This window comes from Pleurodeles waltl, chromosome 7 (genome assembly GCF_031143425.1).
Source record: "Pleurodeles waltl isolate 20211129_DDA chromosome 7, aPleWal1.hap1.20221129, whole genome shotgun sequence".
Lineage (NCBI taxonomy): Eukaryota > Metazoa > Chordata > Amphibia > Caudata > Salamandridae > Pleurodeles > Pleurodeles waltl.
The window spans coordinates 178,714,967-178,787,055 of NC_090446.1; the positions used below are offsets into that span (position 1 = coordinate 178,714,967).

Consider the following 72,089-nt stretch of genomic DNA (forward strand, 5'->3'; position numbering starts at 1 on the left):
TCGGGGTCCATGGCGTCCTGTATCCACCGTGTTTTTATCTGCAGTGAATCCGCCCAGGAAAAGGTGGCGGATTGGCCTGTTGTGATACTGTGGGCAGTACATTGTCCTCCGCCTGCCTGTTGGCGGTGACCGCCGCGCTGTTTGTTTGTACCGCCGTGGCGGTCGGAGTGTTAAAGTGGCTGTCTTTGTTGGCGGTTTCCGCCACGGTCGTAATTGCAAACTTTTTACCGCCGGCCTCTTCCACCCAGCGTTCCCCCAAGTCTCCTGATAAAAATGGTACCTCACTTTTGTGGGTAGGCCTAGCGCCCGCGACAGGAAATGCCCCAAAACACAAAGTGGGCATATCACATTCTTACAAAGAAAACAGAGCTGTTTTTTGCAACGTGCCTAGCTGTGGATTTTGGCCTCTAGCTCAGCCGGCACCTAGGGAAACCTAGCAAACCTGCGCATTTTTGAAAACCAGACACCTAGGGGAAACCATCATGGGGTGACTTGTGGGGCTCTGATTAGGTTCTGTTATCCAGAATCCTTTGCGAACCTCAAAATTTGGCAAAAAAAAAAACATTTTTTCCTCTCATTTTGGTGAGAGAAAGTTCTGGAATCTGAGAGAAGCCACAAATTTCCTTCCACCCAGCGTTCCCCCAAGTCTCCTGATCAAAATGGTACTTCACTTGTGTGGTTAGTCCTAGTGCTTGCAAGAGGAAATGCCCCAACACACTATCTGGACACATCAAAATTATCTAATACAAAACTACATGTTTTTTTTGGGGGGGCAACCTGTGTTTTTGGTCCTGGGCTCAGCAGTCTTCTAGGGAAACCTACCGAACCCTGACATTTCGGAAAACTAGACACCCGAAGGAGTCCAGGGAGGTGCGACTTGCATGGATCCCCCAATGTTTTCGTACCCAGAATCCTCAGCAATCCTCAAATTTAGCTAAAACAAATCACTTTTTTCCCACATTGTTGAGTGGGATCACTGCGCCGGGACAAATTTCCTAACACCCAACGTTCCCCTCAGTCTCCTGGTAATAATGATACCTCACTTGTGTAGATTGGCCAAGTGCCTGTGACAGGGAAGTGCCAAAAGCATGTGGAAATTGGGAGGGAACCAAAGCGTGCCCAAAAGGGCAGTTTGATAAAAAAAAACATTTTTAGGCTGACAAGTGCAGCAGAATTTTTATCGGTATAGATGAGACAATGTTGGGTGGTAGGAATTTTGTGGATTGCTGCAGATTCCGGAAGGTTCCATCACAAAAATGTGGGGAAAATGTGTGATTTCCAGCAAAGTTGGAGGTTTTCAGAGCATTGTAGGTAAGAAAATGGTGCGGGATGCATGTGAAGCACACCATCCTGGAATCAACCAGATGTTTAGTTTTCAGATGTGTCTGGGTCTAGTGGATTTTTCAACATGGCAGCGTCACAAAGTCAAAAAAGTGCAGCCCTCACCATTCCAAGTGGGACGATTTTGAGAGTTACCAAGCTCTCATGGCCCAACTGTAAAACCAAAACCCAAAATAATCAAATGTCCTCTTGCTTGACGTGGGATAAGATGTTTTAGTGAGCGGGGGAGAGCTGAAAGACTTTTACCCCATTCAGTTGGGATGGGGGCATAACCAGGCCCATACTGGTTGGTAGCCACCACCCGGGGTGTGGATTGGGGGTAATTGCCCCACATGCACACTGGTGGGAAGAACAACTTTGGCCCCATTTATTTGGGGTGAGGGTATGGCCCCCACCCTCTTATTCTGAAAAACAAATCTTCCCTGGTCTCTGGTGGGCTTTTGGCCCCCCTTGGGGGCAGTTGGGCCTTCCAAAAATAGGCTGATCTTCCCCCAAGTGGGCAGATATGGCCAATAATAATGTGCACCCATGGGGAGTGGCCCTTGCCAAAGGGGCAGCCCTCCCAAACAAAACATACACACACAAACCAATCCCTGGTGTCTAGTGGTTTCTGCCCCCCTTGGGGCAGATTGGCCTAACAAAAATAGGCTGGATCTGCCTCCAAGGGGGGCAGAAATGGCCTAAATACAATTTGCCCCCCAGGGAGCGACCCTTGCCTAAGGGGTCGCTCCCCATACATAAAAACATAAAGTAAATAAATATATATATCCCTGGTGTCTAGAGGTTTCTGCCCCAACCCTGGAGGCAGATCGGCCTAATTATTTTAGGCCTATCTGCCTTTTGGGGGTGGGGGGGGGGGGGGGGGGGGGGGGGAGTAGAAAAGGCCTAAAAATATTTTGCTCCCCTCCCTCCCCCCGGGGAGCCGCCCTTGCCCAAGGGGCACCTCCCCTTTTGCGTTAGTATATAAAAAATAAAAAACTCCCTGGTGCCTAGTGGTTTCTGCCCTCCCAGGGGCAGATCAGCCTAATTTTATTAGGTTGAACTGCCCCGAGGGGGGGGGGGCAGAAATGGCCTAAAAACAATTTGGCCCCCCAGGGACCTCTCCCCACACAAATAAAAAAAAAAAATTCTCCCTAGTGTCTAGGGCAGTGGTTCCCAAACTGTGCGCCGCGTCTCCCTGGTGCGCTGTCAAAACTAGCCAGGGGCACCGTGCACAGTTTGGGAACCATGCTAGGTGTATATGAATTAAGGGAGACGAGCATTGAAAATCCCCAAACCAATGAAAAAAACGGTTAGTCCATTGTGCTGATATATAAAAACATTTTGGCAGAAGACAAGGAGGCGAGCGTTCATTCAACAAATTAACACCCTGCCTAGAGAGTGGAAGCGTACGATTTTCCCCAGTTTACAACAAAGATTTGCTGTCTTGATCGTTTGTTTCTCCTTCCACTTTTTTCGATTAACATGGCAAGCCGCTCTCTGATTCAAGGTGGCTTCGAGCATTAGGACACAATGTCAGCGGTGACAGCGCTGCACTGAAGGTTACTTTGGCAGCCAGTCACCCCCATACAGTTAATATCCCATCTCTCCATGCCGCCTGCTCTCTGCAGCATGTGCTTTTCTTTCTGCACATTTCTTCCAGTTTAAAAAGTAGCCTTTTTTGTGTGGCTGCCAGTATGGAGTAGGCTTGGATGTACAGTAGTCCATCACTTCGCGCAAGGTGCTGACACTGTTTCACAACGTCAGTTTACTTTGTGCCCCTGCCACGTTTGCATAGTTTTAAGATTATGGGCCAGATGTAGCAATATACAAATTTCTGATTCGCAAATTCGTATGCAGAATGGTGTTTCAGACCCCTTCTGCGAATCGCAAGGGGGTCGCAGAGACCCACCTCATTAATATTAATTTGCGACCCCCTTGCGATTCCCTGCACTCACAGGGATGGTGGCCTGCTGGAGAAAGCAGACCTCCATGTCTGTGACTGCTTTTTCAATAAAGCAGTTTTTTTTTTTTGTAATGCATCCAGTTTTCCTTAAAGGAAAACGAGTTGCATTACAAAAGAAAAAATGAAACCATCTGGTTTAATTTTTTCAGAGTAGGAAGTGGTCCATTGGACCACTGCCTGCTCTGAACAAATATTTTGGACGTCATTCACAAAGGGGAAGGGGTCCCATGGGGGGAATGAGTTAGCACCCACTTCAAGTGCGGTCACAAAGCAATTCTGCATCGCGGTGCGAGTCGCAAACAGGAAGGGAACACCCCTTCCTATTTGCGAGTCGCATTCCCATTTTGCAAGTCAGTACTGACTTGCAAAATGGGAATGTGCATTGCGATGGCTGTTTTGCATGGCGCAAACTGCAATTTTCGCAGTTTGCGCCATGCAAAACGGTCCGTACATCTGGCCCTATATGGCAGCATGATTGTTGGGCATTCTGAAGCTACCCCTCCCCTCCATTCTTACTGACCAAGCTACGCCCCTGCTTTTACTGTTACCAGTTTTGCAGGTCTGGAGTATCGCACTGTGGGAAAGCTGCATGTGAGGGCAGAAATTAACATTAATTTGCAGGCAAGCTCCTGGGTTTGGTGTGATCCTGGGTAGATGTGTGAGCAATGACTACGCAAGTTGATGAAAGATCTATGCACCTTTAATTCTTGCCAGAAAAAGCATTTTACACCCACTGTGTCCTGCAGCATGAGCTAAGATTTCATGCAGAGTAACTTTACTCAGCAACATATGCTTTCATTTCCAGTGATGACATAGCAGGGGCACAGGTTGTATGTCATAATTTCTGGTGACATTGTCATTATTCTTGGTGGTAATTTTTTCAGCTAGCAAACCATGCCTCTTTTTGTCACAGAATGCTGACAGTTAGGAAAGAATTACAGTAAAACATCAGCAAGTTAATAACAATACTCATACATAAATACAAATGTGAGTAATTAAATCTTAGTATGTTTGGTTAAAATGTCCTCCACATTATCATATAAAACAGCAAATAAATGCTTATTTGGCACTTAAATATTAAACAATAACATACAAAATCATCAACTCTCTGTAGAGCTGTGGTATCTTTCGTTCACAGCGATATACCTCCCTATTGCGGGCAATTCATGAAAATGAAAACGCAAATGAATATACTGTTGAATCAGTAAATCATAGATAGACGTGGTTTGCCTATCCGTAAGTCCATCCTCCAAAGCTCTCAATGCTTGCTTTCACAAGTAAGGACACCCTACTTTCTGTCTCCCAGAAGAAGTCCACTGTGTCTCCTCCGTCCCCTACGGGTGTAGCAAGGCCTGTTCTGTGAGTGGGAGGAGGGTGGTAATAATATTATTCCTTGTGACCAGGCTTTCAGTGCGTCCACGCTAAGTCTTCGCCTCCTTAGTGCCTCAAATACAGAGCTGCCTATCTCTGGTTACTGTCTGGTGCCCTCGACTGAGCAGGCTTCGAGGCAGGAAGCAGATCTGGCCTCCTCTGGGGCCACAGGGCGACCTGCATAGCATTCCCCAATGCAAAGCCCAGAGGAGCCTGTCCCTCTCCATGTCCACTTACTAAAACCACTCACAAAACACCAGTTTATAGCTTACAGGCAGGCTTGAGCTTGTGGTGGGACGACTGGGCCATTTGATGAATAACAGCAGCCTCTGTTTTTTGCATAGCTTAACTACGATGGCAAAGGTTGTTTAAAATTACCATTTATTATCCCACATCGCATCTGACAACCAAACACCCCAGGATTGTATTCCTTTTGCCTCTGTTGGTGTTTATCTCATACTGCCTTGACTTTTCAAGCCTTCTGCTATCTCCAGTCTCCAGACACCCTTGTTCAATCTGCCTGCCATAGGTACGATTATTTTCAATGGAAAAAATGGAAGTACTCCCTGGGCTCGGCTTACATCCCCCCACCAGCCAAAAAAACCTAACATAATGGGGAGCCGCAGCCAATAGCTCAAGGGAGCCACAGGCTGAAAATGTTTGGGAACCACTGGTCTAGGGGTTTTCTACCCCCTCTGGCATAAAAATTAGTTGCCCCCCTGGGGAGCGGCCCTTACCCAAGGGGACGCTACCCTCATGTCCATTTCCCCCCCAAAAAAAAAATTGCTGGTGTCTAGTGGGAATTTCTTTCCATTCCTTTCCTTTCATGCCTCTGCTGGCCCCCTCCTCCTGAGCGGAAGGGAAATGCTTTTGCATTTCTCTTCCGCATTGCCCTGGATGGGAGGTGACCTCTGCTGAGGTCAATATGCTGTGGGGGTCAGGGTGGAAGGGGAAGCAATTACCCTTCCAGCCCTGACCTGTGGGGGTGTAATGGTTACGTCCATGGTGCCTGAGAGGCACAGCCACAGACGTAACCATTACATCCGTGGCCAGCAAGGGGTTAAGAAAAATGGGTACGGATTAAAAATTGACTTGAAGTTGATGGACGTTTTGCTGGTGGCTGATCAACTGTTTCTGAAAAAGAAGTTTGTCTTTGCCTTTTGGATGCTGTTCATACTGTGGAATGGATGTGTTGATTCCATTACAGTTCGGGTTGGACTCAGGTTTTGGGTTTTGTGTTGTTAGCAAAGAAAAAGAAAGGACTTTGGTCATTTCGACACAAATAGGGAGACATTATCCCCTTGATTGGATGAGACAGACTGCTGTGAGGCTCACTGATACGCAGTTTAAAGTTATTTTGTGTGTTAATTGGCTGCCCTAAAAAGCATCAGTAAAGAAAGAGAAGCATAATCCTTGTCTCTGTGTCCTTAATAGAAAAGAAAAAATTGAACATGTTAACTTGAATTTTTTTTATTCAAATTCAACCTTTCCTACATAGCCAGATTGTTTGACCCTACACAAATTACTTCATTGTTTCACAACTGGGTTGATTGCCAATTCACAGGTCAGTTTGAAAGAATTTAGTTCACATATGTGTAATTTAAAAAACAATGTTTCTCCAGATACCCTAATATATCTTACACTTAGCGCATAGAGCATCAATTGGGTTCATCAGAGCATTGCTGCAAGGGCATCAGCTCCTGTGAAAAGCTCCAGCTTAAAAAATACTTCTTATGGCGGATGTCGATGCAGTAATTTAATATGAAAGAAGCATTGAAAAATTAACTCTAGCTATCGTGTAAGGAATTTTTCAACGGAGGCAAGGATTATGCTTCTCTTTCCATCCTTTTAATTTTCAGCAACCAATAAGAGAACAAAACAAAACGTCATATCCTGTAACACCATATCACATGACAACCATAGAGCCAAGTCCTATAAAAGCCCATAATAAACGGAACCCCCCCCCTTTCTTTGCAAGAGTCCAAAACAGTAAAAGTCTCAATAACAATCCTCAACAGGAGAAGAAAACTGCAAACCACACAGGCTCAATGCTCCATCGAAAGTTCAATTGAAGAAGGGACCATCCAACAGCTCTAAAGCGGAGTACTCCGATGACAAGTAAACACCAACATTCAAGGGATCTGGAAGCACTTGTCTTCATTGCCTAAAAGCAAACAAATAAATCAAGCCATAAACACTGGACTATAGCCAATGATATTACATTTTATTTGAAAGGGATGGGCAAGAAAAAAGGGGAACACAGCATGAAAATAAGACATTTCAATAACATGCTTGATAAAACATAAACCATTTTTCCAAGGGAGGGATAATCCTCGTCTCCTTGTCCTTAATAGAACTGAAAAATTCTTGACGCAATAGCTAGAATTATTTTGTCAGGACCGGAGGCTTCCATTATGCTAATTAACAAAGCTGATCTAGAACAACACTAGCAATATCCAGAATAGGCTTGTGGTAAAAGGCTTTAAAGGTAGATTCAGAAGACCAGTAAGCCGCTCTTAAAATGTCCTCACGGCGAGAGCCCAAAGAGAGAGCCTTAGAGGCCATGGCAACTCTCGCCAAGTAGGCTCCAAACTCACTTCGCCCGCCTCACTCATAAGCCATCGCATCCATCTAGCCAAAGTGGCTGAAGATACTGGACAAAATGGCTTTAGTAAAGAAATGAATAACTGGCCACCCATATTGGAGCGAACCTCAGCAGTACCTACCTCATAAGCCTTCAAACACTGTACGACACACAATTTGGAATTACCAGGAAAACAAGATAAAAAACAGACCTAGTATTACATTTTGTATGACAAGATATATTAAAGGAGACTCCCTCAGGAGAAAAAAACTCTGCCCGACAGGTCCAAAGCCCGAACATCAGAAACATGTTTGCAGGACACCAAACACAACAACATAGTAAGTTTAGCAGACAACTGGTTCCTGGACAGGGACTTGTTGGCAGGCCAAGATTCCATAAAACGTAATACAGTGTTAACATCCCAAAGGGAAGAATAACGTGATTGAGGGGGATTAGAAGAACGAATCCCTCATAGGCTTACACACAATCGTCAGCTCGCCAATAGGCTTCCCCTCTATAGGAAAATGGCCTGCTGAAATGGCTGATGTATAATTGTTAACTGACCTATAAGCCATACCTGAAGCAGCCAACTGAGATAAAAAATTGAATATCAGAGAAGAATCGGCTGAGAATGGATCAAGACTCCATTCACAGCACCAAGAACGCCAGCGTTTCCAAACGGAAGAGTAACGCTTGTGTATGCTAGGAGCCCAGGACTTTGCGATTAAATTTTGAGATTCGCGCGAAAGGCCTGGGAGAGACCAGCGGTTCCTGAAATTGTCCATGCCAACACAGTCAGGGAGCGCATCTGCACCAGAGGAAGGCCCGACGGGTCTAGTAATAGGTTCCAACGATGTGGAAGAATAACTGGAAAGGCACAGGCCATCTCGAGAACCACAGGGAACCAAGCTTGAGCCCTCCAAAGGGGAGTCACAAGCACCAATTCTGCTCTCTGACAACAAACGTTTGTCAGAACTCTGGATATCATCATGAATGAAGGGAACACATATCCCAGAAAAGGGACCAGGTCTGCAGAAATGCATCGGTTGCTAGAGCCTCCAGGATCCAGATGCCAATTGAAAAACCGACCCAATTGTTGGTTGAGGTGAGATGCAAAAAGATCTATCGCAAACGGGCCCCACAGACGTTGGAGAGAATGAAATATTCTCGGGTGAAGTCTCCAATTGCTGAAGTACCGAAGATAGTGAGACTGCCAATTGGTCACAGTATTGCTCTGACCCGGCAGGTACTCCGCAATTACTGAAATCTGATGTAAAAGGCAGAAGTGCCAAAAATCATTCGCGATCTCCACCAGAAGGCAAGACCTGGTCCCCCCGAGCTTGCTGACATATCGGACCGCAGAAATGTTGTCCATCCGGAGAAGAATGCAACAATTTGACGTTTCCGGAGACAGACTGCGAATCGCAAAAGAACCCGTCAAGAGTTCCAAGCAATTGATATGAAGGTCCAACTCCTCCTTTGACCAACGACCCCCGGTGACTACTGAGCTGCAGCGAGCTCCCCAGCCCCAGCGGTTGGCATTGGATTCGATCACGCTCTCCGGAGACAAGCCAAAGAATGCTCTGCCATTCCAGGCCTCCAGATGATTGAGCCACCAACGGATCTTGGTCCTGGCTTCGAGTGAGAGGGGAACTAGAGCCGCATAGCTGAGGCCCTTCTGAAGATGAGATCTTCAGACGCTGGAGGGCCCGATAATGAAGAGGGCCCGGGAAAATAGCTTGGATGGACGAGGAAAGGAGGCCCACCATCCTTGCAAGGCACCTCAAAGATACCTGTTTGGACAATAATTTCCTCAATTCTTTCTTTATGTTCCGGACCTTGGAAGGAGGAAGGATCAACTGAGCTAGAACTGAGTCTACCTGAAAACCTAGAAACTCTATCCTCTGAGAGGGAACCAGGATGGACTTCTGACTGTTGAGGATGAAGCCCAAATCCTTAAGAGAGAGATCGCCCACTCTAAATGGGTCATCAGAAGGAGAGGACACTGAGCCATGAGGATAATGTCGTCAAGATAAATGATCAGACCAACCCCTTTGGCACGAAGAAATTCCGCCCTGGGCACATCACTTTTGTGAAAGCTGACGACAGACCGAAGGGAAGGACCTTGTATTCCTAACAACAGCCTTGCCAAAGGAACTGCAGGAATCTTCGATGGGGGGTAATAGGAATGATCAAATAAGCACCCTTTAAATATACGCGGATCATCCAATATTTCTCCCTTAGGATGTCTCTTAACAAGTTAATGCCCTCCATCTTGAAGTGATGATAAACTATCCAGCTATTGAAGTCTTTTAGATTCAAGACCAGACGGAAACCGCCGCCTTTCTTTTCTACCAGAAAAATTGGACAGAGAAAAACATAAGGATGAGGAGATGAGGCTACTATGGCCGCCTTGGACAGAGGCGTTGAGACTTCCAGAGAGATAAAGCCCGATCTTGTAGGGAAAAAGACATTTTGGAGAAGGATCCCCTGGAACAGGCGAGCTGTAAAATTCCAGCTTGAAACTCTGAACTGTTTCCAGAACCCAGGGGTCCTGCGTGATCTTGTGCCAATTGTGAATAAACAAAGTTGTCCTGCCTCCCAGAATTACCTCTGAACATGAAATTATTCTCAACTGTAGTACTGGGCTCCTGATAGGTGGAGTAGGATCCTTTAGATCTTCCATTTCAGAATCGATTACGACCCCCACGTGACCTGGTGTGGTAGAAGGTGGAGCCAGAATCATGATAACCTCCCCTGGGCTGTTGGTATGAACCTCATTGGGGGGCCTTGATAATATTTACGCCCAAAGGCTCCCCTTCTGTAGCGTCCGGCGATGGAAAAAACGTGGCCGCAGAACCTTCTTTATAGATCCTTGGGCCTTGTCAAGATTAGCAAAAGGGGACGCAAACTTTGAAGGTTCCTTGAGGAAGGGAGATCCAGAAAGCAGACCCTGCGCCAGAGGTCCTGATTCATACGAGGCCAGATCAGTCAGTTTGGGATCCAGCTTGAGTAAAATGGAGTGACGCCGCTCACTGGATATGGCGCTTTTAGTGTTTCCTAAAAAACATAAGGCCCTCTGAGCCCAACCAACCAGTACTTCGGAATTAACTGGAGTACCCAATGCCTTAGCCTGGAAACCTAACTCCAAGATCTTGGTGAGGGAACCTGAAACGTTCAGGAGTTTGTCCTGACAACCTCACCAGGCACAATCAATGCCCTTCTTTGGGTCTTTGGAGAATTTTTTAAGTTAAGTTACCAGGGTGGGATCTATCTCAGGAGTCTCCATAACCTTCGAAGGAAAATCCGGCCTAGGACATTCCAATCTCAACCAGGAATGGACATCTTTATCAAAGCAATGGCGACTATACGCCTGAACATACTTCGTAAGGTGGCATCCAGAAGGAGAACCTAGGATGAATGATGTCCTACCATTCAAAAGTGAGCACATTCAAAGACTGTGCGCAGACGCTGTAGAATGACGGTATTTCGACTTGCGCTTCCGAGGAGGAGAATCAGAGTCTCTATCTGAGCTGTTAGAGGAAGTAGAGTCCGAATCACCTTTACTCTCATCTCCAGGGTGGAGCAACTGCAAGGATGAGTAACCATGCTTTTTATTCAAGGCTTGAACAAGTTGTTCAAAATCAGCCTGGTGAGGGTTCGCTCCTAAGCCTGAAACCTGCGAAAAAGGCAGCTCCTCTTGGCTGCTAGTCTGGGGGACCCAGCCATGCTGCTCAGCAAATCCCGATAAATGATGCTTAATGGGTTGAATAGCCTGGGCCAAGGCCACGTTGACAGCGTGCCGCACACCAGCATCAAAGGCGTAGACCAAGTCATGCTCAAACGACCCCAAAGAGTCATCATAAAAGGTACCTTCCCCCAAATCACCTTCAGAGCCATCAATGGCTCACAAAAACAGGTCTCCAACAGAGAAAAATACCTTAAATGGGCAGGAACCTGCCAAGAGGAACTTCAAATGAAGTGGTGAGGCAAGTTGCAGTGGTTCTTTATAAGCAGGCAAAATATGCCTGGGCACAGCCCAAAGCAAACAATTAGAACGTGTAGGGAGGCCTGCTTTTACCAGAAAAAGCTTTTCCACTAAAGTGGTAAACACAAGGCAAAGCCTATAATCAATAATTATAACAGTCCCAAAGCTAAAAGCAATCGGGTGTATTGCGGAGAGCAGGGGATTAGCCTGAAAGAGACGAAAACATGCGTCTATCACGTGTTCCAGATGCCCCAGGGGAGAATTAGCCGATAGAAAGGCTCACAAGCGCATGCGTGCGATGCAGGCACCTCTTGAACTAGAAAGAGGACAGCGCGTCATGCAAGACGCACAGCCCTCGCTCTCCTCCTCCCGCTCCACACACAAAAGGCAAGGGGTTAACAACAAAAAAAAGCCTTGCAGGGAGAAAAAGACCCTCCCCAGACCACATGCGACACACTAAGGCAAGAAAATAAAGTTGGCTGAAAGGAGCGCATTGCAAGCGAGCAGATACAATTGAAGTGAAATACACAAAATCGGCTCAACGTGACATGCTCCTCAAACACACGTTAAGTAGCAATTTAAATGTAGACACTTAACTGGCTGCAAAGCAGCAAAGAAAGAGGAGGAGTTCTGTTTAGTATGGGCTTTTGTAGGTCTTGGCTCTATGGTTGTCATGTGATATGGTGTCACAGGATGTGACGTTTTGTTTTGTTCTCTTATTGGCTGCTGAAAATTAAAAGCATGGGAAGAGAAGCATAATCGGAGCCTCCGGTCCTGACACAGAATTAGAATATGGGGTGGTTAGAATCAAGGGTGTAGTGTACGAGAGAATCAAAAATTTTGTAGCTTACGCAACAAGAATTTTCAATTCTATTAAGGACACGGAGGCGAGGATTATGCTAATCTCTTATCTTTACTGCAACACACAGCAGCCAATAACAACAGTAAAACATCAAAAACTACATTTCCCATAAACATAAGCCTAGTAATGGCCCTCCAATCAGGCTGCACTATCTCCTATGTAGTACAAAGGAAGCAAAGTCCGTCCTCTTTCTTTGCACATCCATGGCAAGAGAACCTGAACCAACTTATCCTCGAGAACTGAGTCCAACAACAACATATTTCCAAAACAGGAACCAAGAAGGACTTGCACAACGGTGAAGGAATACACAAACACTTCCAATTCTTAGCAGAGTGTTCCAACATATGTCTGGTCGGCTTCTCATCTATAAAGAAGAAAGGAGAACGGTAACATCCTTATATTGTATAACATTGTATTTACTTGAATACATATTATAATCCATACAGGGTGGGACAAATACTTTGAATTTATATACGATAATAATCAAATGTTCCCGGGTGGGATAATCCTCTCCTCCGTGTCCTTGATAGAATTGAAAATTCTTGTTGCGTAAGCTAGAAAGTTTTTGATTCTATGTTATGACCTGAGGCTTTGGATTATGCTAGTTTAAAGCTGAGCGATCACATTAGAAAGAACATCAACAATTGGCTTATGATAGAACAATTTAAACGTGGAATCTGATGACCAATCAGCTGCTGTCATTTTATCTTCCAATCTGGAACCTGAATTGAAAGCCTTAGAAGCCATAGCTCCCCGAACAGAATGAGTTCTAAAAATGGAAGCATCTATTCCTGCTTCTTGCAACAACCATCTAACCCACCTCGCGAGTGTCACAGAGGAAACTGGGCCAAAAGGCTTCTGCAAGGAAATTAACAATTTCCCATTTACTTCTCTCCTCAACTCTCTAGTAACATCTTCATACCTTTTTAAACAATTTACTACACAAAGTTTGGAGTTATCTCCAAAAGCTGGACAGCTAATACATCTAGAATTTGATTTCGTACGTTTAGAGATGCGAAAAGATACCCCCGTAGGAATAAAAACTCTACCTGCAATGTCCAAGGCTTTGACATCCGAAACTCTTCTGCATGAAATTAAACAAAGCAGCATAGTCAATTTTGCCGATAATTGTTTTCTTGAAAGACCTTCATTTGCCTGCCAACAACCAAGAATCTTAAAATGACATTAACATCCCAAAGGGCTGAATATTTTGGAAGAGGAGGGCAAAGCATATGAACACCGCGCAATAGCTTACAAATTAGTGGATGGTCCCCTACCGGTCTACCCTCAACACGAGGATGCTTAGCTGAAATGGCAGGCCTAAAATTATTCACTGTCCTGTATGCAAACCCCTGAGCCGCAGCGTGAGACGAAAAGTTTGCTATCATTTCCACTGAGGCCCCCACGGGATCCACATTCACTTGACCGTACCAATCCAACCATCTCCTCCAGGCGGGGGCATATCTTTTATGCATACTAGGTGCCAAGGATTGGGAAAGGAAGAATCTAGTGTCTTCCAGTTTGTTGATATATCGAACTGCCGAAATATTGTCCATTTTCAGGAGAATACATTTCGATTTGGAAGGGGACAAAGTCTTCACTGCAAAAGATCACACCAGGAGTTCTAGCCAATTGATTATGCAGTTGAAGCTCCTCCAGAGACCAACGACCCCCGTCTCTATCTGGCCACACCTGGCACCTCAGCCCCATCTGCTGGCATCTGACTCTATGACCACTTCTGGAATCAAGGTGAAAATCGCTGTGCCATTCCAAGTGTCCATGTGATTCAGCCACCATTGAAGCTCTGTGAGACAGAACAATCGACTCGGAGTATGTCAGGGACTTCCAAGGATGAAGAATCTTTAGCCTTTGTAGGGCACGATAGTGATGGGGTCCTGGAAAAATGGCCTGAATAGATGATGCTAGGAGGCCCACTAGACGGGCAAGTACCCTCAAGGAAATCGAATGAACCAACAAAGCTTTCTTCAACTCTTTCTTTATAGCAAGTCTTTTGGTCAATGGTAATTTCAACAGAGCTGCAATGGAATCTATCCTGAACCCTAAGAATTCTATGTTCTGAACTGGTTGAAGTTGAGACTTCTCCACATTTATAATGAAGCTGAGATCTTGAAGGAACTGCATCGTTCATGAGATATGGAGATGAGCAAGACGTTCTTCTTGAGCCATAATGAGAATGTTGTCTAGATAAATTATCAGACAAACCCCTTTTTCCCGTAACCACTGCATTACTGGTCGCGTTACTTCTGTGAAGCGCCAAGGAGCCGAAGAAAGACCGAAAGGGAGGACTGAAAATTTATAACATCGGTTTCTCCAAAGGAATTGAAGAAATCTGCGATGTGAAGCAAATATCAGGATGGTCAAATACGCGTCTTTGAGATCCATACGGACCATCCAATCTCCTTCCTGTAAAAGATCTCTGATAAGATGGATACCTTCCATCTTGAAATGTCGAAACACTATCCAGGTGTATTGCTACATGCACTACGTGCAAGGTGAACAGTGGTGCAGAGTAAGGGCAATGAAATATACTATGGACCGTTGGCCTCTGCTTACATTGGTTCACAACTCCATTTTGTCGAGTCTGGTTCTGTGCGTAAAGCATTGTTGTGTGTTTTTCCACAAGCTTCTGCAAGCTGAAGGGTGGGGTGTTTTTATGCTCAACTTCGCTCCATCTGCCTGGTACGAGGGGCGCTATTTAAATTCCACGAGCTATCAGTTAGGACAACAGGGGGATGCGCCTGTACTCGAGGAGGAATGCAAGCTTCACCTTAGAGCCCTCTTCTGGGAACCTGGCCCGTTCCGAGGAGACGTCTCGAAGGGTGAACAAGGTACTGCAGATTGCACAATTTGTAAAGGAGGGGGTCTTTTTCTAGAAAAGACTCCTGGGTGTTAGTAAATACTATAAAGGTCAGGAGCCCTGATGGACTGGTTTAGGAACTCTCTTCTGGGTTGGACGCAACGACAGGAGGACTGATTGTCCCCTGCGCCAGTCGATTTGGGTTCCCCGGCTTTGTGTGTGGTGGAGTGAAGCCTTTTCGGTGAAGCCTTTCAATTTATAAGCATTTAAGCATATTGTGTGTGTAATATGCACTTATTCTTGCAGTTATTTTCATGTTATTTTTCATGATATCACCGAGTGTTTATATTCTCACAGTTATTCTCATGTTATTTTTCATGATATGTTAGTGTGGTCAGTTTTGCTATATGAGAACTTGCCCCATAAATAAACTTGATTATTCTACTTACTAAGGTGCGTTAGAGTGATTGTTTCACATTGTGCCCTAAACTATCCCGAAGTGCATAGTTCTGTTATTCTGAGGAGTGAAGCAACACAATTTGGCATAGTCGTTTGCAGGATTCGAAAAAAAGAAAATGTTTAACAAGATCAAAGCGAGCTCAAAAGCAAGTTCTCATGTATCAAATCCAGACACAGAAATACCGGGGTGGGAAACTGCCCAGTATAAACTTTTAGCTCAGGAATGGTCACGTTGTACTGGTTTGTGTGAAAATTGGAATGCGTGTATGTTAAATGCAGAACCTGAAAATGTTTTAACATGTTTACAAAAAGTGTCAATGGACAAGGGAAAAGAGATTTGTATGTTAGGGAGGTGAGGCTGGATTTTGCTCTCTGCGTACAGAAAGTTGCATGAAAAATGTTTACAGTTACAGAAAGACCACGAGCAGCTGGAGGAGTTAGTAGAAGCCCGGAATTCCTCTACCATGTTAGCTTGTCAAAATAAATTGTTAAGTGATAAGCTTGAACTGTACTAGCTGGTTGCAGAGAGGACGGCAGTTAGCGTCGCTCAATATAAACACAAAAAACGAAGAGGGAAAGTTAATATAAAGAAGGTACATTTAGCTATCTCTCCGGCAGGGTTAGCCTTTGACCCTGAATTTTGGGATGGAAACATCTGGGACACGTCTGATTTTTCGGATGAGTCCAGAGGTGATAATTGTCAAGATGTTAGTCAGGAAAGGACAGAGTGCAGGAATGTTGTCCGTGCGCAGCCAATATATCGGCGAAAGTTACAGCATAGCCCAACTAACCCTGGAGGGGTGATGCTGGATGCTCTGGAGGACTACACACAGCAAGAACTAAGTGATGTGATAGACAGATTTCGACAGAGGTCAGGGGAAACATTACTTACGTGGATGGTGCGAGTGCATGATATGGGGGGTAAGAGGGTCCAATTAGATCACGGCGACGCCCCGAGGCTTTGTATCTTAGTACTGACCATGTTATCCAAAATGAGTTTAGAACTTATCCAGGAAATAGTCCCATGACCAATCTGTTGGAATTAGCGGGACAAGGGTGTGCTCAGAAGTATCCGACAGAGTCAGACTTGTCGCCTAATGATAAACCTTGGTATACTTTGAGAGATGGAGTACAGAGATTGAAGGAGGAAGGGATGAAAACAGCTATCTTTCTGGGTAATGCTCATATTTTGATGAACGGGATTTTAAATGTGTCTGTGCGAAACCGGTTGATTAGGTCCGCTCCTCCTGCCTACAAGCATGTCATTATGACTCTGTTGATTAATCAGACTGGTAACCCACTGTCTCAGGTGGTAGAAGCCGTGCGTGAGTTAAGTGATTTAGGAGAGTGGACTAAGCCAGAGAGGAATTCACGGTCTGAGAATCGTACTGAGAATAACATGGTGTTAAGGCGGGACATGTTTCTGGCCTTGCTGAAAGATGGGGGTAGCCAGGGATGACATTGATGGGATAACCACCAAGGACATGTGGGAGATGCACCACAAACGCGGTTTGGATAAGAAGGAGGGAAGCAGGAAAGGGAACAAGAAAGACAACAAACTGGTGAACCAGAGAAAGGCAGGATGGGAGGAGCGCGAGGATGAAGATGGAGAGAGAGGGAGAGAGCCCCGCAGCAGAGAGAGATCCCTAGATGATGGAGAGTGGGAGCCAGAGTACTGAGGGTCAGAGGGGACCCGGAGCAGAGAAAGAGAATGGGAATTGACAGGTCCCAAGAGAATTCGAGGCAGAGAGTGGGAGAGGGAGCTAGTAAGCTCAGAGAGATTGCGAGGCAGAGACAGGGAGGAGGAGCTCCCTGAGAATTACCGCAGACTGTATCCAGATCTGACTTGGGCAGACTTGGATGTGCGCAGAGTGAAAATAGACTAGGAAATAGGTCAAACTCCGGTGCAAGGATGGGCTCGCAAAGATAACAGACCACATGTTAAAGTAGAAATTTTGGGGAAACATGGAAATGTTCAGAAAGTTCGAGCCCTTGTTGACACCGGAGCGGAGGCCTCTTTAATTCATGGAAACCCAAGAAAATTCAAGGGACAGTACTTCACCATTACGGGATTGGGCGGAAAAGAAACCCCAGCAGTGCAGGTCGTGGTTCCCATGAAAATAGGGGCACTCCCAAAGAGAAAATACACGGTCTTGATTGTGCCCATTCCCGAGTACATTATTGGGATTGACATTTTGAAAGGGATGACCCTACATTTGGAAGATGGATGTTATCAATTTGGTTCCAAGAGATTTATATCAATAGCCGCTGCAAGGGTGGGGATGTTGAAGATTCCTCCGGTAACACTTCCCGAGACCACTAAGGTGATTCAAATGAAACCGTACAGAATACCGGGATGACATGAAGAGATCAGCCAAACTATACATGAATTACTGGAGGCCGGGGTGGTAATTCCCATCACCACTGTGTGGAATAATACCCTCTGGCCTGTTCGTAAGAGTGATAACAGTTGGAGGATTTGCATTGATTATCGCCAGTTGAATAAATATACCCCTCCTCTGACTGCGGCAGTCCCAGACACCATTACCTTGATTGAAAACACACAGAAACACAGTGGGACCTGGTATGCCACAGTTGCCAATGCTTTCTTCACTATACCAATAGCCACTGAGAGCCATCCCCAGCTGGCATTCCAGTGGGAGGGGCGCCAGTACACCTTCTGTAGATTGCCCATGGGGTATTTACATAGCCCCACTATCTGTCACCGGCTGGTGGCAGAGCATTTGGATGAAGTACCAGTGGTTCCCGAAGTGCAAATTTCCCACTACATAGATGACGTGATGATGCAGGGAGAGACACAAGAACAGGTGCAGATTCAGCTAGACAGGGTGGTGGAACATTTGCAGAATAAAGGGTAGGAGATTAACCCCGAGAAAGTGCAGGGACCGTCTCAGAGCGTGACATTTTTGGACATTCAGTGGAATCAGGGACACAGAGAAGTGTTGCCAAAAGTGAAACAAAAGATTAAAGAATTTGCAGTGCCGCGAAATCGGAAGGAAGCCCAGTGTTTTATTGGACTATTCGGGTATTGGAGACAGCACATGCCCCATTTGTCTCCGATTTTGGCCCCATTGTACAAAGTTATACGAAAGAAGAATGCATTTGAATGGGGAGAGCAGGACCAGCGCGCGTCTGATTTGGCGAAAGACGCCATTCAGCGTGCTTTGGATTTTTGGCCGATTCGGGAGGGAGACATCGAGCTGAATGTGACAGTCCAGGGGCAGCATGCTAATTGGAGTTTATGGCAAAAACAAGGAAGAAAGAGAGTGCCCCAGGGATTTTGGACAAAGAAGTTACCCGAGGCAGGAGAGCGGTACACTCCCTTTGAGAAGCAGTTGCTGGCTTGCTATTGGGCTCTGGTTGATACTGAGCAAATGACATTGGGACATAATGTGATTTTAAGACCTGAAATCCCCATCATGCAGTGGGTGATGAGTTCTCCTAAGACTCACAGAATTGGGCATACGCAGGAAGCCAGCATTATAAAATGGAAATGGTATGTCCAGGACAGGGCACGAGTGGGTCCAAAAGGGACCGCCGTTTTGCATGAGCAGGTAGCGCAGGCTTCCGTGGAGAATTCAGAAATGCTGCACGATGTACCTCCAGTGTGTAAATCTCCTGTAGGATGGGGCCAGCCGTTCGCAGACTTATCTGCAGATGATAAAAACATGTGTGGTTCACAGATGGCTCAGCAAAATATGTAGGAGCGAAAAGGCACTGGAAAGCAGTATCCTATAATCCTGTTACAAAGAAGCTTTTAACAACTACAGGACAGGGAAAAAGTAGCCAGTTTGCAGAGCTTTACGCTGTGTATCAAGCTTTGAAACAAGAGCTACCCCGAAAATGTCACATTTATACAGATTCCTGGTCTACCGCCAATGGGTTAGCTACTTGGCTTCCCACGTGGCATGCACATCAGTACAAAATCCATAACAAGGAGGTATGGGGGAAGGAGTCATGACAGGAGATCTGGGAAATGTTACCTCAGAGCACCGTGACTGTCTATCACGTGGACGCTCACTGTCCGACTGATTCATTAGACCGATGGTTCAATTGTCTTGCAGACGATCGAGACAATATTCAAGAGGCTGAAGTGGAGGCGCAGAATTCCGATTTGGTGGGAATGGCTAAATGGGCACACCAGAAATGCAGACATCTTGGAGAAAAAGCTACTCACAGGTGGGCAGAAATTAGAGGGATGCATCTTCCCCTAGATTTAATTAAAACAGCAATCATTGAATGTCCCATTTGTCAGCATACACAGCACAGACCGGTTCCACAGGTGGTGAGAGGCCAGCTAGGCAGAGGTAAATTGCCAGGACAGATATGGCAGATTGATTACATTGGACCGATGTCAGTGAGCTGAGGGTGTCGGTATGCCTGCACAGTGGTGGATACTTACTCTGGTTATCTCATAGCCTTTCCCTGCAAGCGCGCAACTCAGAAGAGCAACCTGAAAACATCAGATCTGTTGATTCTGTACTATGGAGTGCCACTCCAAATTCAGAGTGATAACGCCAGCCACTTCAAGAGCAGACTAGTGCAGGACTATTGTGCACAACACAACATTGAGTGGATTTTTCACATACCTTACTACCCACAAGCAGCTGGACTGATTGAGAGAATGAATGGGTAGTTGAAAGAACAATTGCGCAAACTGTCTGATGGGACACTGAAGGGGTGGCAGGATAATTTGTACGATGCTTTGCAAATTTTGAACAACAGACCCCTTACAAATGCCGAGACACCTCTCATGAGAATGCTCACGCCTGCTTTAGAATCAATCCATTTACAGCAAGCAATATCATTGTGTATTGGGAAACAGCTCCAGAAGCTTTGGCCCCAAATCGGGCTACATCAAAATCTGCAGGACTTGACCTGCATGCTTTACAAATGCATTGATTGAAGCCTAGAGACATCACTCTGATTGAAACAGGGGTTGGAATTCAGATTCCCCCTGAGCATTATGGTCTAATCGCCCCTTGATCTGGGCTTGCCCTGAGAGGCATCCAAATTTTAGGAGGTGTGATAGATGCAGACTACCAGGGCGAGTTGAAAGTCATTCTCTTGAACAGTGGTGACACAGACCTAGTGGTGCAACCCGGTGATCGCGTTGCCCAGATTGTCATCATGACGGTTTATGGAGGTGTTGTCAAGAAGGGGAGTGCCCCAGCCCTTCTCACTGTGAGAGGCAAAGGAGGGTTTGGATCTACTGACAAGAACCCAGGGGCCAAAGTATGGATTGAATCCCCAAATAACCCTCCTCAATCCTTAATTCAGGAGTCTCGGCTACCTTTCTCTCGAGAGCCGGTCGAGGGCAACCCGAACGTAGAGTACTACAAATGTCTTTTTCGAAACTCTTCTTGAGTCTGGACTGAACATAAGCAGCCACTTCCAGACACGGAGTCCATTCAGGTGATTTGGGGTGAATGATATTGTCAGGATCGAAGAGCAAGCTCTTTGCCGGATGGGGAGAAAGACCAGAGTTGTCGTAGTGGCGTTTATTTGCGTTTGCCTTTGCGCTTATCTGAGGAGGACTTATCTTCAGAATCGGATGTGGAAGAGGTGTCTGAGGAGTTGCATCCTGACTGTGTCATTGGATCAGTTCCCTGATCGAAAAAGGCGCTGTATTCGTGATCATTTAATACCGAGGTAATGGTATGATCATAGGGGTCCAAATCAGACCGGCCAGGCTCATTTATTTTGACCTCATTTGGGGTGGGGTTCCCAGAGCCTGCGCCAAATCGCCTGCGGCCAAAATAAATATAGGCTGAGCAAAAGGGCGTAAAGCCTTCACCAAAGTCTTATTTACAGAGTCTTGCACATGGGAGTCAAAAGCCTCAAGCAGGCGTTCCTCCATGCGATGTACTTCTGTATACTCCCCACAATAATCATCTTGTTGAGCCATGCTGGCAGTCTGGATGAATAACAATTAGAGGTCCCAAATGTAATGCTGTAAAAATCAGCAGGGGGGGTGGGGGGGAGCCCTGGCGCCAAGAAGGTCAAACAGACCTTTGCTGGTGAAAGAAAGTAATACTAACAAAAATAGTCAAAGGAAAATGAGGGGGCCTGGCACCTAATCCTCTCGAGCAAGGCTCTGGCAGTATTATTACAGCCCCAACGGGCGTATGAGGGGAGCGTGGAGTCAGTAGATTTCCAGTTCCTATGACTACTGATCGCGTGCTTGCAAACCCGAAGGATTCGAGGTTTGCGAAGCAGAGTAATCTGCAGAGGCCACGTTTCACCTGAGGCCCCCCACCAGCTGTTTGGAAGGGAAACAATCCAAAAGCTTGTTTCCTAGCAACGCGGCAAAACCGCTAAACGGAACATTAAACAGCACTTGAAAGCAATTGCCCCGCTCGATGATGGATATAATTAAACATTTGGGAAATATCACCGTTTAAACGTATAAATACACAGCAAGAAAAATGAGGCACTTATCTCTTGGGCGAAGCAGCAAAGAAAGAGGACAGACTTTGCTTGCTTTGTACTATATAGGAGATGGTGCAGCCTGATTGGAGGGTCATTACAAGGCTTATGTTTATGGGAAATGTAGTTTTTCATGTTTTACTGTTGTTATTGGCTTCTGTGCGTTGCAGTAAAGATTAGAGATTAGCATAATCCGAAGCCTCCAATCCTGACATCGAATTCCCTGCAGCTGGTTGTACTTTTACAGGCTGGTGTTCCAGGCTTGAAACAAAGCTCTTATTTCCATTAATCGACTAGGATTTTAGTTTATAATGGATCGTGTACATGACAAGTTCTTTGATGGTTAGTCTCGTATTTTGTCTCTTAAAGCCAGGCACGGCCCCAGGCTCAGCTCACATATATTAAAGAAGCATTTGCAATGCAACGGGATCTTGCATTTGCTCAAGTTAGTGCTAATAGCGTTGCAAACTCCTAACAGGACTTTTCTTGCCACATAAATTGAACATTAAAAGCAAAGCAGTTTCACATAAACAAGCCTATTCACAGCGACATGGCGTCCTGGGCATCAAGCCTTGAGACACACAAAAGGAAAAATAATTTCGCTCGCATTTAAATTTAGGGGCAAAAAAGCATTTAGCCGCGTGACAAGGGCGATGGCCAAGGCGGTAACAAACCTCCCCAAGCAGGGACAAAGGTAAGCCATCTACCAATGTCATCAAAGGATTTTTAAGGGCAAGCCCACGAACGAGTGGTAGCGGTGGGCGTTGCTAAAAGCCCTGATACATACCAAAACGTCGGGAAAGCAACGCTTGCTCGCTGCTCGATCTAAAAATGCGTAAGCGTCCTCACCTCCACTAGTGTCGTATACTCAAAACGCCACATATAAGCCTTTGCCAAACATCCTGCCTGAGTCCTTAATAACTGAGCAGCACTGCTGGGTTCGAGAAGCAGCCTCGGGAACACCGTACAAACACCACCAAATGCCCACCGAGAGGCAGTCTTTCTCCCGGCTCCTACGGTAATGAGCGCGCCCCGTCTCCCGTCATTAGAATTTTGAGCAGAAAAGTCTTCCTGAGTTCCAAACGGATATTATTACCCCTCTCAAGTTTAAATCTGACTATATCCGTTACTCAATCTTCTAGACCGAGTGGACTCCAAACAAAACAACAAAACACCAGCTACATGGCTGAAGATGGCGCGGCCGGGATGTGTATTTAGAACTCAACGACACGTGCAGACTTCAATAGCCAATGAGTACTTTGGAATTCAATAGCGCGCACTTCGATTGGTTTGAGGCGCCAGCACTGGACCAATGTGCTAATCCTAGATATTTTTACATATTCCAAGTCCTCGGAAGTCCCCAGGGTGCCAGAATAATAGTAGAACACTGTGATTGGATTGGCTGTTATGCGACCCGGAAGTATTGAAAGTAATGACCAATGCTGTGCATGAGAGATTACTGGCGCTGGACTGGTTTGGGTTTTGCGGATGTCCGAAACTAGCGGGTTGATAGATGCGCCTGGCTGTTGCTATGCTAGCTCACACTGAGCTCTCTGCGCCCTGGCCCCCGTGAGGAGGTGGTGCATGGAACGCTGAATTCTGTTATGGAAGTTGGTAGCTGTTTCCGTGACTACGATGACTTTAAAGAAAGCTTTGTATCTTTCAAGAAGGAATCAAAATGCCAGTACGGTTTACGAAACTGTGTTACAGTGAGATACTACAACCGAAAAAATGGAACTTCCATCAGGGACGAAATCACGTAAGTACTGTTTTATATGTTTGATATAAGTTTAAAAGCAACACCTCTTTGTTCACAACCCGGTCGGGCGTATTTAGCTAGGCTGGTGCAACATCCACGACACTCAGTTTTTTTTTAGCTGATGTGTTTTCGGCTCAGCTGGAGATGGTGCCTCGATGACCGCCTCTAGCATTTTGCAGTTCACCAAAAATATGGGACTGCCGGTCCTTGGTGACGGGTCGGAGGTTCCATAATTAAATCCAAGCACTAAAGACAAAAAACAAGCTTTGGCAAAGCCAGTAGGTCTTCGCTACACAATAGTTATTGGCTTTTGCAATGTGCCTTGCCATGTTGTACACTTGTGTTGCAGCTCTTCAGAATGGCTAAAAGCTAGTGGGGGAGTAGGGTGTTGAGTGGATTTGTTGGAATGTCAAGTGGAGTAGGAGAAGTAGATTGTCGTAGAGGGGAGTATATTAAGTGGAAGATAGTGTTGTGGAGTAGACTGAGGTATTGGAGTAGATGGGGTGGATTGTGTGAGGAGGATTGAAGTGGGGTGGAATGAAAAGTTGGTGATATGAATGTCATTGGGGTGGATTAAATTGGAAGGTTTGGAGTGATGGGGTTGATTAGATTGTAGTGGTGTGGATTGAAGTGGGATGGATTGAAGTAGGGTGGTCTGGAATCACTGGATAGGGTAGGGTGAATGGGGTTGGATTGGAGTGGGAGGGATAGGTTTAGATTGGTTTGTGGTGGGATGGATTGGGGTGGGCTTGATGGATTGGAGTAGAGAGTAGTGGATTGGAGTGATGGTGGATTGGATTGGTGTGGGATGGATTGGATGGTGGTGGATTTGGATTGGGGTTTAAGTGGACTGGATTGAAGAGGGGGTAGATTAAGGTAGTTTGAAGTAGGGTAGATTGGATTGGAGTAGGATGGAGTAACTTGGACTGGGGTGGATTATATTAGTGGGGTGGGCTGAGGTGGTGTGGGTGGATTGGATAGCGGTGGGGAGGATTGGTGTGGATCTGACTACAGTACATTGGGGTGGATTGGATCGGGGCAGATTTTTTGGACCTTAGTGAGTTGTTCAGGATTGGAGTGGGGCAAGGTGGAGTTAGGAAGGGTGTTTTGGATTAAAGTGGGGCAGATTGTTTTGGACAAGAGTGGGTTGTTTGGGTTTGGAGTGGGGCAGCGTGTTTTGGATTGGAGGGGAGTGGGGCTGGTTGAATTGGAGGTGAGTTGGGTGGATTGCAGTGATGCAGATTGGTGTGGATTAAATTGGAGCAGATTGTTTTAGATTGGTGTGGGGTGGATTTGAGTGGGACAGATTGTTTTGTATTAAAGTAGAGCAGATGCAAGTGGGGCAGATTGTTTTTGATTAAAGTGAGGCAGATGCGAGTGGGGAGGATTGCGTTGGATTAAAGAGGGGCAGTTGGGAGTGAGGCAAATTGTTTTGGATTGCATTGGGGCAGATTAGATTGGGGTGAGTGTTTGGATTGGAGTGAGGTGTGTTGGGGTGTACTGCACAATTAAGAGTTAAAGAATTGTGGAAGCTTTATTCAGCTCTGGAACAAACCAGAGACCAGCCAGCCTTAAGATACAAAGCAGAATGATTGGTTTGTTACGTGCACAGAGACTATGGCTTGAGAGGCAGGAAGTAATACATGATCTTTTATTCCTGCAAACCACAAGGCGTGTTCATACAATACATCAATTATTGATGTTAATATATGGTCTTTTATGGAATATTGAAGAAAGTATTACCGTTAATGCTTTACATCACACCAAATAAGGTAGGGTAAAATACAGAAAGAAAGTTACAGAACATTGCCTATGTATCTAACATTGTAAGGTGGAACTTTCCATCTGCGCCACATACACAGGAAAGTACATTTCTTCATGCATATTGCTCCAGCCTGCGTGCAATAATATTTCATTTGAGCAGTCTTGACAACGAGCCTTGCATCATATTGCATTCCGAGCAAAGAGACAAAAGAACAGTAAACAAGGTTCATCCAGGTCATGAGTTGTTCAACAAACAGGCCTTTTTATTATTGAGTAGCCCTGGGCCTAGTAGACCCAAAATGAAAGACAAGGTAGAATGCAATCCCACATTCTGCTCTCTGACACTCAATGACAACCTACACTTTGCTCTGTAGCGGACTTGTCTCAAGAGTGACTTTCTCCTCTTGGGCACCTCCTTCATGATGCTGTTGGTGATATGTAGCAGGCTTGCTATGGCCTTTGGCCAGCACTACTCTTGTGCAGGTGGGACATACCCGTATCATATCATATCACACACACACACACACACCGTTATCAGCACCCCTGTTCCTATTATTAGTACCTCTATGAACCATGACCCACAGTTGCTGAACCATGCTCCTGATTTTTCCCAAATTCAACCTGGGTCTGTTAAAACAAACACTTCCTTTGCCTCCTTTTCTACTTTCCTTATATTCCCTGTTGCCTTATTGATGTTCCCACAATTATCCAGTATGTACATGCAGCAATCCTAATGGATCACGTTAAATACACCACCATCCTTTGCAAGAATGATGTCTAATGCCATTCTGTTCTAAATTACCGCAGCTCTTAGGTCAGTAAGCTCCTCTTATATTTCCCAGAGCTGCTGCTGTGGAGTCTGCCAATGTCTCTCCCAGCCAATTTGTGTATCTTATATTCAGAGTGCATAACTCCAAGTGGTGGCACTAACACTCCCAATACTGCTAAGGCCTTATCTGTCCAAAAAGGGCGTCCTCTTATTGAGTTTCTTCCAGTGTGTTAGATTTGTTATCCGAGACAAACTAGTCACATGTGTTATTCGTGGCAGCACTAATGCTGGGTAGTAGGTACCTCGCCGTCCAGCAGGTAATCTGAAGTAGGCATAATTACCACATACAAAAAAGGATCCTCTGGGCTCTGACAGACCCACGGACAACATTTTGGGGCCTTCCCAATGATTACGTCCAGAGAATTTCATGATGGAGCACTGGTACTTTCTATCATTTTCAGCTATTGTCTTTTTAACTGGTGCGGAGTCCATTGTGGACTTTAGGCACCATGGGACTTTCTTATGTCCGTCAATTCTAAGGAATGTGATGCCCATACCTGAATCTGCAGTCCTGTCACCAGGTGCCTGCTCCTCCTCTTGTATCATTTTTGTATCCTTGCCCAATTTTCTAGACCCCTGAAGTTGGGCGAGAATCAGCCAATCCTCTGTCTAGGGTGTTAGCCCTCTACATGCTGGAGCATTTCTCTTGCTGCTCCTGTCAGGTGACTTGAGCTGGCGCTCTGTAGCATTGTTCACCAGGTTGCATCTCACATACTTGCTAAGTGCAATAGCTGTGTAATTCATGGTGCTTTGGAAGTGTGTGGGCAAATGTATACACACATAACAGTCTGATACATTTGCTTCCTCTACATACAGCTTGACCGTTTGCACAAATGTGTTGTCTGCTTGTATCTCCTTATTCTCGCTCCATGTTAACTGTCCCCTATTTCCCTCACCTCCTAATATCCCGTCTCCCTTTTCTCTGATGCATCGACATACTGTTCTCCACTCTCACGAACATAATTATGAACATCTAGAAATGTATGTATATTTTATCTGCAAACAAAATTAATATAGTTGTCAATATTATTCCTGGAACAGGGGTACAGATGGCAGTCAGCACTGTAGGCCATATCCTTTCATTATTGTTTTCTGTAGGCATTGTCCTTGCCGCTGGTAGGACGATGTTAGAAGCCGGAAGATGTTCCCTTGTCAGTGCTACAGTTACTTATTCCCAGTGTCCTTGAATAGTTAGGAGGGCGTCTAAAATGTTTCCATCGGTGGTACTCTCGAATGTGGCACCAGAGGTTATATAGCACATAATGCCCATCTGGGTACATTTATAGACGAATCCAGACAGGACATATTTGCACCCTTGTTTTTCCAAAGGTGTGTAGCACGAGCAGTCCTATGAAAAGTCACTGCAAGACCCACTTGCACCCTAAAGCTCCTGCTGAGGTGCAGCAGGAGCAGTCCTGTCAGTGTTCACTTGATTTGTTTTTGGAGCGGAGGTTGTATCTTGGCAGAGGTGCCGGGCTGTTGTTGGCACCACAGATGGCTGTTGCAGATCTGTTGGTCCCACCGCCTTTTTGGTGTGAAGGCTGTGGGTCCAGTATGTTAGCCCCTCCCACTTGGCCGCTGTTGTCAGAAGGACCTGGCATGGTGCCTTCCACCGGGACTGTAGACAATGTTGTCTGGTGTGGGCTTTTACCCACACCCAGTCACTGGGCTGCAGTCAGTGCTCTGGTGGTGTTTCTTTTTCTGGTAAGGCCTGCAGCACCTGGCAGTGGAGATAAGGCAGGGTCTCTGTTATTTTCTTGTAGTAACAATAGATCTGTTAACGCTAATTGTGCCACAGACCGGTATCCAGAAATGTGCATGGGGCGACCAAACAGCATCTCATGGGGACTCAACTTTGTCACTCTGTCTGGGGTGCTTCTCATGGCAAGCAATGCCAATGGCAGCGCATCAATTCAGGAGATTTCAGTGGCTGCACAGATCTTTCCTATCTTGTTCTTAAGTACCCCATTATTTCTTTCAACATCTCGTGCTGCGGGTGGATGATATGCACAACGTAATTTCTGGGTGATCTCTAGCCATTTGCAGACCTGTATCACCTGAGAAATTAACCTAGTCCATTGTCAGAACTCATGAGTGCTGGGACCCCAAACTGTGGGATAAGTTCTTTCAAGAGGCACTTAGCTACTGTCTGTGCATCACAACTTTTGTTGGTCTAAGCTTTTGCCCATTTGCTGAACATGCACACAATGACCAAAACGTATCTAAATTTGAGCGGGGGGGCATTTCAGTGAAGTCCATTTGTAAGTTCTCAAAGGGTCTGTGCGGCGGTGGGAAATGGCCTGATGCAGTGGGTGGACCTTTGCCTGTGTTGTATTGAGCACTGATTTGAGTGTTGCTTACATAAATGTTCTGCATACTGACGAAATTCCGAACTGAACCAACATTGAGAAAATAAACGGATCATTCTATCTCGTCCCACATGCAAGGGGCCGTGGAAGATGCGGGCCCTGGAGGGGAGTAACATTGATGGCAGGCATATTTTACCATTTGGAGCTACCCAAACCCCATCTCTGTTTTGTATACACCCTTCCCAGTTCCATTCCTCCAACTCCTGTTCCCCGACGTGTTGTTGAACACTTCCAGCATCAAAATATGTTAATTCTTCATTAACGAGTGGGGCTGATGTCACCTGCACCATTTCATAGTCGCACCCACTTAGGGCTATTCTTATGGTTTCCTTATCAATGAACGCATTGCCTATGGAAGCATAGTCTTTGGCAGAGGTGTAAGCTGCACACTTTGCAATGGCAATGCCTGCAACAGTTCTGCAATCAATAATGGGTGTTAAGTGTGTTGCCCAGCTGAAGTGAGGACTCCCCTCATTGCCCACAGCTGGCCAGAGTCATGTGTTACTCCAAAAGCATATTGACTGTCTGTGTAGATATTTGCTAACCTTCCTTCCGCCAGCTTGCAAGCCCTCGTTAGTGCCACTAGTTGAGCTGCCTGGACACGTCTGACTGTCGGCAGCCTTCCCCCTTCGAGGAGTCTTTTTGCTGTGCTGACCGCACAAGCAACCTGCAATGTCCTATTTTGTCCCTGATGCATCACCCATCAACCAACTAGTCCCCTTTTGATTCTGGGAGTGGGGTATCTCTGATATCTGGTCTCGCTTTTTTGTGTCTATCAACTGCCAAGGTGCAGTTGTGGAAGGGGTTGTCTATGGAGGGGTCATCATGATCACGTTCTGTTGGGAGGAGATAGGAGGATCCAGTGTGGTGCATCTCTTAATAATGTTATGTGATGCCAGCAATGTCGGCTTACATCGGGAGAGGCGGGCATTTGTGAGGTGTAGTGTTTTTGTCGTAGTCAGTAATGTGTCCACTGTGAATGTGCAAAATCAGTGTGTGTGCCAGCACTACATTTTCTGAATGCTCTACCGCCAGGGCAGCGGAGGCCACTGCCCTCAGACACGGTGGAAGTGCTGCCATATCGGGGTCTAGGGTGGCGGAGTAGTAGGCCACTGGGTGGTAGAAGGAGCCGTATTTTTTTGGCGAGGACTCCCAAGGAGCAGCCCCCTTTCTCGTGGCAGAATAGGTGGAAGTCTTTAGTATAATCTGGGAGTCCTAATGTTGGTGCTGCGCACAGTTCCCTTTTCAACTTTTGGAAAGCTTCCTCACTTTCTGGGGTCCAGGGGACTTCATCTGGCACTTCTTTGTGTGTGAGGTTCTGTAGAGGGCGTGCTATTAGGGATCCAATATCTGCAATAGCCTGCAACTCCCAGAAAGGCCCTCACTTCCCTCTGTGTATGTGGTTTGGGATATTATGACTGCTATTGTGTCTGGAAGTATCTTCTGTGTCCCCTGGGAAAGTTCATGGCCTAATTACTGTACATTTTTCCTGGCAGAACTGCTATTTCTAGGAGGACTCTTTGGCCTTTCCTCGCTCGGTGACAGACGAGTGCTATGGTGTCTTCAATGCATGAAGGGTTGAGAGGATGCCCTCTCATTTTGTTACCTTCCCCATCTCTACCCCTACCTGTGCCTTGTCCACCACTGTAAAACTTCTCCTGCGCCATCATCATCTTAACTTTCTCTTTTTTGTCTTTTCTTCATCATCAGCTATGTTTGGTAGTCTGCGCTGTATCTGGCTGCGGCCAGTATCTTGTCTATGAGTTCCTGCTGCCAACACACAATAGATGTTTGTTGATGGGTCTGGATGGGCTGCTGTAACCCATATGCAAATGTGGTAACAAACGCTGGCATTGCCTCACCTAGAGGGTTTTTAATCCCACTGCTCTGCTGGTACACTTGCAAAATACGGTCATAATAACTATTCACACTTTAATTTTTCTCCTACTTTGTACGTATTATTTTTGACCAGTCTACCTTGTCTTCCAGTACCTTTCCCCTTCTGTAGTCTATAAAGGAGAGATGACAGAAAAGCAGGGAGGGAAGGTAAGAATTCCACAGCCTTGCTTTCCCAACCGAAGACCAGGGTGCGGCTGTATGGGATTTAAGCCTACCTAATCCAAGGCTGGAAGCACACAGGTGAGGCGACAGGTGGTGAACCCTTCATACACGTGAATTCATACAGGTGCAATGCAAAAAGCGTGGAACTGTCCCGGAAATCTGACATCTGCAAGTGCTCACTACCCTTTGTACTGGGGGTTCCTTGCATCCCTGTGCGCTAAATAGTAGCCATTATATAAGCAAAGTGATAAAACAGTTCATGCATATGATGGGAATATGGAAAAATTTATCAATTGCTGATAGATTGTTGTCGTGCGGCCCTGCAGTATAAGTGGGTCAGAGGAACAAAACAATAAAGGAAAACACTGTCCTGGTAATGATAGCAGCCTGAAACAGTCAGTGTCCTTATAATGCAACATACCCTGAAAATTAACAGTAGGGTCTTAACCAGGAATATACAAACATCCAATCTGCAGGCATGCAGTCACTCATGTACATAATATATCCAGTTTCTCATACATTCTATCCTTATGCAGAAAGAATCATATGTCTTCTCTGGAAGACAGGGGCAAAAACAACCCAGTCTGAGATGGTGGCAGACAAATCAGCAGAGCACCACCTGCCTGCTGAACTGGGGCAAACTCTTTACCACCCCACCAGGCCAGATCTTCCTCTGACCCCCATCCCCCCTTCAAAGCCCGGGGGGGGGGGGGGCAGACACCCATCACAGTTCCTCCGGCTGTGACCATGGACAACCCCTCCGTGTTTTGCCACAAAAAAACAGAAGCCCCGGCCCATCCAGCCGGGGACAATATTGGCATAGCCTTTTCAGCTGCCATCTGGGGGGGCGACTCCTCTGGTCATCCACTAGACTGTTGTCCCAGCCCTACTGGCTGAGAACAATACCAGCACATCCCCCCCCGGCTGCGTCCTGGAGCAGTCCTCTCAAAACGGAGCCCTACCGCCGGAAAATATCACTGAGAGCTTTTGAAGAAACAACCACAAAGAAACAGCACTGTTAACCCATAAAGAAAGGCAATAGTAAATGATAGGGGAGAATGGAGAGCAGCAAATTAACACAGAATCCGACGAGTGGTGGACGGCCACCAATGCAAATTCCGGAGCCGCTACTGCAGCGAGGGTGGTGTGACAGACTTGCCACCAAAGACAGAGGAGAAAAGTAGCCAGAAAGAATACACCCCTCAGGGGAAGGGACATGGTGAATATAAGGACAAAAACAGAATCCATGTAACCAATTTCACTTCTGACCACTCCACTCCACTCTCTTTTGAGCTATACATAACCAAAGCATATACGCAAAGGAGAGGTGATCAGGAGTTGACAGATACTCTCCACAGCAATTGGCTCCTCTTCCAGGGAGGGCCACTTCGAGCACAGCGAGGAAAGCCAAAGAAGCTGGGCACCCCCCCCCCCCCCCCCCCCCCCCCAAATAGCTGGGAGCCAGGCAGGGGAGCCTGCCAATCCAGGCAGCACTGCATTCTTCACCAAGATGTTGAAGCTTTCTTTAGTTTCTGGAACAAACCAAAGACCAGCCACCCTTAAGCTACAAAGCAGATCGATTTATTATGTGCATGGAGACTGCGGCTTGAGAGGCCAAATCCAAACAGTCCAAATAGAGGAAGCAATACATTATCTTTTATTCCTGCAAACCACAAGGCCCGTTCATACATTACATCAATTCTTGACGTTAATATATGGTCATTTATGGAAAATTGAAGAAGGTATTACCATTAATGCTTTACATCACAACAAATAAGGTAAGGTAAAATACAGAAAAGAAGTTAGAGAACATTGCCTACATGTCTCACATTGTAAGGCAGAACTTTCCATCTAACAGAGGTGGCACGTACACAGGTTAGTACTACCCCAGCTAGCGTGCAGTGATATTTCATGAGAACTGTCTTGATAACAAGCCTTGCATCATATTGCGTTCCAAGCAAAGGAACAAAAGAACAGTAAACAAAGGTTCATCTAGGTCATGAGTTGTTTAACAAACAGGCCTTGTTATTATAGAGTATCACCGTGCCTAGTAGGGCCAAAATGAAAGAGGAGGGAAAATGCAATTCCACAGAATAATTTCACTAACTACACATAATAAAGAAACAGTGTTGCGTTGTAATACTTAGAACAAGGTAATCGTCATCTTTTGAGAAGAGTGCCCACGAGCAAAAAGAAAACATGAGAGGAAAGTGAGAAAAGACGACATGGCACAATAAAAGAAAATAATAAAAAAATAAAACTGTGCCACTTTGTTTGTTCTGCTGGGCATGTTTTTACTAGTCACAAGCCTTCTGTTTCCAGGGAACTAGAAGTTAAAAAGAACAAAATAGTATTCCAACCACGTTGGGAGCTACAGTTGGGCACTGATTAAGTTGAATTAAGCGGTGCTTGGTCCCTGTGCGACAGAGCGGTGCGGAAATGATACTTAGCCTGCAGTGACGAATCAAGAGACTGTAAAAAAGAGTGCCACGCAAGCCAAAAAATAGTAAGCGACAGGCGAGCTCCATGCTCCTTACTGTACACAACTGAGTTTCATTAGTGAGACGCATGTGCTAGCGCATGCTCTTGCAGGCTCGACCCTAAACGTAGGTGGCACAACCTTCTCCATCCAAGCAGCCAAACTATGAAACTCCTTACCCCAAAATATAAGATCCATGGATAGCTATCTTATCTTCGGAAGACTACTCAAGACTTGGCTCTTTCCTACATAGCCACCATACTCAAACACTAATGTACAGTATATCCCTATGTATATAAACATTTGTAATTTGATTATCTATGTATCTAGATGTGTATTTCTTTGTACAAATATGTATAATTATAGATTTTATAATATATAGATATTCCTGCTTAACACGTATAAATTAATTATGGTGTGTGTGTATATGTATGTGTATGTATATGTATATATATATATATATATATATATATATATATACCGGTATGTATGTGTATGTATATATATATATATATATATATATATATATATATATATATATATACATATACATACACACACACCATAATTAATGATATATACGCAAAAGAGAAGAGAGAACTCTGGGTAGTTCCCAAGTTTAGGTGTTGAGCAGCTTCAGTATGGAGCACCCTACAACACCAACGGCACTCTAGATTTGCTTACCTCAAATGTGTGTTATTTCTAGCACAGTTTTCAAGAATACAATTAGCACAGTGCCATCCTTGCTGAGCTGTAAATGGCAAAAGCCTTTCCCCACTCCAGGCACAGCATTACAGCTTTGACCTGTTAAAATACAATCCCAGCCAACCTTGATTAAGCAAAAGCAACACATGACATTATCATTGTAGCTCTTCAGAGAGCTTTAGCTTTGCCCAGACACAAAGGAGCACCCAGTAAGTGTCAAAACCAAACCCTTTCAGGGTTAGACTAACTCATAAATTATTCAAAAGAGAAGAGAGAACTCTGGGTAGCTCCCACGTTTAGGTGGAGAGCAGCTCCAGTATAGCACACCCTACAACACTGACACTCTAGATTTGCTCACCTCAAATGTCTGTTTGTTTTTCTAGCATAGGATTAGCACAGTGCCATATAGATAGATGGATATAAATTCCAATGTGGTCGCTGTGGTACGCTCTCTCTGCTGGTTCATGCGTCACAGGTCGACTAATATCTGCTACTAAAGAGGGAAAAACACTGAACTCCGGGGGGTCTTGAGTTTACTTAAATTTATTTCTCCAACTGCTGTGTTTCGCCACACACCAATGTATTTTGACAAACAATGTCTTGTTCGTGGGAAGTGAGTCAAGGTTTGACAAGTTAAAATCTCCTCCAATTTCCCGAATGTGCTGTAATACTAATAAGGATATTATCATCTCAAAAACCCTGGGGTAATTTTCGAGAGGGATTGAGAGAGAGTGAGAGAATATTTTTAATTGAAAAAAACAAATGTTACAGGGGCACGTTATAGTTAGGTTCTGATTTTACTCGTACACAACCATAGAAATTCAGCAGTTATAGGTGCTTGAAATAACTCCAACTATAACTCATGCCCTAAGGTAACTATAACTCACTTCCCCGCCTTGCACAGTTTTTTTTTTTATCCATTAATTTGACTGCTATTGCTTCATTTATATTATTAACGTTATTGAAGTTGTCTTGAGTGCTGTAATATAGCGGGTAATTAGCAGTGCATGGCAAGTGTGAGAGTTATAGTTACCTTAGGGCTTGAGTTATAGTTACTTGAAATACCTTTAAGTCTAACTCCTGAATTTCTATGGTTTTGTACAAGTAAATTCAGAACATAACTATAACTGCCCTTCAACTTTCTTTTTCCGGTGAATTTGTAAGTTTTTATTTTTTAACATTAAGTAATTTTAATTACTATACACTAATCCAACCACCGCTGAGCAGAACCTTCACCCGTGCACAGCAGGTTTTGGCCATAGGGCCTGGCTTATGGCCAGGCCCTGCAGTCACCCCTATAACCAGCCAACCTGCTGTAAACACCCAGGCCTGACTGTGCACTGCCAAAGGAAGTTAGTGGCAGGGTCTGTCTCTCTGGGTGTGAGAGGACGTCTCTGGGCGTGAGTGCCTGTCTGGGTGTGAGAGTGGGAGCCTGAAGGTCTGAGTGGGTCTATGAGTGTGTGTGTGTCTGACCTGGGTCTGTGAATTGGTGCGTGAGGGTCTGAGCGGGTCCCTGAGTGAGTGCATCAGTATCCGAGTGGGTGTGTCATGGTCTGAGTGGGTCTGTGTGTGGATGCGTGAGTGTCTCAGTGGGACTGAAAGTGGGTGTACGGTTCTCTGGGTGCATGAGTGTTGGAGTGCTTCAAAAAGTGAATGATTAAGTGTAGGAATGAGTCTGTGAATGTTGTTGTTTTTTTTCTCATTTTTATTTTCTGCCAATATATGCGAATTTGTCACACTGTTACACAGAGGGAGCGCGCTGAGCGTTGCCACGTATCCGCAAATATCACGCGGTGTGAGAAATATTTTGAATGTCAAAATTTGACCCTCAAAGACCCCTATATCACAGGCCTGAGATCAGGGTACCTCCACCCAGACTCCTAATTCCACTTCATTTTATTTTTCAGCCTCGGGGAATGTGTTCCGTTACCTAAAATGGCAGCTGCAACTTTCTGGTCAGGTTGCTGCCACCCAGTCGCAGCATTTTGCCCAACTAGGTGCGAAAACTTCATGATGGGTCCACAGCCATACATATTCAAATGTATTTCCCCTTTAATTTCTCAAACTACTGAACCGATTTGCACCAAGTGTGCAAAAGCGTAATATGTGTAGTGAAACCTACCTTTCTGCGAAATTTGGTGTAATTCTTTTCAGTAGTTCGGACTGTAGTCGTGTTCAAAGCTTCTAGCATGGGAAATGCAAATTGTTTCAGGCCTGCCAGTGCAGTTTTTAACTAATATTTCAACCTGCAAAGAAGAAAGCTTTTACAATACCCAATCCTTCCTTTTTAATACATATACCACCCCTAGAGTAGGCCCTGGCAGCTCACAGGGTAGGGTGCAGTGTATTAAAAAAGTATGATTTGTATTTTCAACTATTACATTTGCTGGTAGTGTAAAACTCTTACATTTGTTTTTCACTACTGCAAGACCTGCCTCTTCCATAGCATAGCATTTGGGTTACCTTATTACATTCAGCAAGTGAGTCTTTTAATTAGGGAGCGGGTAGGGATGTTTTGGTTGGTGTATGAAGAATTGTAATCGCAAACCCTCCTTAATGGTAAAGCTGATTTTAAGTCAATTCTGAAAATGCCACTTTTGTAAAGTTGGCATTTTCCTTACCCACCCATTTGGTGCCTGTATCTTTGGTCACGTGACTATGTGTAGCTGGCAGTTGATCTTCATGTATTACACTCAGACAGTGAGATAAAAGAAAATAGGTGCTGGCAAGATGGGCCATCTCTGACTTGATAGGGGGAGGAGTGGCACCTGCCACACTTGCACATCAGAAAAACTCTGCCTCAGCACACTCACAAAAGGTTTGACAGTAATCTTTTTGTGCCCCCCAGACAAGCTGGGGCCAGGGCAGGGAGGAAGCAAACGTCAAGTATAAATATTGGACCCTCAGACCCAATACCTCTGGACGTGTGGAAAGACAAAGAAGGGCTGCTCTGCAGCAAGGACTGCCACTGTGCTGCCTGAATGAAAAGGACTGGACCTGCATCTTGAACCTAATGCCACCAACATGACTCCACCAGGTAGTTGGTTGGTGTCCTGATCAGAGTCTCTGGGATAGAAAAGGCTTTAACCCAGCACCTGAACTTTGGCTGCTGTGAGTTTTGCCCCCTAAGTGGTGCCTCCCCAGGTCCTTGGTCCTTGGAAGTGGGTCTGAATGTGCTCTGCCAGCAAAGATGTAGTCTCTGTGGCAGAACCCACACAGATCTTCTCCTCACAGCTCTGTGTCGGAACTGTTTCTGCGCGTCACATCCCTGATACAGTACTTAACATCAAAGTACACAGCTCATTTTAACAACCACTGCACGATGTTCAAAAACAACTTTTACAGGTTGTTGGACAAGGTGAGTGTTAGCATCAAGGAGGAGGACTCCAAAATGTGTGCAGTGGGGTGATTGAACCCGCCATTCGTCCTTGGTCCAGCCCTCTGGTGTCAGTACCCAAGGCTGCCCCACAGGGCACCACTCCAGAGCATACGTTCTGTGTGGACTACAGGGCACTTGGCTCAGTCACTAAGGCTGATGGTCACCCCATTCCCCAGGCTGATGAACTCCTAGACAGGCTGGGAGCTGCCAAATTTCTCAGTAATATTTGTCTCACATCAGGGTACTGTCCGATTGCTCTGACTGAGAAAGCCAATGAGGGGTCAGCATTCTCAACCCCAGAAGGCCTTCCCGTTGACATTTAAACTCTCATTTAAAGAAGGCCCATGCCTCCTACCAGAGGTTGGTGAACAGAGTCCTAACTGGGAAGAAGGCATTCTGTGCCACCAACTTAGATGACCAACTTAGATGACCTACTGCCTTCAGTTCAAGCCGGGAGGAATACCTGTCCCACCTCCTGGAGGTGCTTCGGACCCTGCATCGGGTGGGCTGGGCTATCAAAGCCAGTAAGTGCCAGACAGGGCAGGGGACTGTGGTATATCTGGGCCACATGGTAGGTGGGGGCAAGGTGCAGCCTCTCAGGCCAAGTTTGAGACTATCCTGGCCTGCAGCCCCCCAAAACAGACCGAGGCGAGGGCCTTCCTGTGTCTCAACAGATTTTACATGAGATTTAAGGGTTATGGCTCCATTGTTGTCACTATCTTAACTGAACTGACTTCCAAGAAGGAGCCCAAAAACGTGATCTGGACAGAGGCCTGTCAGATAGCCTTTGACACCCTCAAGGGTGTACAACACCAGTACTTTGGGCTCCTGAGTTCTCAAAGGAATTTATTGTGCAGTAGGACACTTCAGAGCATAGCATAAGGGCACAGTTAAATGATGAGGCCCCAGACCAAACAGTAGCCTTCATTAGGAGGAGGCTACCTCCCCAGGAACAGAGGTGGAGTGTTATTGAGGGGAAGGCATTTGCTGTTGTCTGGGCACTGAAGAAGCTAAGACCATACATGTTTTGGGGACTCACTTCCAGGTTCAGACAGACCACAGGCCCCTCGGATGGCTTGTACCAATGAGGGGTGAGAATAATGAGCTATTAAGTTGGTCCATCTTTGTACAGGGAAATAGGTTTACAGTAGAACACCGCTCCTGGGTTATACTGCACTAATGATAACAGTCTCTCCAGGTTCTTCCTCCATTAGTGATAAACTCGTAGTGTGGGCTCTTGGGCAGAACTACGGATGGTTGATGCATTCCCGTTGCAGGACTTAACATCCCAAGTATTTATTGACCCCATCCTCGACAATGATGCAGGATCTTGCTTCGCACGTCCAGTCGACAGCTACATCGGAACCGCTGCTGCATGACTCTTCTTAATTCTGGATCTCTCATTGCTTTACAACCAGTATTTAAGGTACTTTGTTCAGCAAGCCTAACCTGATCCCTGTAGCCAGCCCACGCGCCGTTGCGTCCTGCTAAACTTTGTCCTGGTCCAGAGCAACCAGATAGCCACAGTTGGCTTTCTGTGCTTCTAGGCACTATTTTTACCTAAATCTTTAAAATTGCATATATCTTGTTCTATTGATTGCATTTGTTTTTTTGGTCTCAAATAATTTGTTACATTTTACTCATTTTCTAAATTGTTGTAGGATTTGTATTCTATAATGTTTTCACTGTATTACTGTGATAAATGCAGCATATATTTTATACTTTACACATTGCCTCTTTGTTAAGCCTGACAGTTTTGTGCAAAGCTTGCAGTGAGTTAAGCAAAGGTTAGTTTGGGGTTTGCTTGAGACTTCACCCTGACAGGAATTGAGTTTGCTGTTCAAGTAGGGTTTAACCCCCCCGTCAGTATTTCAATTTCTCACAGCTGCTGGATCTTTCTGAATTTGTAGCAGAGTTTTATTATAGGTCACTTGCACATCTTCTGATGCTGATACTTGCAATTCTAGTTCCTTATGTCCATCTCTGAGCTGTTGTGTTTCATTTTTATCCATTTTACCTCTGTTTTTCTCACAAGTCTGTTTCTGTTCAGACTGAGCTTTCTTAACATCTTTAATATCTTTTGCAACAAGCTCTAGTAGACTGATTGAATAATGGGAATTAAGTCCTCATGCAGTAGTTCTTTCTCTTGCCCCCTATTAGGAACAAGTTATGCCGAATCATGTTCCATAGATTCTCTATGGAACGATTCCCTGATTGCTATTCGGGTCTGCCAAGACCTCATCTAGAACCTCTACATCTGCCTGTACTTCATAGATTTGCCGTCTCTACCAAAATATGAGGTATAGGTTCTCCTTTACCATGGTGAGGTTACATCCCCTAGCATTGTTCTGGAGGATATTATTAAAGTTTACTGGTCCGTGCTGCTGTTCAAGGGTTCAGATAAGAGGCTCACTGGAGTTATTTGAATGTCTTTAAGAAATCCTGTGCTATTCTCCATTATAATGCTACTGCTGTCATCTAGCTAAGAGCTTAGTTGTTGCATAGCCATAAACTCTATAGAATTGTGACTTGTACTTCAAAAGTCTGTTGGTCTCTTTTTTAACATGGATTTTACACGGGACGTTTTTCTCCTTGCAGTCTTTAAGACACCTGTGGTATTCTATTTTTTCACATTCTGGTAAATAAGCTTTAAATCCAATGTATTGTTAGGGTCCTCATAAGTTCTTCACTGGTTTAACATATCCTCAGGTGATAATGCGAGTTATGACAATTTTCTGGTCTTTTAGCCATTATACCACTTTTTTGTTATGCTTCAAAAGTCAACAGTTACTAGATGGTAATGATAAATGTTTGCTGCCCTTCCCAGAGAAACACTGCTGCTTTTTAAAAACATTATCCACCCTCCTTGCTGTTTACTTTCTTCTTTTCCTTTTTTTCTTCCCTTCCCCCTCTCCCCTCGGACAAGGGTCAGACACCCAGCCTTTCCAGGAACTTTCCCCCAAGTTCAGTTATATCTATTAGGAACCAATGTGGCTGTATTGCAGAAAGGAGTGGTGGTGCTTTCCATATAGTTATTCATTTTAACACCACAGATTATGTACCGTGCTTAGACCTATGATCATGCTATATAAACACCATTACACATATTGATTTGGCCAGGCCATTTTCCTGAATTTTTGTTTTTTATTTAATATATATATATATATATATATATATCTTCAAACAAAAATGGTCTAAAGGTTGCTGGAGGACAGAGTTAACATAAATCCAAAACAAGGGTCGATAGCAACCACTGTGGCAGAATTTACTCCCCCATTCTACCCCCCACATGAGGATCCACATTAAACCAGCCTTTACACATATTGTGAAGAACAGAGACATAACCTCACCATAGTTGGTCGTCACCTATCAAATTGATTCAAGGTGTACCCCTACATCCCCCATTATCCGTGCTTCTTGCAGGACTTAAATCCTCCACTCCTGTGAACGTTCCAATAGCGCACCCCAAGCAACCACGTCTGTCATGGCCCCCTCCTCCCTGCGTGTCAGCCGCATATATTGTTCCTCAGCTGCACCCCATTCCATTAAATCTCGAATCCAGCAGGGGATTGACGGATTCCGACCACTCATCCAGCCAGTGGCCACCCTGTGCTTTGCCAGCACCAGAGCCAGCTGTGTGAGTTTATATGGGATATTCCTTCCCCACGGTCTCCGCACTACACCTAAAAGACATGTCAGTGGCGTGGCTTCATGCCCCAATCCCGTAACCTCCTCAACCCTCTCACAATCACTTCCCGCCAAAAGTTGTGCACCGTCCTGCAAGACCAACCTAAGTGCAGGAAGGAAGGAAGCACCAAAAGCGCCACACCTGGGACACCAAGCCCCTCGTCCTGGATCAGTCTTATTGAGTCTGCTAGGTGTGAGGTATGTTCTATGCACAAAATTGAAGTGTAACAGTTTAAACCTATTGTTGCATGACACCGTGTGCACCAACGACCACGCCATTTCCCAGTCAGCTTCCTCTGTGTGGTCCCCCAGTTCATGCTCCCACGCCCTATGCGCCACACTTATCGCGCCCGAATGATCATCCCGAAGGGCTTTGTAGAACTGAGTGATCAAGTGAGTCCCTTTTCCCCAATTAATTTGTCCATCCAACACCGCCGAAGCCTGCGGGCCACCGGAAAACACCACCAGATCTCACAAGCCACACTCTCCATTTTTGTATAGTGCAAGAACTGCCCGGGGCCCAGACTGAACGAATCCTGAGCATCAGTGAAATAAACTCAACATTGGGGTATAAGTCTCCTACCAATTCACATCCTCCCAGCCTCGAACCCTCCATGGACATCAAACTGTCCATGTCCCTGAAAGGTGCTAAGTCCCATATCCTCAATGCTCTGTCAAACGGAGCCCGTCGTAACACATTCTTAATGGCCTGTTCCCGAATCCAGGCAGTGGTTTTGACCAAATAGGGTACAGCAGATTCAGACCGACCACCCAACATCAATAAATGCGGCAATATCCATCTGCCCAGCATTCCTGCAAACAATCTCTTCTTCCAATTGTCTGACTCTGTCATCCACTTTGCAGCGTGTTGTGGATGCGCCGCATAATAATGTCTAATATTGGGACTTGGGTATCTTTACATCACTGTTCAGCATAGTAAGCGGGCAATAGGAAGAAGGATCACCAGGATCCCCTCCAGGGTTAAGCATCAAGCACACAATGCCTTTGCACATGGTTTCTGCAATATACCTCACATTCGGGCCTCCTCAAACACCGCCAACAATTTCTTCCACAGGAGGAGGGAGAATGTTTGGTACATTTCGACCGGAAAGCAGTCACTGCCCGGAGACCTAGATTTCGTCTATGCACCCACTGCCTCCCTCACATCCTCCAGTTATCGCAGCCTCCAGAGCATCCCTACTCTCCGGTTCCAACCTTAGAAGCCCCATCCGCCACAGGAACTTCCCCAAATCATCCTCTGTGATTGGCGCACCAGCCCTTAATACTCTCTGCAGATGTTCCACCAACACTTGACGGATATACTTACGATTAGTAATCATCTCACCTCTAGCATTCCTTATGTGCGCAATGGGGGGGGCGCCTGCACCTCCAGTTTTAGGATCCACACCAATACTTTCACAGATTTATCCCCCTCCCTGTGCAGGTGTTGCCTGCATGCTCTAAGTGTTACCCCGCTCATCGTATCCCAGCAATTGTTAACCGCCTTGTACAACCTGAGTTCCTCCCTTTTAGCCTCGCTTCTGGTCGGTATCCAATGCTGCAGGACCGCCAACTTGTCCTCTGAGCTCGTGAGTTCTTCCTCCATTTGTCTGCGTACCCCACAAGCGGTGCCTATGCAAACCCCCCCCCCCCCTCCGCACTACAGCCTTTAGAGCTTCCCATTCCGTGCCCCTAGACGTCGTCGTGTTCCAATACAAGTCCATATAACCTTTAATCGCCTCCTCGACCTTGTCCCGACACCCGCCATCTGTCAAAGTCCACAGGCATACACCAACTACGTACTGACCCAGTATTGTCGGCTCCCCACTGTAGCTGCATCAACACCTGTGGATGATCAGATTAAAAACCTACCCAGGTGCGTGACATCCAGGACCTGTGAGCAGTTCAGTCCACCCAGGAGAAACCGATCTAGCCGACTATACGTGTTGTGTGTCTTTGAATGACAGGTGTACTCCCTGCCCTCTGGGTGCAGTTCCCTCCATCCATCCCACAGCCCTAAGTTACTCCTAGCTTCCGTGACAGATCTCACCATTAACGGTTTAGTCCCCAACTTGGGCGGGAGATGCTCCTTTGCCCCATCCAATATACAGTTGTAATCACCGGCCCACACAATAGGCACATCCACCCCATTCTCCAAGATCTCTGGTATTCTGGCATAGGAGTGATTATCTGTATTGGGTGTATAAGTGTTAAGAATAGTAATGGGCGACCCATCCAAGGTGCACTCTACAAGTACATATCTACCCTTGACATCCACTTCACTGTACACGTGGGTAAATGGGACCCCAGGGGCCACCCATATGGTCACTCCCCTTGCACAAGAGGAGAAGGAAGAGAACATATGACCCTGCCATTTCCTGGATAGTTTTTGTGTTACCTCCTCGGTCATGTGTGTTTCCTGAAGACCGGATATATGAACCTTATATCTCCTCAGAAAGGATTGTACCCTGTAACGCGTGGTGTACCTCTTCAACCCCCTGACATTCCATGTCAACACATTAATCTGTCGACCCATGCCAAGACCTACCCTCCATCCCTCCCTCTGTACCTCCTCCCCGAGAAAACAGAAGGCGAATACCCATTTCCCCTCTCACATACATGCATGCACTACTGTTATGAACTTCAAACATTGATAAACCGTATAAGCTTTGTGTAACCACCTTTCCATGATTAACACCTCAGTAATAGCACCAGAGGGAATCAGTCTGGTTAATGACAAACATCACCTAAAGTGAATCTCCAACGAGGAAATAAGCTTAACTCACAGCTCATGCTTCAAGGGTATTGCGGCCCACTTCTCAGTAGAAATAGCTCCTGATAGCAAGAGGCTTAAGGGTAGGCATCGCTGGTTTAACAAAGAGTGCCGGTCCTCAAACTAGAATCTAATCCAAGCTATTAGATAGATCTAAGGATGTAAACGTCATTCGCTCAGCCAGAAAGTCTTACAAATCCGCTATCTGCAAAGCCAAGCGTGAACAAGATGACAAGTGGTGGGCAGCACTTAGTGAAGCTGTACAAGAGAGGAACTGTAGTGCATTTTGGTCCCTGGAAGTGCGCGGCCCAGGAGACGGCGAATTGAACATTACAACTGATATTGCTGGGTAGACCATTTTAGTGGGTTGTAATCTTAAGACCATGATAGAGTAATATTTGAGCAAGGGTCCTTATATTCAGAAGTTGTACTAACATCCACCCCTCCAGTGCTGCAACTGTTCTCCCAAGCAGACCTAGCATATTTCTTAGGTACTCAAGCGTGGTAGGACACCTGGTTTGGATGGTGTTCCAGCAGACCTATTCTTAACCGATATTGCAATCTGGTCAAGATATATCACCATCATAGCGAATGCAATAGCATCTGGGGTGCCAGTCCCTTAGTCCTGGAAGGGGCCCATTGTTGTCCCGATTTTTAAAAAGGGTGACAGAGCCCTACCCTGTAATTATAGGCCGAATAGCTTAATAGATTGCATGCAGAAAGGGTTTTGTCACTGCCTTTTGGGCAAGATTTAAGACTGGATGACGTACCACGACATCCGTAGTCCCCTCCAGGCAGGTTTCCGTAAAAAAAAAATATCTACCATTGAGCAAGCCCTTAGGTTTCTACTTTTATATTGGAAACCCGTTTTTATTGGCAAATGAAATCTGTATGTTGCTTTTGTGGATTTGAAATCCGCATTCAACCTAGTACCAAGTAACCAGCTGTGGGAAGTCCTTTCTCTAATGGGAATCCCGGAGCACATTCTTGTACTACTAACTCTGCTCTATGAGGATAATTATGCACATGTCATGTGGGATGACAAGGGGCAGCTAACTGACAGAATCCAGAGGTGTGCGGCAAGGGTGTGTCCTTGCCCCCACCCTGTTCTCCTTGTACATTAATGATATTGTCCACTCTCCACTCAGAGTGGAGGCTGACGCACCAACGTTAGGCACACAGAAAATTCCAGACTTGCTCTTTGCAGACGATACACTCCGGATATCCAAGACCCCAAGTAGATTACGGAAACTCCTCACGTGCTTTGAGGAATTTTGTTCCATGCGGGGATTTGAAATCAATGCTTCTAAAACGGAACTGATGACGCTCAATTCCCACAGGATCCTTCAGAGGGATGTTTATTCCCAAGGGTACCCCACTTGAAAAGGTGGGCACATTTAGTTACCTTGGCATAATGTTAACTAAAAAAAATGGCTTGGAAATCACATATAGCAAAACTGAAGCAAACAGGGGTTTTAATTAAGAATTTTAACCTCTCTCATACCAAACCAATATGCCCTGCAATCCAGATATATGAAGCCAAGGCTGTGAGCTCAGCCCTTTACGGTGCTGAACTGTGGGGTAATGCCAAAGTAGGAAATGGATGGTAGAATGCTGGGAGTTCGCAGGTCCGACACAGCCCTCTGAATTCTCAGATCAGACACTTGCCTGATGTTAGTGATTGCTGTTGCCAAGTTCCTTGTCGCATGTTGGATTGTCAGAGGAAAACTTTTATGTGTATAATGGGTTAGTAAGAATGTATTAATTCAAACTGTGAGTGCATTTAATTTTATTATTTTTATCTAATCACATGTACTGTACATATTTTTATTTAACCATGTGTATTTATTTATTGCTGTTATGTGCTTTTGTGGCTCTTGTAGCCAAAATAAAGTTCTCTTGACTGACTGATCAACTTTACCAAAAAGATGACCCAACCCCTCAACACTCACCCCTGGATGAACAGTAGAACAAAGACAACAAACCATACTGTAGATGCTGCCAGGACAACCGCCTAATCCCCAACTACCCAGTTATGAAGTCCTACCACAACCGTGGAGTAACCACCCTGCACACGGGCTTTAACATACTAATGCCTGAATACCAACCCAACATGACTCAATGTTATAGTTGACCCCCACCTCCCCCGATGTCCAATACATTCCTGAATTCAAATAGAGCCCCTTCGGGACCTTGGTCGTTGTCCAGAGGCACCCCTCCACACAGTCTAAGTGCTCTCACTGAGATACAGACACCCCTCCCTCCCCCCCAAACAGCAATCTCCAGATACATAGTCAGACGTGTAGGGACCCTTTTTGCACCCTGTTCCAGCTCCCTATTCAATCCATCCACTGATCCAGAGGTCACCACTGCCATTGTCTCATCCTATTGTATCTCAGTTCTATGATCAGAATCAGTAGCTACCACCTGAGCCGCAGTACCCTCCAATTGGCTGACCCCCGGGTCCTCCAGTCCGGGCCGTCCGTTCCAGAAGCCCGATGAGCCACCCCACCTGTCCTCTCCGATCTGCCGGGAGTGGCTTTATCCCACATCTCAAGCCAACTCCAAGCCTCCTCCGGACGCTCAAAGAAGTGGTACCTGCCACTAGAGAGCACCTTTAGGTGTGCTGGATACAGCAGCATATCTGATGCTCATGGCACAGAGCTTTGCTTTCACCTCCAGGAACCCCTTTCTGGAGCTCTGAACCTTGTTTGTGTAATCAGAATAAATGGAAATTTTGCAGGTCTCGAAGACCGCCCTGCCCGCAGAACACAGTCTCTCTTTATAATTCAAGAGACGGGCAATCATAGCTGTCGGTAGCGTACCGGGCAGAGGAGCCGCGACCAGGGCCCTATGAGCACGCTCCACCACGAACACCCTGGACAGCCCGACGGGCTACAGAACGTCCTTGATCCAACTCTCCATGAAGGTTTCCACCGCGGACCCGACTGCACGCTCCAGGAATCACAGAATTTGGATGTTATTCCACCGGGACCTGCCCTCTTCATCCTCCAGCCGTGCCTGCAGTCTTCCAACTGTTGAATTGATCTGCACCATCTGTTCATGCATGGCCCCCACCTCTGTCTGCAGCTCCAAAATGGAACCTTCCGATACCTTGACCAGATCAGAAACCTTCCTGAGGTCTGCCCGAAGGAGGTTGACCTCAACTGCCACCGTTTCTATCTTCCCTTCGAGGGCCACCCTAGAACCTGTAAAGCTGCAGGAATCTCAGCTCACGATGCCTCCTCTGTAGTCTCCGGCGTGCTCAGGCTATCTCCAGTCTCCTCCCCTCCTCCCAATCGAGTCTGTCACTGCGGCAGGGTCAAAGGCGTGGTGTATTGTTCCATGGTGTTCCTCTGCGATGCTACCCCCTGCTGGTGTCTCCTAATTCTGCTGCGTGCTACGAGCAAAAAGATATCTCCGTCTGAATTGGTCTGGTGAGGTGGTAAAAGTGCCTGGAGATTACAGCACCACACCTCCCTCAGCCACGGGACACTGCCGTGCGCTGACTCCCAGCAGGTAGCCTCAGACTCTGGGGATCTGAGCACCCCCAGAAGCTTCTCTCAGCGAGCCCAGGGCCCTGGTCCCTAAAGGCCCACTACCAGGCCCTGGGCAGGTCACCAGGACACCAATTCTTCCACTCATTGATCCGTGGCTGCCCCTCAGTCCGTTTGGCCGCTCCTCCCAACACTCTTTCGGCCAGTCCACCGCCTGTCTCCCGGGATCCCTCGATCCTCTGTCTTCCTTTGCCGACCATCAGCCTGACCGGATCTGCCCGACAGCGCAGGTCCACTCTGCTCAGTACTTCGCTCGGGCACCCAGCGGGACACCCCAAACCTAATGCCGGTCCAGGCTAGGCAGCAAGGCCACACACCTCCGGGGGCTGGCTGACATGTGACTCTACTGGGGGACATCACAGCCCCCAGCAGAAAAGTCCCAGAAGTGCAAAGGAGGCAGCAGGCCGCCGCCTCCCTGTGCCGGTCAGCCGTGGCCCAGGGGAGGCCCACTGACGCAGCCCGACCACCGGGAATCTGAGCTTCAAAAACTGGGCTATCTTACCGCTATTCGGGGTGCCGTCCCATGATGCAGCTGAACGATTTAGCCGGGATGGTGGGAGCTCACTAGGAGCGCGTCCCGCTGTCCATCTTGCTTGGCCATGCCACCCTCAGTTAAATCTACTTACTGAATTATTATCACTCATGCTCACTTATTCATTTTCACTAACTTGCACTCATTCCTTGTCCTCCTCAATGTCCTTTATTTGATTAATTGAATCATAAAAGGTAAAAAACAAAAAACAGAAATGAAACCATTTAAAGTTAAAATAAAATATATTAACATACATTCTCCCAATCCCATGTGGGGGTTAAAATTAAAATGTACACAAAATGTTTAAAATATACACAACATGAATATGCTAAAATTATTTTTAAGCCCTCTGGTTTAAAAGGTATTACTTGATACTGTAGGATTTTGCCCTAATAGGCCATATTGATTCTAAAAACTTTGCTACAGCGCACACGACAGTGCCATAAGTACTAGTTCTACAGATCCTAAGGGCTGAATGACGATCCCTGAGCCCCAGACAATTGCAGAGGGGTCTAATCCAACAAACCCTATGCTTTTTATATGCAGGACAATGAAGTAGGACGTGGGTGATTGTTTTTTTTTTTTTTTTTTTTTTTTGTCGAACATCCATAGGGCAAGAGTCTGTAAGACTATCATTCAGCTGCCATCTGAAGAAAAAATCTTGCAGGCTTAAGGATCCAATTCTGAGATAATGATCAAAGTGCACATGCTGTGGGCTGTGAAATAGTGTCAAGATAATGATCAAATGCATAATAACACTTGACTGATAAAAAAACTACCAGATGGAGCAGATGATAGTGCCATTTGCACATTAGCCCAATATGCGTCTTTCAGCGTTTGTCAAGCATTTTTAGGGAAGGGGCAAAGGGTCCAACCAATAGGAGCCCAGCTCTGGTTTTGAAAAGCAGTTTTTTTACATAACGGCACCACGCGATTTTCTCAGCTTGCGAGGCCCAGAGGAGCTCCCTTAGCCATAACCTATATGGTTCTAACACGTCTGTAGACCAAACCGTATCCAATACTGTAGTGGCCACAGAGCAGCAATATCTGCAATTGATTGCAGACTAAGATCCAAGCGGATTGGGAGTCTAGGTGTGCTTGATGGAATCTTTAACAAAGCCTTTATGAAATGGTTCTCTGCTCTTACTAAGTCATGCAATTTACCATGGCCCCACAGCTCCGCCCCATACAGATCTCCCCCTCTGGCTTGGTTTTTATTTATTTCTATAGCTGGTGTGGTGGAAAAGTTGGGGATCTTCCAGTGAATCTTAATATACTACCTACATTTTGTCTTGGGGACATGGGGCACCTTAACAGTTGGCCTGCCCATTTGTGAAAATTCTCTAATCTGACTCCCAGGTAGTTGAATTCTGATACTCGTTCAAGAATCTCACCATCTAGCGATCTGGTTTTCTTCACTCTCTGCTTGCTATCGGCAAAAAACATATATTTGTTTTAGTACAATTTATTTGCAAGCCATGGTCTTTACAAAACCCCAAACATTTCACCAGGAGCTTAGACAGTCTGGACGCTGCTTGCGATAATGTGTCATCAGCAAACAGGGTGTCTTTGTCCCACCACTTTTTTTGGGCATCATTTTCACAATTGTATAAGTAAAGGATTCAGGTGTTTATGTATAGGAGGAAAAGTGTGGGGGCAAACACACAGCCCTGTCTAACACCTTTCTGAATGGATTACTTTTAGCAAAGGCCCAGAGACCCCGATTCTGCCTAAGATCTCCCATAGTTTGTATCTGGGAACTAAGTCAAAGGTGGACTTAAGATCTACAAAGGCAACAAACAGTCTCCCAAAGTCCACATCGACCGATTTCCACTTCATTGTGAGAAACCGGAAGATCTGATCCAGGGTGCTTGTCGTCCGCCTAAAGCCTGCCTGTAGGTGGCTTAGGACGTCATTCTCCTCTATCTAAGCCCTGAGTCTCCCCAATACATGATGAAAGAACAGTTTCCGTAAGTTATCCAGCAGACTGATCGGTCTGTAGTTGCCCGGACCGACTTATCTCCCTTTTTGCAAATGGGTACGGCAACTGCACCTTTGCAGGAACGTGGGAAATAGCTACCTGCCGAAGCAGCGTTTGACCCACAGCTTATGTAGGGGCCCCAAAGCTCTAAATCAGATTTAAACAGGCCAGCCGTATCCCATATAACCCTGGCACCTTCCCAGATTTTTGTGCCATAATGGGAGCCTCTGTTTCCCTCCTGGTAAATGGAGTAATCTAGCCTGTCTCTGCGTTGCTCCACTCATTTGGACTAGCTGGGCCTATTGAGGTAGCGGGCTCCTGTCTATAAGGTTTGGTGAAGTGATGATTCCAGTTTTAAGCGGGGATCTGGCAATCCGGTCTGGAGCTTTCATTTCGCCCATTGTGGGAGACCAAGCACCAGAATCGTTTCACATTGTTTTCCTTAGCTGCTGTTTGTAGTTCCTGTGAAGTGCCCTCCTCCCTCTGTGCCAATCATTCATTGTCCCTCACTATCGTGCACTCACTTTTACTCACTCCCTAACTCTCTTACTTTCATTTGTCACTCACTCTGACTCTCACGTTCTCACTTATTCAGTCAGATTCACTTTCTCTGACTTAGTCATACTTAAACTTGTGCATTCTAAATTGCTTTTTCTCACTCACTCATTGTCACACACTCTCGTTCTCGCACTGATTCTGGCACTCTCTAGCACTCCCTCCCTCATTTTCAGTCATCCTTACTTAGTCAGTCAATCTAACTCACTGACAGCCAAATTCACATATTGTTACACGCTACCAGACTCTCACTCTCACATATATACTTACACACACCCTCACTCAGAACTACTCATGCACCATATATTTAAAAACATTTTTACTTACCCAAGCTCCCGGGGAAGTTTTCATTCCAGCTAATTGTACTCCATTGTTTGTTTATTACACTAATAACGAATAATATAATGCTTTTCAATATTACTGTAACAAAAAACCTGGTAGCTAACCAGAAGAGTTAAGCCGCATGCCATGTGGCTAATCAGCCCCTGTGTTGCTGGCACTGATTTTGACATCTCGGAGGCCATGGGTATCACAAAGAATGAGCCAGGGACTCGCAGCTACATCCCCCGGGGACCCCACAGATAGATGGTAGATAGACCAACACGCTGCTGCCTATCTTTAGATATCAATGTGACTTATGGAATCGAGGCATTCTTTCAGAATTTTGGCTAGCTTTCGGAAAGCCAGTGCTACAGATACCTGACTGCTGACTCTATTGGCTTTCATGATTTGCTACGTTTGGAAGATGAAGCCCATTATCAACTTTGGGGAAAATATTTGTGGTGAAGCCAAGTTGACCCTCTTTTTCCGATTTTGACATCAGTGAGCACTGTTATACACATTGTTTCAATTTTCATCAACTCTGAAATTAATGTGTAGTCCATCATTTAAGATCTGTTTTGAAGACCTTAAAACCCTTTATGGAGAAGATGACCTGTGTTTGGAAACCTAAGTAGCACTGTTCTAACATTCCTTGTATCGAAAATGTAATGGGGTCCATAAAACTTGATCTTGTGAAATTAACAAAGGAAAATATTGATAGAGCTGGTCTGAAAGGTAGACCAGGCAGAAGCAGACCAGAATGGCTCCATAGATTAAAGAGACCTTGATCAAACAAAAGTAACCAGCACACCTTGTGAGTATTGTTGTACTTATATGAATAGAGTCGGGATATTCCTGCCTAACCTCCCACAATTATTATGCAACTCCATAAGTGGTGAAAAAAGTAGGCATCTTCAAGAAGTACTTCAGTAATCCTGTGAAATATTCCTATTACTTAACCAAACATTTCGGCAAGAATTTAAAAGAAAAAAGAATAGTAAATATACCATGAAAGTTTACACCTACTGGTAGGCAACCGTTTATAGACTCAAAGTTCAATGCAAAATCAAAAATATACTTTTGGATTTTAGACTCATTGCTTCCCCCTAAACCTTCAGTTCAAAAGTATATGACGCCACACGTCCAGTGTGGCATAGTTGTACATGCTCTGTGGCAAGTTTAGGAAGACCGTTGAATGCAAGTTATATGTTGCTGAACTGTTTGAACACAACAGTCTTGCTCTGTGTACAATGTTCAACGGGGCTGGCATAAAGATTACACCTGCTGATGTTGAAATGTTATGAAAGGTTGCATGGTCACGGTCGGTTGGCCTTGCAGCCTACAAAACCTAAAAACTTGAAAACAGTATGATAAGCTATTCCTCTATGGGGACAGCTAGAAGTTGGTTTTGATTATTATTTTTTATTTTCACTTAATGTGCTGCTTTTAAATGCCTGTGAATCACAGCTAGTTGAATCATGCGGTCCTCTGAGGTATCTAAAGACTAAGAATAAACATAAAGCTTCAAATCTCAGTCATACATGGGTCTAACTGTATAAATGAGGGAAATACCTAGCCCAGACTCGCACAGGCAGGCTTTCTATTGGCCCCCTGGTGGTATGCCTTGTTGGTGAGGGGTTGCTGTGGTGCATGATCATACAGTTATCAAATCCGTTAGTCCTTACTCCTCCGCCCCTTACACAGCAACGAGAGAAGTATTGATGGAAGCCAACAGCAGCCAGGACAAAACATTAAAAAAAGAGCAGGTGGGAATCAAGCACACTAAGTGTTACTAGGTTTACAACCATAGCTCAAACGTTTCGTAGTGGATTGCACATGTGGGTTGCCACTTTTCCACAAACTGAAAAGTATCTTTCCTGGTAGCAGGAGGTGGGCCTAATCACACTTTCCAGCACAGAATGACATAACATAAATACTAGGTAATTCCCCTCCCCGCCCACAGTAGAACTTCTGTCCATACCAGAATTCCTGGTAACAATGTTACATTATTGGTTTAATAAAAAAATTAAAACAAGTTCCACTTGTCAACCCTCTACTTATGCCTTTTTGTCTCTCAAACATTTGAAATACAAGAAAAATGGCAATTGCTTTCTAAGGTATGTCATGGTGTCAAAGGTGTAGTCTTGCTTCATGTATTGGGAAGTGATAGGTGGGCTGTACAAAGCATCATTTTACCAAGTTGTAGGTTTAAATGCTACTATTCAACATTTTTAATCTCTTTTGTGGTTTGTCCAACAGATTTACTCATGTGAAATTCATATGTGTTGAACCACAGAGCAACAATAAGAAGAAAAGGCAGCTCTCTAATGGTTGTCCAGCTTATCTTGTTCTGGAGTACAGTGAGGAATTGGACCGTCTGGTGATCAAAGAACAAAACAGCAGCCACGTCCACAATGGCCTGAGGGATTCACTTAAAGGAAAACAAAATTCTTCAATAGTACATAAAATTTCACACCAGTGCCGCAGTAGTCCAACACTGAAATTACCCATTTGGAAACTGCGACAAAGGCCATCCGTAAACTATAGTCTCGTCAAAAAACGTAATTGCACTGGTATTCATGCAGGCTTAGGAGATTTACAGATCAGAAAAAGAGCTACTTCTACAACTGAAGAGAGTACAGCAAGCCACAGCTCTAAAGTTTCTCAAAAATCAACAAAAAGGAGACTTCTCTCAAAGCCGCCTGCGGACCCTCCAGCGTTCAAAGAATGTAAGTACAACAGCACCATAGCTGTAGGTGATACCAAGATTGATACCCACATTTTTTCTTCAATACATGAAAAGTCATCTGAGCCTGTGGACAACCAGGTAAACAAAGAGCACAACAGCAATCACACTCCTATTGATCAAAAGGAGTCACTAAGTGGAAACGTATCATCTTCTTCATCGGAGTGTGCACCAGGGCCAGACAAAAGCCAACCTCAAAGAATACTGAGGAAGAGGCAGGAGCAAAACCTATGTTTGGAAGCCACTTGTAATGAGGAAACAGAAAAGCTTCTTCCATCTGGTAACTGTCCACCTTCTGTTGAAGCGAATACAGTCTCTTTGCCTTCAAAAAAAAAAGTCTCTGTCTTCTCGCTTGAACGGGTAACAAATGGCATTAAAGAATTATTGCGCATTGACAGAGGTTCCCTGGCTTCGTTTAATGTGGATACCATGGAAAACCTTGACAGGCTTAGCTTCCAGACCAGCAAAATGTGTGTCCTTTTCACAAAATTCCCAGAGAGCCTACTGCTGCACCGTGTTCAAAGTAAGTCTAACCACATACTTTATGCATTCTTAGTGGAGAGTAAGGAGAGAATCGGCAAGGTAGTGCATTTTGCTGTGCTCAAGGAGGAGAATGCAGAAAGTATGTCCAAAATGCTAAATGTCTTTGCTCAATTCAACCCAGAGTATTGGAAAATAAAGGTTATTTTTACAGATGCAACCTTTGCTCACAAATCTACTCTAAAAGAAATATTTCCAGCAGCACAAGTCCTGCTTTCAGTTTATCACATAGTGCAGCTTATTGAGAAGAAGGTCAAGGCAGCACCAGGTATCCAGGAATATCTAGAGATGACTCTGAGAGATGCAGTCTTCTCTCCCTCAACTGAGAACCGGAAGAAGCTGTCTAGGATGCTAAAACACGTGTTAGATCCCCAGTTTCACCAGTTCATAGAAACTCATTGGATCTCCTGTGAAATGCTCTGGTACATGCATGTTAAGAAGGGACTCCATTCTTGCAGCATCTACATGGACAGTCTGCAGCTAATTACTCACAAAATCACCAGTATCTTCAGCAAACAACCATCCCTGGAAAACAGCATCTTGTACCTTGTGGAATATGCAGATTGCTTCAACTCCAGAGGTTTAGACAATCTTAACCAGGGTTCTTTATACAGTACAAAATTAATTCCTAAAAATGTAGTTCCAAAGAAAGTAGGTAGAAAACCCAAGGACAGTAGTAGAGCCACCTCTTCACCTTCCCCTGATGTCCTACCACCCAAGTCTAGCACGAGAATTTCATCTTTGCCTTCCTCTTCTGTGCTGCTGTCTAAACTGGCACAGCTGTTGCCCAAATCTTCACCATCGCTGCCCAGACCCGAACAGCCGCTGCAGCCTAAATCGCAAAGCGAGGTGCAGCCTGAACCAGAATCCCATTTGCAGTCCAAACAAGATTACCCCATGCTTGCAGAACCAGAAGCCACCAATCTAGTGAAACAGAAGCCCCTTCTACCTGAGACAGATCCAGTTATGCCTGAAACCAAATCTTTGCAGCCCAAACGAGAACCATTGCTGCTGGAAACTTTGCTGCCCAAAACAAAACCGTTACTATCTGAATCAAAATATGTGCTCCCCAAACTCGAACCCTTCAAATGGGACCCCTTTTTGCCCAAATCAAGCACACAGCTGCCCAAATTGGAGCCTCCGCCACCCGAGCCAGAACATGTGTTACCCAACCTGGAGCCATCACTGAACAAATGGGACCCCCTACTGGAAAAATTCCTGTCTAACACTGAACCTCTGCTGCTCCAACAAGAGTTTATGCCACCTGAATGGGAACCTCTTCATCCTAAACATGAACCCTTGCTACCAGAATCAGTTCAGCTGAAACTGGATACCCTATTGCCCAAACCAGAATGCCATCAGCCAAAACTGCTGCACAGCCCGGTACACGCTCTCCTTCCTCATCTGCAATTGCTCACAGATGATGATTCTGTGCTTACCGCCCTAAAGGAAACCTGCACAGAGGTGGCGTACCAGCTATGTCTAAGTGAGTGGGAGGTGGTGAAGAAGTCCAGTCGGGTCATTAAAATGTGCGATGCGTCCACTTCTGTAAAGCTCATTGAGGACATAGAAGAGGTTAGCCGTGACTGTCAAACATGCAGCTGCTACTTTAACAAGCGTTATCAGCTTCCCTGCCGCCATATTCTGACTGTCCTGCACATTCATAACAGGCCATTGGAAGATAATATGGTATGCCCACGATGGCAGAGGAGGTATCAGCATCCCCCTTTGGCAGAAGAGGGTATTCTAGGCCACATTAATTGTTCTGCCATCAGTCAAAAGGCAGGCGAGGAGCGTTTTACCAAGATTAAGAGCTTGACAAAAGAGTTAGCAAACCTGCTGATGCAATGTGAGGGGCCTGAGCTGAAGGAAAGATGCTCCACCATTCATTCAATTGTGGCCATGTGGAAAAAACATCAGAAACCAAAAGAAAATGTTGAGGAGTATAAGGTGAACTATCTTGGAGAGCTGCCTCAGCTCTGGAGGACACAGGATTATGGAAAGTTTGGGTAATGACCATCAGATCAGATCAGATCTGACTAGAAACAAATCTCACTGCAGTGGGGAGCCCGTGGGTTTAAACATTTTTTGTATTTTATTATTATTGTAGAAACTGGTGGAGAAAGTTAAACATGCCATCTGATGATGTATAATATGTGTTCCATAAACGCCATGGAGCAGACATGACATTCACTTCTTTAATTGTAAAGACTCAACTGGAATGGCTCTGTGAGGTTATTTGTTATACAAGCAATAATGTGAGGACCATGGCCCCCCCCAAGGGGAGGCAAGGCGTATCTCTTTTTTACTCTTACTGCTCCCTGCCTATTGGAGGGACCATATTTTATTTCCAATTCCGAATTCCCTAAAGTGTGCTCTCTCTTACTTTTTTCCCCTAGCCCCTTTCACATCTCATTCGCATTGTTTATATATAGACACACTTTTAAAAACTTAACCTGTTTCTGACTTCAAACTAGGGGCACATAACCACATTGTTTCGTAGAATATAGTGGTGACCTCTCTGCTCTATACATTGAAAATTAAACACCAAGACTGCGCTTATTGTTCCCAGGTTATTAACATGCAGCTCTGCTTTCCTGCCACGCCGTTTTGCATCACCATACAGATGTGTATCTCCTTATTTTGCAATGTAGTACTTTGACTTTGCATATGACCTTGAAATCCTAATATACCGCTCTAGAAATGGATTCCCGTATGGTGCCAGATGTGCACCTCAGACTTGACTTGCACTCGGGGAGGGCTCTCTACACAAGTCTCCAGTTATGTTCCCAGTAAGAGTGTTCCAGATGAAATGAGTGCCGTTGAGCTTCTGCCAGACACATGGATACATTTTTTATTCTGTATCTGATAGTGAAGGATATAGAAAAGCCATATCCTTTGTCTAGGAGACTGCCATGGCAACACTTCCATTCTGGTATAGGCTCACAAAACCATGTATTTTTTAAACTGTTGGTAAGCAACGTTTTAAATATTGCAAAGTGAATTAAAAGAAATGTACTTTTATTGACTGTTGGCTGACAACTGTGCATTAATTTCAGGGAAGTGGGCTACTTGAGGTGCAGGCATGACACCCAGCCTAAAGGTGTCAGGATGACCAACTTCAGAAACAATAGGTGGAGTAACAGTAGAATCTTAGTCCTCCCTAGGACTGGGCTATGAGGTGGTAACTCATCAGCACTGTTCACTCACTTGATCTTTCTGATTTATCTTACATTCATTCGCTTTGTGACATTTTTAAGTGTGATGTGGCAGCAGGTGATTTGGAATCAAGTACATAAATTATTGCTTGCTGATATTTCTTCTTCTGTTGCAGATTAGAATTTGCAAGCCTTCCGTATGATTTGTTTCTAATGGGTACCCTTTTGTTAGATTAATATTATCCCAGACTGGGTCTGGAATTTTTTCATCCATACTTTGTCACCAGCTCTAGTGGGCGCTACACAAACTGCACAGAAAAGCCACACAATACCTAAGAAACATTTTATTTAAAATTGGAGAACGTCTCTTGAAGTTGTGGACGTAAAGCCATGTATAATGTCTCAATTTTAGGTATCTGTTATGAATTTCAACTGTTACGAATTTCCACAAGTAATGTTTGTGGGGTTTAATATACTCATCGGAGCTGGAAATGTGTGACACGGTCTGCTGTAATGAATTCTAAGGCGATTAAAGAAAGGGAAGCCAAACTTGTGACTGCTTCCGTGAAAAGTGTGTCTTGCTTTGCCTTCCAGAAAGAGGACGTGCTCCCCTTCACACACTCACTCAAAGCCGTTGCACTTCTGTGTCACAAAAAATAAAATAAAAACGAAGCTACCCCACCATGGCAAAAAGAGACCGGTGTAAAGAGAGATCAACATCTTCCTCTCAACCTAATCCTGTGCTGGAGCCTATACAGACCATGGCATTTCACCACAGTAGGTTAATCCATGAGATGCCTCTTAATTTCAAGAAAGTTCTGTTTTAAGAGAAGGGAGGACTATTTTGCTTCAGAATCAGATCCAGTCCAAATGGCCCAAAAGGTGAGGCACAATGAGGGCAGAGAGGTCGAGATTTGTCTCTTTGTTACCAGTTCATAGTTGGTGGTTCAGGTATCGTTCCAGAAATGTAATTTTGTATGCTGGATATGTTTACTTCAGCATGACTGACACTAGCCAACCGTAATCAAGAAACTCCTCCCTCAAGTAAGCACGATGGGCCAGGTTTTAGTACACTTTTACCATGGGAGAAAACCTATAGCTCTTGCAGCTGAAAGAATGTATAACTTTAGGTTTATTTACAAACCGCCAAAAACACTTGTTAGGTGACTGCCTAGTGTCTAGCAGTTGGTGCAACACATACTGGAGATGATTCGAAAAGAGAATATGCATATAATTTACACATGACTGTACAGCTAGCTTCTCTTTGTGCATAAATGCATATGAGGAGGGAAGAGGGGGGTTGAGGGAGAGGGGGGGGGTCGAGAGAGAGGCGGGAGAGAGAACTGTTTCAGTTCTTGACTGTGATAATAAAAGTGACTGAAACCCCTTCTATCCCTAATCACTCAAAAGAGTCATAAGCTTCATTTTCCACAGAATTTTGTAGAATTTTAGTTGCCATGCACCAAGGCCCTAGTGGACCAAGTGGGTCAGTCTACTTCAACAGTATTCAGCACACACTGATCCACCTTGCCTTTCCTCTCATATGTCTCAAGGGCATTTGGAGGTTTGCCTTTGTGGCTTCAGTAGTATGTGGTGCCATTAAATCTGTAATTCCACCCCACACCTCTTTTCCTGCTGACAGGGAGTGGTAGAACAGCTCTCAAGGCTGCAGATAGTCTCTTTTTGCATCTCCTGATAAGCTTTATTTGTTTTTATTCTTCCTTGCTTGCCGGAGGACATACACAAATCTTTTGAAAATGTTCGCAGTAATGATATGGATACTGAAAAGCAAGCAATGCAAGTAGCTTTGAATGCAGTGGAGTCTGGTGGTTCTCAGAAGACAGTCATGGATGAGATCTTGGGGTTCTTTGTGGATATGCAAGCACAACTATTAGTTATGCCATCAACTGTAATTGTCTCTTTAGAAGCAAAGCTGCTGCTTTTAATGAGTGTGACTAAAATGTACAGCTATGGGTTAGGGACAGTCATATCCCCAGAAAAGCATTTGCTCAGAGATTTCAACCATCAATTTAAGTTTCAACAGATTCAGACCATCATTCAACAGCAACAGGTCAGTCACTTCTACAAGGACAGAAGTGCATGTAGGAACATGTAGCCATCTTTGGACGGATACTTCTCCCTGTAAATTCCTCACCTGTAGGATAATCCTAGGCATTTGACTTGATCCGGAAATGTCAAAGTTCTCAAACTTAATCTTGACACCTCACCAGAAATGGACATGAAACCCAACCACAGTAGTTATGTCATTCCACTTGGTGGTCAGGAAGACAGCAGAAAAGCTGGATGTACTAACGGTGGATGTCCAGACTAATGACTTTTCTTTCATCCACACCAACCTCTGACCCTGCTTCCCTTTAATGAAGACTACGAGAAGCTCACGACAGCACGGGTGGTGAACAGATCGGTGACAAGATGTTACTGCCTGCTGTCATGGGAATCCTCTTTTTTTCTGAGTGCACCCATCACAGAATAGTTTCATTATCCAAGCTTAGTGTTTCTCCAGACATGTAATAGGCATCTACGCTTCGGTCTCCTTGGAAAGGGAGTCTAAGTGGGGAGAAACAATGTTCTCAGCAGGTAGTATGGATCTGAAACCCTTACATGATAACTTCTTTTTGGCACAGTAAGTACACGTTTTATTGAAGTGGGCCAGTCTGTCACCACGTGTTCTGAAGGGCATAAGAGCACATTTTCAACCAGGTTGTCTAAGATGGGCAGAATGCTTCACATATATTATCAAGTTAGGCCTGGCCACTGTAGATTCTGTTGTACATGCCATGGGAGTCTTTCCTCTCTCTTTTCAAAGCCATGCTTTAGACCTTCAGACTTTCAGCTTCACAGTCAATTTACAGGACAAACCTAATGGACCTCCATGAGTGAAGCTTGCTTGTTTGATGACAAAGCTGATGCTGCCTTGAAACATTTCAAGGCAAGAAAAGCAACAGCCCAACCACTGACTCTGCAGCAGCCTAAACCCAAAGGAAATCTGGGTGTGGGTTAGGGTCAAGGGGGAGGCATTGGTGGGGAGGGAGAAATGTTCTTCTTTCTATCGCCCAGAAAGGCTATTACTTTGGACAAGTGGATCCTTTAGTTTACAGAAAAGGGTTACACCGTACCCTTCCTTCAGGCTCCACCCACTGGCTCCTTTCTACAAGATTATTGGTCCAAATGGTAGTAGGAGGTGGCAGCACTCCTCCAGGAGTTGTGGACTTAATACCAGAGCGTGAAATGGGATAGAGATTTTAATACGGATATTTCCTCGTTTCCTAGAAGGACTGAGGTCTATGTCCAATCCTGGGCATCAGGGACAGCGAAGGGAAGCATTCCAGGCCAGCTGTTCAATCTCAATTACTTAAGATTTTGTTCTGGCTTCTGTGCACTACCATTTTGTGGTACTCTCATTTGGCTTGACATCAGCACCTTGAGTCTTCAGCAAGGTGATAGTGGTGGTTGTGGCCCATCTCGGAAGGTTGGGCATCCCTGTCTTCTTGTACCTGAACAACTGGCTGATCAAAGCTGGTTCGCCAGAGGTGGTGACATGTCCTCTACAGTCAACAATCTTGTTACTGTTAGACCTGGAACTTGTGATCAACCAGTGCCTCCACTTCATAAGATTGGTTTTGGACTACTGTTCTCCAGACCACCCCACCCCTAAACCTCCCCTTCCAATTGCTGATCTCTACGAAATTGTCCTGTCATTTAAAGATGATTGTAGCCTGGTGGCTCTTTCCCCGGCTACTCGGGGTCCTGATGGGTCAACTGAAGGGTGCCCTGGGGGCACCACCCGGGATAGCCTGGAACCGGAAGAATCAGGAAACCCAGATGTCTGGGTTTCCTCAAATACAAAAGAAGGACCAGCGACAGGGACGTCTTGCACAGCGGAGACGGGGAACATGAGTGAAAGACCGGCACAAGAACGTCGAGAGGGGGAAAACAAAGGAGATGAAGAAGGCGAACAGCACAATACGCAGGGCACGGAGGCCCCTAGAGAGTACAGCATCCGCCACGTCCCCGGAGGGCTAGGCTAAGGCAGGTACGTTCCTGCCTCCATACCCGCTACCGGGCAATCCTCTGGAGGAAGGAGGGAGTGAGAGGTAGAAAGGGCTATACGGGTAATCCAGCTCTCTACCAGTAGAGTGTAGAGGTCGAGAGTAGAAAGCCTACCTTGGATGGATAGATAGATAGATAGATAGATAGATAGATAGATAGATAGATATAAAAAAAATATATATTTTTCATATATATATATATAAAAATATATGTGTATATATATATTTTTTTTTTTTTCCTCTCGCCTTTCTTCTTTGGTGGTAATTGTATTTCAGTTTAGTTGTTGGTGGAAGAAAAGCCTACCTCATCTTTTTGAGCTCGGCTTTACAACCAGGTTGTTTTCTTTCTTCTCCCTTACTCACCTCTCTCGATTTTCTTCTGATAGGGCCCCCCCCCAACACCACTAATGCACCAGGAGGACTGTGAAGATAACAGACCTCCTATCACTATCTGATAATTGTTTCTCCTTTCATTTTTTCTTTTGGTTATTTGATTGCTCGTGGAAGTCAGTGGAGACCGGAAGCATAACACTCTGGGTGAGAACTTGTATAGGATTGGCAGTCACCCCAACATCACTCACACCTCACCTCCTCCTTTCTTAACCAATAGTCTGAAAATATCCGACTTACCTTTCCTTTGCTCTTTTCCGTTCCTCCTCCTTGGCCAACCCGACAACGTGGGATCTTCACCTCTTCGGTGATAACTGAGTCGCAGCCCCCGGAGGCCCACCTAAAGAATAGAGAAAAACGAACGTCAAACATAAGTAGGATTGGGACTTGAACTTAATAGACTGTATAAAGGAGAAATACAGAGGAAAAAAAAGTTTCAACTAAAACCCTATATATTTCTACTTGTTTCCGTTCTGTTCGCATCACGCTACACCCACACCTCGTACAGTGGGGACAGAAGTGGGATAACAAGAAGCGGCGGACAGAGAGATAAAAAGAGCCCATGTCGCCATAGAGGTGAAACCATCAATTGAGGACGATACAGCAATTGGCGGAGGGACGACGCCATCTCCGAGTTGTGTGGGAAGAACACCAGAGGGAAGCTAGGGCCGATAGAGAAACCCTACAGAGTGCCCTTAAGAGCCAGGCCACTATAATCACAAATAACCAGCTGGTTCATGAGACGGCGTTACAAAAGCTTACGGACACTATAGCTGCCGCCAAAGTCCACCCTAACGTCCCCAGCTCGGTCCTTCAAAAATAGCAAGAGGGTGACGATCCTGGCGTGCAGATGGGGACAGTATGTGGCGCCGTTGTTGACGGGCAGTCTCCAGGCGGCATACCGAGCAGTTAATCAGGCCGGAACCACCCCGTACCCAGAGATCAAGAAAAGTATTTTAGAACGTGTTGGGTATGATACTGAATATTACAGACTTAAAATCAGGAAGACTAAGTGGTGTCCGTCCGAAATCCCAGGGTCCTATATTATAAAGTATCTGGGAATAAAGTGGCTAGGGCCTATTGGGACGAAGAGAGAAGATATTATAAAGACAATTCTCCTAGAACAATACTTAGAAGCGTTACCCGTAACTGGCTCAAGCAACACCCCAATGTCAATACGACTATGGCAATTGATGTGGCTTGCGCGTACCATCGTTTGACTGAGTATAGACCTGGTCCATCAAAGGCTGCCAGCCCTGTCAACCGACCGTTAGGAACTCCCTATCGGCCTACACCACGGAGAAACACTGAGGAGGTCCATAATTCCCGACTTAGTGAAAAGCTCCCAACACAACAGACTCATTGTTACAGCTGTGGAGAGTGGGGCCATATCGCCCGAATGTGCCCCCACAAAGAGGAGAAGCCAGATCCCATGGAGATTGGTATTACCCGAGGCAGAGTCCTGTATACGGGGAGGGAAAATTCCAAATACATCAAAGGAATAACCGTTAATGGCCACAAAATCACAGCCTTGGTAGACTCCGGCTGTAGCCAGTCCGTTATTAGGGCCGGTCTGGTGGACCCAAACCTCCCAAAAGGTCATTTCTATCTGCTGTACACATGGGGAGCTGAGAGACTATCCACTTGTTTCTGTTTCCCTCAAGTGGGAAGGAAGACAGGACACGATAGAAATGGGAGTCATTGACCACTTAGTAGAAAAGTGTATTGTGGGTAGCGACTATACACATTTCACTGACTTGCTGAACAGTGTACTAGAAAAGACACAACTGGAGTTATGGTGGGAAGAGGCACCGTTTTCAGAGACCCCCATAAAAGTGGGAGCCGAGGGATATAAACCTAGTAAGAAAGAGGAAAGAAATTATACCTGTTAAAAGAGAAGAGGGGGGGGGTGTGGCCAAGATGGCGGCGTGAGCAGATGTGTGTCTGTGAGCTCCGCCGCCCAGGCCTCTGCAGTTGCATAGCGATCACGGGCCCTACCAGCTAGGACATCGCTGAGTGGCGAGAAGACCCAGGGGACCACGCTGAGCAGCCGGACGAGCGACTGGCGGGGCTGCAGGGCTGGGCGGCTGACGAGGCCTAGGCCGGGCTCTGGATCAACGGCCATGGCAGCCTGAGGCTGCGGATGGGTAGAGCGGCCTGGCGGACGAGGAGGAATCGACGGTGGCTGTCGGGCCGTGGAGGTACAGGGCCGGGGGGAGGGGCCATAACAGGGAAGCGGCGACACGTGGCCACAGCCTCCTGGGCCTTTCAGCACCCGGAGAGGCCTGGTTGGGGATGTGAAGAGTCGGAGGGGCTGGAGCGCCCCCTCCCCCCCCCCCCCCCCCCCCCAGCCCCGTTGGTGTCGGAGAGTGGAGGGCCCTGAGGTGTGCGGAGAGGGGCACAGGTACGGGGCTCGGCAGGACATCTTGGCCCGCGGCGCGATTGGGCGAACAGCGGCCCGGAGGGACACTGGTCACTGGATTCGGGCCTCGTAACATAAACACGGCATGATGGGTTGGCCCTGAGAGAGCAGAGGTGGTGGGGCCGGACGTTTTCCTCTGAGCTGGATCGACTGCCCAGGACAGGTGCGAAGAGGCCCCAGCAGAAGGTGGAGGTCCGGCAGGGGAGCCAGATAGCAGTGAGGCATTGAGGGAGGTGGCGGGTGCTGTTCTTATTCCTGCGGCGGCTAGTGTGCAGGGTTCTGATGGCGTCCGCCAAGCCGAAGAGGGACAAGTCAGTAAGGGAGATGCTGACAAGCTGTCACCCCTCACAGAGTAAGCCCACCGAAGGGGCTGCCCAAGCAAGAGAGCCTGATGACTGGGGCAAGGCGGAGGACGACGGTGGGGCCCCAGTCACAATGGGTTTTCTTACCTCCTTGTTCGACTCTCTAAGAATGGATTTGCAGGAACTGCGGAAGGACATTTCCCAGGAGATGCGGGATTTGCATGCGGACATCACCTCGTTAGGGGAAAGGGTGTCTAGTATGGAGGACAACGAGATCTGCTGGGGGAAGAGGACGAACAGCTGCAACAGGAAATTCTGTGTCTTCGTGAGCAACAGGAGCAACTGCAGATCGCGACAGAGGACTTGGAAAATCGTTCTAGACAACATAATATACATATTAGGGGATCTCCAGCCGGGGCGGAAGGAGAAGCTATCAGACAGTTTGTCAAGGCGCTGTTCAGCTTCATCCTGGGCCTAGATAGCACGCAAGAGATAACATTGGATCGGGTCCACGGGGCAGGTCGGATGGGGGGGGGGCAGTGCACACCCTTCGGACATCTTAGCGTGTGTACATAATTTTACGACTAAAGAAAGTATCCAGCAGAGAGCACAAAATTTCCCTCAGGTCCAGTTTAGAGGGCACACGCTACAGCTATTTCAGGATCTCTCACTGTAGACATTGCAGAGGCGAAGAGAACATACGCTCATCACAGAACACCTCCAGGCAAACTACACCTTATACCTGGGGCCACCCATTTTGCCTTGTGTTCCGATGGGGGGGACCAGCTGAGGCAGGTGAAATCACTACAGGAGGCTCGTCTGATCCTAAACTTAGAGGAGATGTAGCGGAGCGCCGGGTCACACGAGGAGGCCCCCGCTGAGAACCGTCTGAGATGGCGATGGAAAGATAAGAAACGGAAGCAGCCGTGGCCGTTGTCGACCGAACAAGTGCTGAAGAGACAATCTGTATTGAACAGTCTTGTGGCGGGGACCAGTGCCTAGATGCGGATAGTCCCAGGAGGATGATGAAGTGGGCCGGGCCGTTTCCAGAGCAAGTAGTGAAGATGCTGGAGTTAGGCCTGGGCAGGGGGGGGGGGGTGGGGGGGGGGGTCTCTGGACGCCACGCGACGACTTCGAGAGGTGTTGTCAACCCCTGTCTGGGACTTGCCTCTTCTTGGACTTTCGATTGAGGACTTGTTTGTGTTAGATATGCACCCGTTGTGCACCTTTTGTCTAATTCTGTTGTGCTCATCCCCAAAGCTCTTATGTGCCATTGTCATGATCCTTGTTCTCCAGTGTGCTTGCCCCTCCCTGAGCCGTCTGCGGCTGCTGCCCCTGGGTGGGGGTCGTCAACTTGGACGCTTTACCTGCTCAACTACTCATGTCCTTTAAATGTCTCAGCCTTAAGGTCAGGGGCCTTAATAGTCCTGCAAAGAGGTTGGCGATCCTCTCTGCTCTTGAGAGATGTGAGAGCCACATCTGCCTACTACAGGAAACGCATTTGTTAGCTACAGACACATTTCGTATGCGCTCAAGGTGGTTCCCCCGGCAGTTTTGGTCTTCTGCCCCTACGAAGCATGCTGGAGTGGCGATCTTGATATCGAACGCCTTTCCCGGGGAGGTAGTTGCCAAGATACACGAGGTGATGGGTAGGTTCCTGGCCCTTATATTGCGTGTAGAGTCATTCCACTTAACAATCGCTACCGCGTTATATGCCCCTAACGCACAGCAGGAAACATTCATGAGACAGGCTATATCCCCGATACTCACTACTCCGGACAGGGCTATACTTGTAGGAGAGAACTTCAATCTGGTCATGGATAACGATCTGGACCGCTACGGGCAGACGGGGGCTCTGACTCCTGTGGGGTGACAGTGGCTGGTTGACTGTGACCTTGGTGACGTCTCTCTTGGACTAATCGTTCTATTCAGCGTCCTCCAAGACTTACACGCGCATAGACTTTTTCCTGGCCTCCTCAGAGTTTAGTTCCTGAGTTAGGAAGACCATGATTGAGCCTAGGGCTCTGACAGACCATGCCCCTATAACTTTGGTGGCCTGCCTTGATGGTCGAGTCAGGGTCCCGGGATGGTGTTTTCGGGACACAATACTGCAGTCCCGGATGACGGAAGAGACGTTGCGACGAGCAATCCTTTATTATCTTAGCTACAGTGATAATGGGAGGACTAGTCTAGAGACACTTTGGGAGGCGCTGAAAGTAGTCGTCTGCGGAGAGGTGATCTCACTCTCGGCCAAAGAAAATAAAGCCAGAAGAGAGCGGTGTTGGAGCAGAAAGTGGTGGTACTAGAGCGCTTCCACAAACATACTGGCGCCCCCAGAGTATGGAGGGGATTGGAGAAGGTGTGCCATCAGTTGAAAAGACTAGATTGGGACCGGGTGGAGTATTCTGTAGCCCGGCTTAAACACAAATTCTATATCGGGGGTAACCGCTGTGGGAAACTTCTGGCTCATAAACTGAGGGCTCAGCGATCTGCCAATGCTAAAAAGATGGTGCGCTCCCCCTCCCGGGGCGAGGCGCAGACGGATATGCAAATGGTGAGGTTTTTGCCAATTTTTACAGAGAGTTGTATGCTGCGGATCTGGAGATCGGCTCGGACCCATCTTCTTATCTCGCAGATTGTCGGATTGTGCTGCTCCATGAGCAGGATGCAGCCTGCTTTGATCAGCCCATAAGAACAGAGGAGGTAATCTTGGCTGTTTCTTGCCTTACGGTTGGGAAGTCGCCTGACCCGGACGGCTTCACCGTGCTTTTCTGCAGGACCTTCTGTCCAGAACTGGCCCCAATCCTAACTCTGCTCTTTAATTCCTTCATAGTAACCAAGGCCCCCACGCCTAGCATGCTGGAGGCCACCATCACGGTCATTCACAAGCCTGGGAAGAATCCGGAGGGCTGTGGTTCATACTGACCCATCTTGCTCCTAAATATAGATGCATAAGATATTCACCGGCATCCTGGCGCAGCACCTTAATCCCTACATGCCTGGACTCATTGACCCGGACCAGGCGGGCTTCATACCCCATCGACAGTGCGGAGACAACACGAAGCGACTCTTACACTTAATAGAAAAAACAAATAGATCCCTTAGAGAAGTGCTCCTCCTCTCCATTGACACGGAGAAAGCGTTCGATAGGGTGCACTGGCCCTATCTTTTCTGGGTGTTGGAGCGCTTTGGTGTCGGACCGGCGCTCCTGACCTGGATCAAATGCATATATCTGAGGCCAAGGCAGTGGTCCGCATCAATGGGACTTTGTCATTGCCGTTTCCGATAAGATGGGGAACGAGGCAGTGGTGCCCGCTCTCCCCACTGTTTGCTCTTCATATGGAGCCCCTAGCTCAGCGTCTTCGCGATGACCCCCACATTTCCGGCGTCAAATTTGGGGGAGATCACCACCTCATTAGTTTATAAGCTGACGATGTGATTCTTACTTTGGCGGAACCCATAGGTCTCGCTACTTGCGCTCATGGATGCCCTTGGTACGTTTAGTAGGGTCTCTGGGTTTAAAGTGAACACACAGAAATCCCAAGTCTTAAATTTGTCAGTCCTCCCTGCGCACGAGGAGGCCCTCCATTCTAGATACCCCTTTACATGGGCAGCGTTGCATGTCCCGTACCCAGGCATAGCTTTGGCAACGTCGGCGGCGAAGAAGTCTAGCCTGAACTACGCTTCCCTCTCGCTGGAGATATTGAAGGACCTAGAAAACTGGGGGAAACATAAGCTCTCCTGGTTTGGTAGGGTGTCTGCGGTCAAGATGACAGTATTGCCGCACATACTCTGTGTTTCAGACGCTCCCTCTGACTCCGCCGCCACATACCATAGCGACGCTCCAAACGGCGATCTTGAAGTTTATATGGGGTGGGAGGCCTGCGTGGATACCGTGTCGCACACTGTACCGTCCTGAGGAGGAGGGGGGGGGTGGAACTGGCGGTCCCTTGCCTGACGATACGAGCTCTATGGGGCTCGGACAGGGTCACGAATTACACCTCCTGGCTTCATAAACTTTGGTTCATCCTGGCAATGGAGAAACTAACACTAGCGTCTAGGCAGAGGGCTGATGACGTCCATAGTCTGTGGAGACCTTTCATTCCGATTCTGTCCACGGAATTCAACAAACTGACTTGTCCTGCGTATTTAAGGGTTCTGGGGCTATTGGAGGATGCCTGATGGTGGGAGGATGGCTGGTGACGCTGAAGGTGTTGGGGTTTGGGGGCCTCTCTGTGGGGGTGTGTGGAGTGGGGTGGGGTCGGGATAGACAGGCATTGCTGAACGTTGCATGGGGGAGCACTGTTATGTGTTACGTATTTTGTTATTCTTGTATGTTTTTGTGGTTTCCAGTTCCACCATGGGCCGGGTTCTCTTGCCACATGTGATGCGGGCGTCAGCTTCTGGGGGCCGGGTTGAGGGGACAACGGCATATGTTTATCTATGTCAAACAGCACTCTCTGTCGGTCCGTCCTTTGGTATGCGCGGCGGGGAATACTGCTCCGTTTTTTGGGCTGCCGGCCGATGAGGTCGTAGGCACAGAGCTTTGTATTTGGTTCATATATATTATATAACACTAAACAGATTTGATCCATAAAAGAGAAGAGTGAGGAACCAATGGACACACGGACTATAGCAGTCACTTCCATACCCCATTTCCGCAGCAGCCAACGGGAGAACTCCACCCTCTAAAATGCCTGGAAGGCAGCTAAGCCTGAGATCACAGGCGAGGTGGGTCCCTATTTTGTAATACAAAAACGCCTTCTGTATCGAGTCACAAATCATAACAATCAAGAGAAGAAACCTCTAGTCATTCCCGAACCCCTTCGTATCCAAGCACTCCACTTAGCTCACAGTCAGATGGGAGGGGGACATTTTGGCAAGGAAAAAACGGAAGAATACCTTTTATGCCGGTTCAATTGGCCCAGGGTATATGCCCACATTCAGCGTTTTTCTCTACAATGCCCTAGATGTCAGATGATAGTCCCCGGCCCCAAAAAGAAAGCACCCTTATATCCGTTACCCATCGTTGATGTACCTTTATCGAGAGTGGGGATGGATTTAGTGGGACCCCTCATCCCTTCATCAAAGGGGTACACCTACATCCTAGTCCTAGTGGGCTATGCGGCCCGATACCTGGAAGCCATACCCCTCTCCAGCATGACTACAAAGAACGTGGCTTATGCTATGGTTGTTTTATTTTTTTCAAGAGTAGATTCTGACTGATCAAGGAACCCCATTCATGTCCAACCTAATGACCCAAGTCTACCAGATCATAGGAGTTAAACATCTAAGGACCTCCGTGTACCATCCACAAACAGACGGTCTCGTAGAGGGGTATAATCGTACCCTAAGGTCCCTTTTGAAAAAAAACATTTCAGAGTCTAGGAGAGACTGGGATAAGAAGCTACCCCTAGTCTTGTATACAATAAGGACTCATGTCCAGGCCTCTACCGGCCATAGCCCATTCAAGTTGGTCTTCGGGCGTCAACTGCAGACCCTTCTCGGTATGGCAGCAGAACTTTGGGAAGAGGAAGAAGGGGGCGAAAAAGCCATACTACAGTATACCCAACAACTAAAGACCCAAATGCAGATGGTGTGGGAAGATGTGCGAGCACATCTTGAGAAAGCTCAAGAGAAGCAGAAACACTATTATGACCAGGGTACTAAACTATGACAGTTACAACCAGATGACCAAGTCCTTATTTCACTCCCTAGTTCAGACAATAAGTTGCTAGCCAAGTGGCAAGGACCTTATAGGGTAGTGAAGGCCATAACACCTGTTCCTTATCTGGTTCAGTTGACAAAGAATCCCAGAAAGACACAATTCTGTCATATTAATCTGTTTAAAAAAATGGGAAGACCCCGAAGCATCGCTTCCGTCCGTGTCAACTGGGTTCCTTGTGACCCCAACGAAGGAACTAAGTATCGAACTTTGTCCTATTGACCAATGTTCGGGTTCTGACAAACCCCAGATAAATCCTTCCCTACTACTACATCAACTCCACACCCTCCTTCGTCAGCACACAGGTTTTTTTTTCCCTCAAAACCCGAAAGAACCAGTTTGACCCAGCACCAAATCAAAACTCCAGTTGGAAAGGTCGTTCACCTCCGACCGTATCGTATCCCAGAAGCCCGGAAACACTTAGTAGAACAAGAGGTAAAGAAAATGCTGCGAATGGGGATAATGGAACCCTCGGTAAGTCAGTGGTGCTCACCAGTCCTGGTGCCAAAACCCGACGGCTCTGTTCGTTTCTGTATTGATTTTAGGCAATTAAATGCTATATCTCATTTTGACACCTACCCAATTCCCTGTGTGGATGAACTGCTAGAAAGATTAGGTAAGGCCCGTTACTTGTCAACTCTGGACTTGACTAAAGGGTACTGGCAGGTACCTTTGGCATGCGAGGCTTGGGAAAAAACTGCCTTCTCCACACCCTCAGGTCTCTATCATTTCACTGTGCTCCCATTTGGATTACATGGGGCCTCACAACCTTTCAGAGACTTATGGACCAGCTGGTGCATATTTAGATGACATAGTGGTCTATAGTGAATCTTGGGAGGAACACCTCACTCATCTAGGCAACATATTCCACCTACTATATAGTGCCGGCCTCACTGCCAACCCTGCAAAGTGCCACCTAGCCTGCAACGAAATTGCATATCTCGGCTACTACATAGGAAAGGGACAAATCAAGGCTCAAAAGTATAAGCTATTCTACAAATACCTATCCCATCCACCAAAAGGGAGGTGTGCTCCTTCCTTGGACTAGTGGGGTACTATAGAAGATTTATACCACATTATTCTACCTTAGCAACCCCATTGACCGATCTATTGAGGAAGGGACAGCCAGGGAAGATAAAATCCTTTACACCGGCCCAGCTACGTAGTTATAATACCCTAAAAAAAAAGTCTCACCACCAAACCAGTATTATGTTGCCCATACTTCAGTAAACCATTCCATCTCCAAACCCACGCGTCAGATGTAGGAATTGGAGCCGTCCTTTTCCAGAAAGACAGGCTAATAACCATCCCATTGTATTCATCAGTCGTAAGCTCTTACCCCGTGAACAACATTATCCTATAATCGAAAGGGAGTGCTTAGTCATCAAATGGGCCATTGAAAATCTTCAATATTATCTTCTAGGACACCCATTCACCTTATATACCGACCATGCTCCCCTTACTTGGTTGTCCCGTCGTAAAAACACTAATTCCCGCATTCTACGCTGGTTCGTGGAACTGCAACCCTTTTCCTTTCAGGTGCAACATATCCCAGGACATCAACAATGTACTGCAGATTAGTTATCGCGATAACCCTTGTGCTCGGAACTCCAACAGTCCCTCTCTAGGGGAGGGATGTGTAGCCGGGTGGCTCTTTCCCCGGCTACTCGCAGTCCTGACGGGTCGACTGAAGGGTGCCCCGGGGGCACCACTCAGGATAACCTGGAACCGGAAGAATCAGTTTCCTCAAATACAAAATAAGGACAAGCGACGAGGGCATCCTGCACAGCGGAGACGCGGAACGCGAGTGAAAGACCGGCACAAGAACGTTGAGAGGGGGAAAACAAAGGAGACGAAGAAGGCGAACAGTGGAATACGCGGAGCACGGAGGCCCCTAGAGAGCACATCGTCCGCCAAGTCCCTGGAGGGGCGTGGCTAAGGCAGGTATGTTTCCTGCCTCCATACCCGCTACCGGGCAATCCTCTGGAGGGGGGCGGGAGGAGGGAGCGAGAGGTGGAAAGGGCTAGATGGGTCATCCAGCTCTCTACCAGTAGAGTGTAGCGGTCGAGAATAGAAAGCCTACCTTGGATATACGTATATGGAAAATGTCACTTACCCAGTGTACATCTGTTCGTGGCATATTCCGCTGCAGATCCACATGCTATGC

General features: G+C 46.2%; 1 protein-coding gene and 1 long non-coding RNA gene across 2 annotated transcripts; one reads left to right on the plus strand and one right to left on the minus strand.

The window, feature by feature from the left end:
• Positions 1-6,860: 6,860 nt before the first annotated feature.
• On the minus strand, positions 6,861-23,082 carry LOC138303933 (uncharacterized). Its single transcript, XR_011205468.1, has 2 exons — positions 22,668-23,082; positions 6,861-12,455 (listed from the first exon to the last, which is right to left on the minus strand). It is a non-coding gene; the product is annotated as an uncharacterized lncRNA (long non-coding RNA).
• Positions 23,083-23,230: 148 nt separating this feature from the next.
• On the plus strand, positions 23,231-56,884 carry ZSWIM3 (zinc finger SWIM-type containing 3). The gene is made up of 2 exons (XM_069243506.1): positions 23,231-23,577; positions 52,829-56,884. The coding sequence occupies exons 1-2, from the start codon at positions 23,423-23,425 to the stop codon at positions 55,866-55,868; spliced, it is 3,195 nt and encodes a 1,064-aa protein (XP_069099607.1). The 5' UTR covers positions 23,231-23,422; the 3' UTR covers positions 55,869-56,884.
• Positions 56,885-72,089: the final 15,205 nt, after the last annotated feature.

Excerpts from the sequence above, each read along its gene's own strand:
- ZSWIM3 (XM_069243506.1), top strand. The coding sequence starts at position 23,423 with ATGGAAGTTGGTAGCTGTTTCCGTGACTACGATGACTTTAAAGAAAGC. Across the intron at positions 23,578-52,828 it reads TCCATCAGGGACGAAATCAC|ATTTACTCATGTGAAATTCA; the intron begins GTAAGTACTGTT and ends TTTGTCCAACAG.